Source organism: Cervus elaphus, chromosome 13, assembly GCF_910594005.1.
Source record: "Cervus elaphus chromosome 13, mCerEla1.1, whole genome shotgun sequence".
Taxonomy (NCBI): domain Eukaryota; kingdom Metazoa; phylum Chordata; class Mammalia; order Artiodactyla; family Cervidae; genus Cervus; species Cervus elaphus.
The window spans coordinates 23102592-23164739 of NC_057827.1; the positions used below are offsets into that span (position 1 = coordinate 23102592).

Here is a 62148-nt window from a genome sequence, read left to right on the forward strand (position 1 = left end):
CCTCAAGTATATGCTCTGACAAGGATATGAGAGCAAAGCATCGGTCCCGTTTCCCAGGGGGGAACGATGAGTCCGAAGAAGGAAGTCCCTACAGTAGGTGAGGAAATCAGCTGAGTCCCTGTGGGGTTGACCCACCCACACACCACACTGGTCCATCCTGTGTCCCCCCACTGACCAGCCTGGCATTTGGCCCTCCTGAGCCCATAGCTCACCCAACCTCTCCATCCTCAGCCTGCTGTCAGAAACTCCTGTCATACTCTTGTGTGAGCAGGGTACCAAACCAGAGGAGCTTTATGACTCAACTGAACAGCATCATCGCTGCTCCCTAGTGGTGTAGATGTCAAGACAGACCACACTGGTCTAAAAGAATCTAGGATGTCCCATGGAAATACACAGAGTGTAAAAAAAAAAAAGACAACCAGTCACACAGTGGCAAAACAAGGCTGATGCTGAAACTAGCTCACTAAATGAAGGTGTATAACTCACTTCCTCTCTCTGTACCTTGGCTTCACAGGTGGCTCAGTGGTAAAGGATCTGCCTGCCAATGCAGGAGATGTGGGTTTGATCTTTGAGTCAGGAAAATCCCCTGGAGGAAGAAATGGCAACCCACTCCAGTATTCTCACTTAGAAAAGTCCACAGGCAGAGGAGCCTGGTGGGCAGTCCATGGGGGTCGCAGAGTTCATGACTGAGAGCACACGCACACATGCATGCTCTCTGCGCCTACATAACTTCCACTGTCTGCCCTTCCAGCTTCTCTGGCTGACGAACCTCTCAGGCTGGGTTAGTAGGGTGGGATGTAAAAGAGAAGATGATTCATACCTTCCCCTACTTAGTCAGAAAAGATTCCCTGCATGAGGCCAGGGCCCAGAATTGGCTGAAAGAGGGCACAGAGAAGTCAAAAATGACATCCAGAAAGAGTTTACACTGCCCGGGAGAAGGGGCTGAGTCACTGTCACAGGACAGGTACACTTGGATGAACAGCAGACCAGCATCCTGCTGAAAGGTTTGCTCAGCCATTTAAAAAAAGAGAGAGAGAGAAGAAAATCTTGACATGGATGGATGTCAAGGGCCTCCATGATGCCTTGGAGGAAAATCTTGCATGGACTTTGAGGGCCTTATGCTAAGTGAAATAAGTCAGACAGAGAAAGACAAATACTGCACAATCCCAATTTTATGTGAAATCTAAAAAAGCTGAGCTTGGCTTCCCTGGAGGTCCAGTGGTTAACGCTCCTTGCTTCCACTGCAGGGGGCATGGGTTCAATCCCTGGTGGGGAACTAAGGTCCCATGCGCCACAAATTTTTAAAGTTCTTCAATTTTAAAAATAAATAAATAAGTTGAACTCATAGAAACAGACAGTAGGTTGGTGGCTGCAGGAGGCTGGAAGGGAGAGGAAATCGAGAGACACTGGACAACCTCCCAGTTATAAGACGAGCAGGTTCTGGGCTCTACCATGCGGCATGGTGACTAGAGTCAACAACACTGTATTGTACACAGGAAAGCTGAAAGAAGAGATTTTAAATGTTCTCACCACAGCAAGGACAACAAAATGGCAACTATGTGAGGTGATGGGTGTGTCAACTAACCTTACTGTGGTGGTCATTTTGCAATATACACGTATTAATATATCAGATCATCACATTGTATACAATATTCTGAGTCAATTTTACCTCAGGAAAACTGGAGAAAGAAATATCTGGGTCTTGATGTTGCTTCATGGTCTTCAGTAGGTGAGGGTATGTATATGGAAGAGCCATAGCAGAAAGGGCAACCATGAAGTGAAATACTTGCCTTGTGTGATCTTCTCTGCAAAAAGCCTATTGGAGGATTCTTCAAGGCATCCTGCTGTGAGTCAGGAGGCACAAAAACCCCATGTAAATTATTTTAAGCCAAAAGAGAATTCAGTGACACCTGTAGCTGAAAAGCTGAGAGGTCTGCTGGCTTCAGGCACTGCTGGATCCAGTCACTCAGAGAGTATCATGGAAACCTGATTCTTCATCTCTAAGGTCTAGAAATGCTAGTTTCTAGCAGGGGGGTGAAATGCACTGGCTTTCTAAGACTGAGCCTTACACTCTACCCCTGGCAGGGATAGAGTCTACTCAAACCACATGGGCTGAGAGGCACAGAGAGGCGGGCTTCCAGATTAAAATCGGGGCAGGGGATACTATTACCAGAAAACAGGGAAAGAATACTTGAGAGAAAAATAACACATGTCCACTATAACTTATCCTAAACTGCCTATCCTAAACTGCATGTGTGGCTTTTAAAAAGTACATTTCCAATGCAGATGTAAATCCACATTAAAAAATAATAATAATAACTCCATCATAGCTACTTTCAGTGTATCTTATCTTCCTACCAAGAGCTGATTCTTATTCATCATTCTCCCTCCTTGAAGTGCCTAATATAGGACCTAATACTGGTAAACAGCAGTGCTTAATACCTGCTTCTTGAATTGAAATGAATATCTGCAGCGGACCTAATTAGCACTGTATGCAGCACATTATACCATTTAGCAAGCATTCTTGTATCCATTATCTAATTTCATCCTCCCTAAAGTCCTGTAAGAAAGGCATCATTAGTCTTACTTTATAGGTAAGAAAACTGAAGATTAGGGAAGCTAAATAGGTTATTGAGTAGTAAGTGACTTGTCCAGCTGCTAAGTATCAGAGCAGAGTCTCACAACAGGACTTCTCAGCCTAAGAAATGGGCTCTTTCTTCTCCACTGTGCGGTCAACCAGGGGAACAAGGAGAGGACATCAGCCCACAGTTTGGGTCCCGGCTGGCCGAGCCCAGCTAGATTCAGACACCATCAGACACTGCCCACCCAGTGAGCTAGCATCAGAGTCTGCGCCCCTACATATCTGGAGGTGGTCTTGCTGCCAGGCCATATGGCCGGGGGACTAAGCCTTGGGGGCAGGAATGAATGCTGAGCTGAGAACTGGGGTACCAGGCAACCTGATGGATCCTCCGCCAGTGCCCCCACCTCCTGCTACTCTTCAGGCCTCTACTGAGGCCGGAGCGAGGCAGGGCTGAGGTATGAACCTAATAATTTATTGACATATAAAATCCAAAGGCTTATTTCCCCAAGATTCCACTGATCATACATATTTTTAAATAATGACTATGGCCACTGAAAAACATGCCTATCCATCTGGTGACTGCCTTTGAAAGAACTGATATGCTTCTGAACATTTGTTTACCTGAAATTTCTAAACTGAATTTAGCATTTCTACATATTGATATTAAATGCGTGTCATCTATTTGAACTGTATATAAAAGTATTTATAAGAATGATATGCATTTTCCATGTATTTATTTAATTTTATAAATTAACCTTTGAATTTCTAAAAAGTGCTATGCTAAACATGTCACTTATCTTTCTCTTAATGTAGTATATAAAAATATTCACAAAATTGCATTGTTTTGAGCATTTCTCTCCTTAATCAAAAATGTGCATGTTTGTACATTTATTTATTATAACTAATTAAAGGTTTTAAATTTTCAAGAGGGGGCAAAGATGGCTAATCAAATACAAGAACTCTGAGAAACCACAAAGAAACTGCTTGGACAACTTTAGAGAAGCAATGAAATAAACTGTAACGCTGAAATGAAACAATCACAGTGAAGATGTGCAGGAAAGATTACAAAATTGAAGGAAAGAAAATGTTGCAGAACAGACTAGACAAAGAGACAGTGTGATATCAATCCTCAATAAGTACCATGGATTCAATGTGTCTCCCAAAATTCATGTGTTGGATCCCTAACTCCCAATGTGATACTGTTAAGAGAAGAGGCTTTGGGGAGGTAATTAGGTTTAGATGAAATATTAAGGATGGAGCCCCCATGATAGGCTTAGTGCCCTTATTTTTTAAAAAATGGGGAGTTTGGGGAGAATTGATACATGCATGCCTGAATCCCTTTGCTGCCCACCTGAAACTATCACAACACTGTTAATCAGCTATGTGCTAAGTCACTTCAGCAGTGTCCGACTCTTGTGTGACCCATGGACTACAGCCTGCCAGGCTCCTCTGTCCATGGGATTCTCCACGTAAGCATACTAGAGTGGGTTGCCATGCCCTTCACCAGGGGATCTTCCCAACCCGGGGATCAAATCTGCATATCTTACAGTTAATCAGCTATGCTCCAATACAAAATATAAAAGTTTTAAAAATAAAAAAAGAGACACCGGAACTTTGTCCACCTTATGAGGACACAGTGAGAAGGTGGCCGTCTGCAACCCAGAATGAAAGCCCTCACCAAGAACTGAATCTGCCAGCACCTTGATCTTTTATTTCCTAGGCTCCAGAACGATGAGAAATATGTATCTGTTGTTTAATACCCAGTTTTTTGTATTTTGTTATAGCAACTTGAGCTATAATCAAGATGAATGGGGTCCAAGATAGGAAATATGTAATGAATATGAGCATCACAGTGATTTCAGACACTATTCACCTCTCACTCCTGCTGTTGCCCTCCATATTCAAAAGAACAGGTTCCTGATTTTTCAATGATCATCTCTAAGACCCCAGGGGAAAACTTTTGGCAGAACTTCAAATAATGGAGAATGATAGGCTCTGTCAAGAATTCTATCATAGAGCTCATTAAGGGTTATATTTGAGAAGAGTAAGATTAACTTTTCACAATGAGATAGATTATATATATATATATGATTTTATTAATATCACATGAGATCTGCTGAAATGAAGTGTGTTAGTTACACTGGATATGGCTCATTTCCCAGCCCCTGCCCCTCGGGCTGTTCTCTATCTTTTGGATCCTTCTGACAGACTTCTTGATTCATGCTTCAGGCTCTCCCTGGACTCGGAAAAAAGAGTGGCCTTGCATTCCGCCCAGGTCTTTAAGATCATGCACTACACTGGACTGGACAATCTGGACTACCAGTTGGCCCTATGCAGCTAACCATTTTTCCCAAGTGCTCCCCACCCCCAACCCTGCATACACACATATGCGCGCACACAACCCTAACAACTACAGTTCTTTCCTTGCCCCCCGCCCCCACCAAAAGATCTCACCCTATTTGAACTCAAAGTAGGGTGTGCTGTGATCCAAGGACTTAAGTGGTTGAGGGACTATTGACCATGGGCACCAATGGCCTTATCAATCAGATTCTTCACATTTTCCCCTATTGTAACACTTGCGAGATATGTGAAGAACATAAGCATGAAAGATTCCCTAAGTACTGACAGATTTAACAAAATTCTCAAAGCCTTTCTCAGACAACTAAGATATTACAATAATTCAGCTATCTCATCAGTAATGGTGAATTATTTAAGATCAGGGGATACAAATCTACAGCCTTATGGGCTAAAAAGCAGCTAGCCCGTAAAAGCATTCCCTTCATCCTGCAGAACATTTTTTAAATATTGGAACTTTTTGCTACCTTGAAAATGAGATGATTTCACACTAAAAGAACAATCATCTGGGCTTCCAATCAATAGAGAAGGTCATAGAAGACAATCACTATCACCATAACAATGGGAAAACATCAAATAAGCCGTAAAATTATATATTGGAAACCCAACAAAGAGTTAAGGATGCAGAGAGATCTAAATGAACTAAATTCTAGACAGAGACAAGCCTTTCATAAATGAATAGAAACCAGCGGCTGTTTTTATTCTTGGAAACATGGGCAGGCAGAGAAGCAAATTTATAATAGACAGGGGTACTTTGCTGAACTAAGAGGAAACCAGATTAACTCATAATGACCAGAAGGGCTGGAATAATGAATTGGATTTTTCTGATTGAGCCCTCAGGTAGAGATGGCAGTCACTACCTGCCAATCCTCCCCCACAGGATGTTTATCAACTATGCAGCAGCATGTGGACTTGGGCTGGAAAGAAAGCAAGAAGTCTCCCACTGAAGGAAAAAGTGAAAGCAGGAAAGGGAATCAGAGAGAGAGATTAAGGTCATTTAATATTTAGGGCCCAGAGAAGAGCCCTGATCCTATGTTTAAGGCACCTGAAACCAATGATGAAACCACTATTTGACTGCTGAGAGAAGAAAGGACATCATCTTTCTGGGGATAAATGTTACCTTCTTCACTTTCTACTGTTCTTTTCTACAAAACATCTAGCTTTTGACCCCAAAATACAATAAATGCTAAGAAGGATGACAACTCTAATCAAGAAAAAAATGGTCAAAAGGAGCACACCTACAGATGACCTAGATAATGAATTAACAGACAAGAACTTTAAAATGACAATTATAAATATTTTAAGAAATTAGTAGAAAGTATAAACATAATGGGTAAAACAATGGAGAATTTCAACAGAGACAGAAACTCTGAAGAAGAATCAAATGGAAATTTCAGACCTAAAAAAAATCTGAAATAAAGAAGTAACTCAATAATGAACTGAATAAAGAAGAAGAAAAGACCAGTAAATTAAAAAAAAAAAAAAAAAAGATCAACAAGAAAATAACAAAATTGAAACACAAAGAGAAAAAAAAGGACGAAAAAATATGCAGCATCAGAATGCTGTGGGATAAGCAAATCAAACAGTGTATATAAATACAACTGGAGTCCAAGAAGAGGAAAGAGAGAATTGAAGGAAAACAAATATCTGAAGAGAAAATGACCAGAATTTTCAAAAGTTTATGAAACATATCAATCTACAGATTTGGGTTTAGTGAATGTCAAGTTGGATAAATACAAAGAACAGCACATCTGATATCATAATAGTCAAATCACCGATAACCAAAGATGAATAGGAAATTATAAAGCAGCCAGAAAAGGTAGGGACATTAAATTTACAGTAATAACCATATGATTTACAGAAAATATCTCAATATGGCTTATAGAAAACAATAAAATGACATAGTTTAGCTGCTGCAAGGGAAAAAAATCCATAATTCTATATGCTGTGAAAATATTATTCAAAAATGAAAGCAAAATAAAGACATTTTCAGAAAAACAAAAGAAGAGAATATTCACCAATAGCAGAGTGCACCAAAAGAAATACGACAAGAAGCTCTCTGACTGAGGTACGAATGGAGGTCTACATCTTCAGGAAGGAATGAAGAGTAAAAGGGAAAGGGTAAATTTTTTTTTAACTTTTTATTTTATATTGGCGTATCCATGCATGCGTGTTAAGTCGCTTCAGTCCTGTCTGACTCTTTGCGATCCTATGGACTGTAGCCCGCCAGGCTCCTCTGTCTCTGGGATTCTCCAGGCAAGAATACTGGAGTGGGTTGCCATGCCCTCCTCCAGGGGATCTTTCCCACCCAGGGATGGAACCTGTGTTTGTTGTCTCCTGCATTGGCAGGCAGGTTCTTTACCACTAGCGCCGCCTATAGTTGATCAACAATATTGTGATAGTTCCAGATGCACAGCAAAGCGACTCAGTTCAGTTCAGTCGCCCAGTCGTGGCCAAGTCTTCGCAACCCCATGGACTGCAGCACGCCAGGCTTCCCAGGCCATCACCAACTCCGGGAGCTTGCTCCGGGACTCAACCATACATATACATCTATCCCCCAAACTCCCTTCCCATCCACTGAGCAGAGTTCCCTCAGCTATACTGTAGGTGGCAAGGGTGTATTAGTATATTACATATTGGTACACGTAAAATACATTAAAAATAACACAAATGGTGGCAAAGGAAGTAAAGGAATCACACTTTCTAAGGTTCTTACATTATTAAATGGAATAACACTAATACTAATTACAAAATTTATTAAATGTGAAAAAGTTAAGAATACATATTATAATGTCTAGAAGAGACATTTAAAATAATACAAGGAAGTACAATTTAAAAGCCAACAGAAGAATAAAAAGGAATAACTTAAAATACTTGATTAATTAATCAAAAGAAGACTGAAAATAAGAAACATATAAAAAAAAAAAAAGAAACATATAAAAAAGAGATGGAAATTTGACACAGAGTAAAAGGGCAAACTTAAAACCAGCTATATCCTTAATTATACTAAATGTAAATATACCAGACACTTCAACTTTTAAAAAAATGATTGTCTGGATAAAGAATCAATCTCAAATTATGCTATTTGTAAGAGGCACACTTTAAAGACATAATTTGAAAGCAAAAGATGAAAAAAGATATACCATAGAAATGTTAATCAGAAGAAAGTTTGTATAGCTATATTCACATCAGACAAATATTCTTTCAGACAGGAATATTACTAGAAATAAAGGGAATATGTTATAATGATAAAAGAGTCAATTCATCAGGAAGATCCAACAATTGTAAATGCATGTACACCTAATAATAGAGCTTCAAAACACATGAAGCAAAAACTAACACAACTGAGAGAAATAAATTCACAATCATAGATGAATATTTTCAACTAATAGAACAACTAGTCAAGAAATCAAGAAGTATATAGAAGATTTGAACAACACTATCAATTAGCTGGATCAAATTAATATTCACAGAAAACAATATTCAATGACTACAATCTGCATAGAACAGTCACCAAAATAATCCACAGTCTGAGAGACAGAGCAAAGCTTGATAAATCTCAATGGTTAAAGTCATACGCAATATGTTCTCTGACCATAACGAATTAAAATAGAAATCATCAACGAAACAAAACCTGAAAGTCTCTAAATATGTACAAATTAAGTAACACTCTTAAAAAATAAAACAAACAACAAAACTCCAGGCACCAAAGAAGAAATCCCAAGGAAATGAGAAAATGTTGTGAACTGAACAAACAGCATGCTAAAATCTGTGGGATGTAGCCAAAATAATGCTTAGAGGGAAATTTATTGCTTTAAAAGGTGCCTATTAAAAAAGAACAAATGTATAAAAGGGCCAAAGATTCTACCTCAAGAGGCTAAAAAAGGAACAAAATTAACCCAAAGTAGAAGAAAGAAAATAAAATATAAGAGCAAATAATCAAAAGAAAAGAGGACTTCTCTGGTAGTCCAGCAGTTAAGAATCCACCTGCCAATGCAAGGGACACGGGTTTGATCCCTGGTCCAGGAAGATCCCACATACCACAGGGCAGCTAAGCCCGTGTGCTGCAACTACTGAGCCCTAGAGCCCATGCTCCGCAACAAGGAAAGCCACTGCAATGAGAAGCCCATGTAGGCCCTGCTTGCCACAACTAGAGAAAGCCTGTGAACAGCAACGAAGACCCACTGCAGCCAAAAATAAACAAATAAACAAAAACTTTTTAAAAGATAAAAATAACAGAAATCTCAAACAGTAAAGATTTGTGTTATTTAAAGATTAATTAAATTGGTTAATGTCTAATAAAAATAATCAAGGAAAAGGAGATTAAACATAATACTAATATTAGGAATAAAAAAGAAAATTATTATAGATCCTATAGATGTTGAAAAGATAATATGGGATATTATGAAGCACTTTATGTTAACAAATTAGACAACTCATAGAGGAAATGAAAAATATCCCTTGAAAATCACCACTGAAACTGACATGAGAAGAGGAAATCCTATTTCATTTTGTTCATTTAATCTGTAGTTTAAAATCTTATATAAACTTCAGACCCAGATGGCTTCACTGAATGGATTCTACCAAACATTTAAGGAAAAAGTAGCAGCACCACCAAGAAAGTGAAAAGGCAAGCCACAGACTGGGAGAAAATAGTCATAGCACACATCTGACAAAGGACTCATATTCAGAATATATAAAGAACACAGAATATATATTTCCTTCTCCAGGGAACCTTCCTGACCCAGGGATTGAACCCGGGTCTCCCGCATTGCAGGCAGATTCTTTACCATCTGAGCCACGAGGGAAGCCCAATAAAATAATAAGGCACTCCAATTTTTAAAAAAGGTCAATGAATTAAAAAGGAACACCAGAACAGAAAATACTGGATGGCCAACAGGTACACGTAAAGGTGCTGCATATCATTAGTCATTGGGATATACACATTGAAACCACAACGAGGTACCACTACACTCCCACTAGAATGATCAAAAGTGCTGTTGAGGGCACAGAGTCACTGGAAGACTCACACATTGCTGGTGAGAATGTAAACTGGCAACCTCTATGGAAAACTGTCCATTTTTCTTTTTTTAAAATGTATTTATCTAGTTGGCTGTGTTGGGTCTCAGTTGTACATGAGATCTTTGTTGTGACATGCAGCATCCTTCATTGCAGTGTGCGGGCTTCTCTCTAATTGTGGTGCATCGGCTTAGTTGCTCTGCAGCACGTGGGATCTTAGTTCCCTGATCAGGGATCAAATTCATGTCCCCTGCATTGGAAGGCGGATCCTTAACCACTGGATCACCAGAGAAGTCCTGAAAATTGTCCATTGCTAATAAAGTTTCAGAGTTATACTATGGCCCAGGACTACTACTCCAATCTGTGTGTATCTATAATACACACACACACACACACACACACACACACACACACACATATGCAATAAACCCAAGAGAAATGAGTGCCTGTGTCCAGGAAAAAAAAAAAGACTTATACTTGAGGGCTCATGGCAGTTGTATTCACAGTAATCAAGAAGTAAAAAGTCCAAATATCCCTCAACAGGAACATGGGTAAACAAACTGTGGCATTTGGTAGTACTCAGCAATAAAAAGGAATAAACTACTGATCACATGTGCACTTCCCTGGTGGCTGAGCTGGTAAAGAATCTGCCTGCAATGTGGGAGACCTGGGTTCGATCCCTGAGTTGGGAAGATCCCCTGGAGAAAGGAAAAGCTACCCACTCCAGTAATCTGGCCTGGAGAATTCCACAGACTGTATAGTCCATGGGGTCACAAAGAGTCAGACACGACTGAGCGACTCTCACTTTCACTGATAACATGCCAGATGGAAAATCTCAACAGTCCTATATTGAACAAAAGAAGCCAGACTCAAAAGAACACCTGCTGTAAGACGTCAATCATAGGAAGTTCAAGATCAAACATAGCTAACTTACAGATATAGAGGTCATGGTTACCTTTGGTGAAGGAGGGGTAACTACTGACTTAGAAAGAAGCACAATGGAACTTTCTAAGAGATGGAAAATTCTCTATCTTCATATGGACAGTGGTTACGTATGTAAAATGTACATATATGCTAAAAAATCATTAGGATTTGTATACTTTATTGCATGCAAATTATGCCTCAAAACTAAAACCCCACATGTATCCTATTTCTTTTGAAAAAAGGTAAACACCAATACAGTATACTAATGCATATATATGGAATTTAGAAAGATGGTAACGATAACCCTATATGCAAGACAGAAAAAGAGACACAGATGTATAGAACAGACTTTTGGACTCTGTGGGAGAAGGCGAGGGTGGGATGATCCGAAAGAACAGCATCGAAATGTGTATATTATCAAGTGTGAAACAGATCGCCAGTCCAGGTTAGAAGCATGAGACAAGCGCTCAGGGCTGGTGCATTGGGATGACCCAGAGGGATGGGATGGGGAGGGAGGTGGGAGGGGGGTTCAAGATGGGGAACACATGTAAATCCATGGCTGATTCATGTCAATATATGGCAAAAACCACTACAATATTATAAAGCAATTAGCCTCTAAGTAATAAAAATAAATGAAAAAAAAAAAAGAAAACATGAGAAAATCTGGCAACACAAGACCCATATTTGGCCACAATTGGCTGGAAGAATATAGACGCCACTTCACCACAGTCCCCACCACTCTCTATTGTCACCCAAAATCCATCACACTCATTTCTGCCACCTGTCTGGGTCCCTACTACCCCAAGATCCAACTACCTCAGCACACAGGTCAGGCTGGGAGTCCTGAGTGAGGGCACCATAGCGGCCACTCACCAAGACAGCCTGTGAGCAGACTAGTCAGACTCTAGTTGCTTCTCTGCCTGGTACTGAGAAGTAGGTCTTCTTCCTTCATCCTGAGCCAATGATTCACTGGGGCAGGAATTCTCAAAAGATAGACCCTGAACTTCTGAATAACACAGACTGCTCAAGCAATTAACTGAAGACATAAAAGAAATGTGATAGTATCTGCATTCCAAGCTGTTGAAGCAGGTCGTATTGATTACATTTTTCAATCATTGAAGCAAGTCACATGGAAGCTCATCTTTAACAGAGGTATATACTGTTGCCCCAGTTCAACCTCCAGATAGATGCAGGGCTCTGCCTTCGTCCTATAGCTGTGCTGGGGAACACTGTGGGGATGGGGCTGCACAAGGTACCTGAGGGTGGTGGGCCAGGCATCACATCCACAAGCCAGGGTGACTCAGCTTACTGGCCTGACACTCCTAAGCAATAGACCTGTGATACCAAATAATTTACCTACCGGTCTGGCACATCCTCAAGCAATCAGAACTGACACTGGCCAAATCACAGGAAAGGGTTCCCATAACTGCTTTAGTTAATGGACCAGTGGGAGCTCTGGGAGGATCGTGAGGGGAAGGCCAGGGTTGCTGAAGTAGTAGGAAGACTCTTGAGCCAGTGGCTATTTACCAACCAGTATGGAAAGATTTAATATTCATTAAGCAGCCTCATCACACCATTAGTCCTGGACCAGAGCTGTGCTAGAACCAGTCTGTACCAACTCCAAAGAGTCAACAATGAGCACACCTCCCCAGTCCTTCATTTAGTGGTACCACGGTGCTGCCTCAAAACCCGCCAGAGTAGGAGGATTCACACCAGGAAGCGAAAAAAAGTGAGAGTGTTAGTCAGTCACGTCCAACTCTTTGCAACCCAGTGGACTGTAGCCCACCAGGCTCCTCTGTCCATGGGACTCTCCAGGCAAGAATACTGAAGTGGGTTGTCATTTCCTCCTCCGGAGGATTTTTCTGACCCAGGGATCAAACCCCAGTCTCCTGCATTGCAGGCAGATTCGTTACCGTCTGAGCCACCTGGGAAGCCCTATTTACACCACAGAAAGTGGCAAGTGCTACAAAGCAACACTCCTGCCCCCACAGCCCACCACCTCCCAGGACCTGTTCCACCAGCACACCACTGGCACAGACTAAGCATCAGCCACAACCTCACACTCGGGATGGCCTCTTGACTCAGGGACCCTTTTGTTTTATTATAATAAATTTATTTATAGTAAACATACACACTCATTCGATACTCACAGCTACCCCACAAGGTAAGTCCTCTGTGTAATCCCATTCTGCAGATGAGGCACAGAGAGGTCGAATGACTTGCCCCAAATCACACAGCCATCAGCAGGGCAGAGCTAACAAACTTGGCTATCTGGAGCCAGAGTCCAGCTGCCTCTCCCCTCCATGACACAGCCCTTCCTCTCTTCCTCCCTCAAAAGCTTCGGTGGACTCTGGGCCCATGAAAGTGTTAGTTGCTCAGTCATGTCCGACTCTGTGTGACCCCATGGACGGTAGCCCTCCAGGCTCCTCTGTCCATGGGGGCTCTCCAGGCAAGAATACTGGAGTGGGTAGCCAGTCCCTTCTCCAAGTGGATCTTCCCGACCCAGGGATCAAACCCAGGTCTCCCACATTGTAGGCAGACTCTTTACCATTTGAGCCATAGGGGAAGCCATAGAAAGCAGAACCCAAATTACCAGCTACAGAAAACCTGACTTCATATTCCCTGGAGGCAGGGCAGGCTAAGCTTCAGAAACACATTCTATCTCTTAGGCCAGACTTCTCATGGAGGATGGGAGATCTTTGCATCTCATCTTGAGAAAAATCCTCCTCCCCCCAAGCCCCCAGACCCGGAAATGTGCCTAATGAGGCCTTTCAAAATGCAAGGTTGAGTTTTCATTACATGAGCAGGTGGGCCGTCCATCTGTGGTAGTAACGGTAATGAATGGGTTCCCGCATCCCTGCTTGAGCTGCAGCTGCTAGGCCCTGCCTTCCTCTCTCTGGCACAGGGGGTAGAAACCCTACCAGGACTCTTGGAAAATCCTGGACTGGCCCCAGGCCTGACAAGCACATCCAGCCCTGGCCCAGCCCCGCGCAGGGCCTGAAAAGACCTCAGGGAGGTCCTGGCCAGCAGTGCCAAGACCAGATGGCAGGGGAGATGACTACACTCTTATTTCCACACAGCCCATAAACGTGGATGAGCCCCTGTCCCTTCGTATGCCTTATCCTGGAATCCCAGGGAAGGCTGTGCAAAGAGTCCAGTTCTCCCACCTCCACAGGCCGCAGATACTGAGCAATCCTGGGTGGGGGATATAAGTAAGGGCCAGGGAGCCCTGCCAGGGGACAGGCTGTCACCAGTGCCGTGTCAGCTCTTCAGAGTCTGGCATTTGAGAGCGGGAGGGGAGTTCCCTAGGCTTCTAGAAGGTAACATATCTCACACTGGAGCCAGGAAGACCCCACATGGCATCTGGGAAACAGCCTGGGGCTGGAAGTCCGGACTCCCTGGGCCTCCTGCCTGTGCCTCTGGCTCTATATGAGGCCTGAGATGAGAGACTCTCCCTCCGGGCCTTGTTATCTGAATGTAAAGAGAGGCACTTCCCAGGTGGCACTGCAGCAGACAGAAGAGGTGCAGGTTCGATCCCTGAGTAGGAAGATCCCCTGGAGGAGGGCATGGCAGCCCACTCCAGTATTCTTGCCTGGGGAATCGCATGCACAGAGGAGCCTGGCGGGGCTACAAAGAGTCAGATACGACTGAAGCAACTCAGCACACACACACACTAAGAGAGAAGTAGAAGCATGGGTGATTTGAGGAGCTCGCCGGCTTCCTGTCTGCCATGTGTGACTCTGGGCAGCACTGCCTTCGTGTCTCACGGACAGAACCATCCCAACCACCCTGAGGCAGGTAATCACCCCATTAACTGTTTCCAGTACCCAGGGGTATCCTTCCTAGCTCACGAGGACCCCGGTTGACATTCCAGCTCTGCGACTGAGTAGGTGTATGACAAGGACCTTGCCACTCCACTTCCCCGGCTCCTGGTTCCCTGCGTCCATCAGTTGGGGCCACCTCTACAGCCCTGCTCTCCTGGGGCATGCTATAAGGATCACATAAATGTAGGAAGCTGGACGACCGGGAGGACACAGCATGTCAGTCAGTTTAAAGTAAAACTGTATTAAATTGAATCATGTATGTGTGAAAATGCTTGGATGTTGTTATTACTTTATTTTTTTCCTGGTTCTGTCTTTCCTTTCAAATTATACCTGTCCTGGGTGCCCACACCCTCTTTGTGATTCTGTTTAATCCCACAAGCTCATTCTAATGTGTTAATGACTCCGAGTCACCCTGTCACTGCATATTCGCAGTGATCTTCGATGCTTCAACTCAATTTGTTACAGGCACAGGGCTACTCAGAGGCACTGGCATGCCAGGAGGCTCTCGGGAGGAAGAACATGGGCTTTCTGACTCCAGGGGCATCGCGGCGTTTGGACTGGAGTAGCGTCTGGAGCTGTGTATGTATTTGTGTGTGGCGCCTCCCTGTGGACAACATACGTACTGCCCGAGAGCCACCCCCACCACCAATCACCAACCCCTGGCAGCCTCCAGGCTTGTGAAGCCAACTTCCCTAGGTTGCAGGTGAGAAAATACACGTGGGTATATACTAATGTTCAAGACTAAACCGTTCCTTAGACATTTTATAAATGGAAGTAAGTGATGGGTCATGGTCCCTCGTGATTCTATAAGCAAGAATCCTGACACAAATAACAGCTTGCCCAAGTCAGTTTCAGAACTAGAAATTTACATTTGAGGGCACTGCTCAGACCACAGGTGCACTCAAATCGTGAGGGACAGACACTCCCATTCCACTCTGTCTCAGGCATCAAGAGTCCCCTTGCTTCTGATACCACGTCTGGCCTGGTGATGCAAAATCATGAGGATTCATGAAAGCTTCCATGACTCAGCTGAAGGCCACTCACCCTCCACTCTCCAAACATGCTCTGGCTGAGATGGCCTGGATCTCTATGAGGCTGTGCTAAATGTGGTCATCACGGTCCATCTAGAGAGGGCGGAGGGTACCCCTAAGCCACCTAGTTCAGGGGTCCAACAAACTCCACCCCAGAAAAGTCCTGGAACAGGGAGGGGGCACCCATGCATTCAACAAATACTGAAGCCCTACTCTGTACCAGGACTCCATCCAACACAGACATGAGCACGGCTGGAGGAAAGTGTCAGTCAGGGATAAGACTGTTTTAAAGGGTGGAGCAGTGGCCAGGGTCCAGTTAGGGGAAAAGTCACCCATGCCAGGTAGCTCAAAGAAGGAATTTAATACCGAGAGCTAGTTACAGAGGTGTCAGAAAGACCGGAAAACTAAAACGGGGGATGATGAAATGACGCAGAGGTTAGCAAGAGTAGAAGCCGCCACCACCCCTAGAGCTTGAGGGACAGAGGAAGGAGGTGGTGCTGTCAGGACCCTTACCATCCCTTAGGACCTGGAATTGTGAAGGCGGCGGCTAGTGGGGGAAAGGACCACAGAGGGATGGTGGGAGAGCGACCCAAGCAAAGGAGGAGGGGAAAAGCCTGGCTTCTCCCTTCACCCTCCCACCTGTCACAGGTCAACTCTTATTGGCCAAACCCAACTGGAATCCAGTGGCAAGAAAGGTTAGAAAATGTAATCTTCAGGGGTCAGCATGCCCCTCAACACACACACACACACTACAGAGCAGAGCAGAGCAGGGGAAGCGCAGGGAGTGAATCTGAGAGCAATAGGTAAATGACCTAAACAGTGAACAGCACGTGAGGTGAATCTTCAAGGGTCTGTGTGTGATGAGAATGTGCAAGAACGCGCATGTGTATTCTGCTATCAGTTTCAAAGGGGTGTGTGTGTGTGTGTGTGTGTTTCAGTGCGACTGTTCAAGGGTACATATGTATCAGATGGATTCCAGGGGGCTGAATTAATGTGTGATAGGAACAAGCATCCACGGGTTTGTGTGTGATACGAACATTCAAGGGTATGTGTATATGTGACAAGAATATTTAAAGCTCTCAGGATGTGTGTGTGTGTGTGTGTATGTGTGTGTGCTGTGAATGTTCAAGGAGGTGGTTATGTGCTGTGCATGCTCAGAGCTGGATGATGTGAATGTTCAGAGGTGTGGGACATGATGTGCAAGGTGTGTGTGAGAGACCGCTGAGGAGCGGGGCTGGGAGAGCGGAAGAGCAGAGATGTTCCCTATGGACATTATGGACACGGGAGAAGATGGGCCATGTGTCTTTCCTGGGGACAGATGTGTAACTGAAACTCTTCATTCAAAACAGCTAAAATGATGATGTTCAGAGAAGGCTGTATGTAAGAAGCAACTACAAGAAACATACTTTTTTTACTATGTTTCCATCCAAACGAGTGTCACCTGCTTCAAATCAGTCGTCTTAAAAAATGTCTTTATTTTAAAAAAAGGAAATGTTAAATTTGTGTTTTATTGATGTAGCCAAACTGCAATGAAGTTTTGGGACCTGCCTTCAGTCAGTTTTTGGGCCACACATAAAATCTACATTTCTTACTCACTTATTCTTATTGGCTGAGGTTATAATTATCCAACTTTAATCAATCAGTCTTATCTCTGGCTTGACTTGGAACTTTTCCAAAAATGCAAATTTCTCACCTTAAAAAGAAAAAATGCTTGCTGATGTATGGCAGAAACTAACACAATACTGTAAAGCAATTATCCTTCAATTAAAAATTTAAAAAAAGTTTTTAAATGCTAATGTGTCACCTTTGAGGTCAAGCCTCCTTTGGGTATGCTGGTTATTTGGGTATAAGCGTCACTGCGTGATAATGAGTTGCTGCAGATGGGAGTGTACTGGGAGCTTCAGAAAGGAACTAGGAACCAAATGAATACCATACAATCACATCATACGTACATCTAACTTTTATGAATTCAAACTATTATACTGGGACTTCTTTTTTAAACCTTTTGGCTATACCATGCAGCATGTGGAATTTTAGTTCCCTGACCAGGGATCAAACCTGTGCCCCCTGCAGTGGATGCATGCAGTCTTAACCGCTGGATCACCAGGGAAGTCCCCTATACTGGAACTTTTAAAGAGGGGACTAACCATCTGTCAACAGTGCAGGCATTTCCACCCACGATTGATGAGCTTACTGCTCCCAGGGCTCCTGCTCTGCAACGAGCCTGAGATGGGTGAAGCAACTCTATCTTGGGTCCTGAAGGCCTATCTATGTGTGAGCATCTCCTAACACTGAGTGTGACTCTGAATTTCCTCATCCTCTCCCAAACTGCCCCAGTTCAGGCCTTTCCTGGTGGGGGGAACAGACCTGTAGTCAACTGCCCCTCAGTAACAGCAATGGGAACCCTAGCGATTTATACAACAGAGACGCTAAACACAAGCCAACTGGTTCATCTTGTGCTCAACCAAATAAACCATGATGGGTTCCATCACTGGGGAAACATTGACCATGCTGGACTTCCCCTCACAGAGCGTGTCAGTCATATATGTAACACCTTTCTAAGGGATAGTTCAACGGTAACTTTAATTGTATATGATTTGCGACTCATGCACTTGGCTTTATTTTGTTGTTCTGTTAGCCACGCCATACAGCTTGTGGGATCTTGGTTCCCCAACCAGGGATTAAACCGGGGGCCACGGCCATAACAGTACGGAGTCCTAACCACTGGACCGCCAGCGAATTCCTAGGCCCTGACTTTGGAATTCAGCCCCCACGTCAGACGCGGCTTCACTGTAGTAAGAGATCGTGGAACTCATTTCTTGCCTTCGGACAAAACAACTCGAACTGTCTGGGACAGTTAAGGATGTCAAACACTATAAAATCATTTCCACATGCAGCCCCATAGAATTTCTTTCAGGCCTCGGAAGGCAGGCGCTCCCTTCCCCTCTTCCCTCCCCAGCTCATATCTTCTTATCCTTCTGGCCTCAGCTTAGCCAAGTCTGTCAGTCCAGAGGCATTCTCTGAGCCCCTGACCAGGCTGTGAGTGCCCAGCACACGCAGGTCCTTCTGTGACACGGCACCCTTTGCTGGCTGATGGGTCTGTCCCCTTCCCCCAACCTCAGCACTAAGCCATCAAGAGGACAACGGCCGGGAGGGTTTTGATCACCATTTTATCCCCAGGGCTTGGCAGTCAATCCATCTCCTCCACACATATTTGTTGAATGAGGACTGGAATGTCTCAGGAATTCATTTGAATGTTTAGTAATCCTAAATGTCAAGGAACTCTTCCCATGTTGTAATTTCCCAAAGATTCCCTTGCTGCATTCCAAGCTTATCGCTTCTAACTCAAAGGAGACTGGTTGGCTTCCCCTGCATAATTAACACGCGCACTTGAGGACCCTGACTCTCGTCCTTCTCTTCTCCAAGTTCAGTAACTTCAGTCTCTTCAATCTAATTGCTCTCCCCTCCCAATCCTCTTCATGTTCTCCCAAATTGCCCTAGTTCTGGCCTTTCCAGGGGTTTGTGGGCCTGCAGTAGGTTGCCCCTTAGGGACAGGTGTGGGAATTCTGACACAGAGGTAATCATACAGGGAACACGGGGCACCAGTGAGCTTTAGAATCTCATAGTTCTAGGTTCAACGGCTCCACCACAGTCACTGAGACCCTCACAGCCTTCCTTCACCTTCCCGGGCTTGTCTGCTGATCAAAACACAAGAGAAGCTGCCACGCAGGGATAATCTGAGAATCAGGCAAGGCAGAGCATGTGAACACACCCCATCTGTCCTGGACAGTGCATGTCTCACCCCAGAGGACAGGGCGCCGGGGCCTCTCCAAGGCCAGGACTGGCCAGGCTGCGGGCGACAAGGCGGTTGTCAGGCGAATCCTGCCACCTTGTGGTGCCCATGCGCCTGAGAGCCCACCCCACCCTGCTGAAGCCCCGCCTCACCCCTCCGCCTCCAGCCAGCTTATTCCAGGAGTGTTCCCTCTCCTCTTCTCAGCCCTGCTACCCCAAGGCTTCCCGACATGTCTTCCCAAACCCCCAGCCTCAGGGTGTCCTCAAAAGAGCCTTACTCTCGGTGGTCCTCTTCTAACATATTAGGACCATTTTCTCCCTCCTGGACCAAAAGAGAGCCTGGCGGGGGCGGGTGGTCCTGTCCCCTATCTCTGTCCCTTCTTTAGCCACTTAGCAGTTTTATGAGACCCAGACATCTGATTTTTTCAGTGATCAATGGTGTGCCTGTAATGCCAAGTCCTCTGAACAGAACATGTTGCTGGCTCCTCTGGCCCATCAAGAATGGTTTGGTGCAGGGGTGTGTGTGTGTGTGTGTGTGTGTGTGTGTGTGTGTGGTCTGAGGCAGGGGTGTGTGTGTGTGTGTGGTTTGAGGCAGGGGTGTGTGTATGTATGTGGTTTGAGGCAGGGGTATGTGTGTGTGTGTGTGTGTGGTTTGAGGCAGGGGTGTGTGTGTGTGTGTGTGTGTGTGTGTGGTTTGAGGCAGGGGTGTGTGTGGGTGTGTGTGTGGTTTGAGGCAGGGGTGTGTGTGTGTATGTGTGTGGGGGGTTTGAGACAGAGGAGGGTGTGTGTGTGTCTGTGTGTGTGGTTTGAGGCAGGGGTGGGTGTGTGTGTGTGTGTGTGTGGTTTGAGGCAGGGGTGGGGGTGCGTGTGTGTGTATGTAGTTGGAGGCGGGGGGGTGTGTGTGTCTCTGTGGTTTGAGGCAGGGGTGTGTGTGTGTGTGTGTGTGTGGTTTGAGGCAGGGGTGTGTGGGGGGGGCAGTTTGAGATGGAGGAGGGTGTGTGTGTGTGTGTGTGTGTGTGTGTGTGGTTTGAGGCAGGGGTGTGTATGGGGGGGCAGTTTTGAGATGGAGGAGGGTGTGTGTGTGTGTGTGTGAATACACATGCACCTGTTCCTTGCTCTGGGCTAGTGATGTCCTCCTTGGCCATCCCCTCCCCTGACTCACAGGGGACCGCCCAGGGCCAGCCTCTGAGCTGCCGCAGTGCCTCACTGTCTGGACCCTTCACAGAGGCACCTATTCTGGATACTTCTGGAATCAAGGACAAGACCAGTTTCCTCCTTCATGTCCTGTAGTCTTATGCACTAACATTCCAAAGCAGGTGGCCAGTGACTGCTGGCCTGGAATGACTGGTTACAACCCAGGCTTTTAGGAAATAAAGCAGAAGACAGTGGGGGACTGGGGCTGCCTCAAGATTTCAGGCAAATAGGCTTTCACTTGCTGTGAGTGCTTGCAGCTTAGCAATCTGAGTTCTTTAACTTATTTACTTGGTTGCACCAGGTCTTAGTGGCAGCATATGGGATCCTGTGGCACTGTGGGATCTAGTTCTCTGACCAGGAATCGAACCTGGGGCCCCCTGCATTGGGAGCAGAACCTCAGCCACTGGACCACCAGGGAAATCTTTATGAGTTCTTAATAACTGGGTCCCTGGCCCTTCCGCTGTGCTCCTCTTCCCCCTGCTGGGGTGATGGAATGGGTCAGCCCGTCCATTCTGGTTTTAGTGCCCCATAGGCACCTAACAGTGGCTCTGGATTTCCTGGTCCAGGGTGGGAACCAGGCCTGTCCAGATGCATGCAGTTATGGGACTGACCTGCCATCCACCCACTCTGAGATGGGCTGATGGAATCCATCAATGTCCAAACACCCATGTCCCTCTCCAAATAGATAAGAAATGCTTGGCTGTCACACATATAACCTGGAAAACGTGAGGATGGGAGTTATAAAAGCTAAAGATGATACAGTTGAACTCCAGAGAATTCAGGTGCCTAACTATGTCGGAAAACGTGAGGATGGGAGTTATAAAAGCTAAAGATGATACAGTTGAACTCCAGAGAATTCAGGTGCCTAACTATGTCGGAAAACGTGAGGATGGGAGTTATAAAAGCTAAAGATGATACAGTTGAACTCCAGAGAATTCAGGTGCCTAACTATGTCGGAAGGAGGGAACCATCTACCAAGTGTTTGTAACAAGCCATGCACAGTGCTAAGTGTTTTCACATAAATTAACACCTTACCTGAGAAATGGTATTATCTTCATCTTAACAGATGACAAAAATTAAAAAGGTTAAGAACTAGCTTTGTACACAGATCTGGGTTCAAATTACTAGTGAGTAACCCTAAGCAAGTTAACTAACCTCTTTGGAGTCTATTTTCTCATCCATAAAATGGGAATAACAGTTGCCTGCCCTGATGGTTTAAGTAGAAATGTACATTGCAGGTTGCTCCATTCCAGTTTCCTGCACTCAGGGGTCATTCCACTGTCGTTAAACAGTGACAGTACTTGTAATTTGCCTAAGGTCATAAAACAAATTCAAACCCGGGTTTTCTGATTTCCAAGTTCAGTGCTCATGAGGAAAAAAGCTGATTCACCTAAACATGTCCTGAGTGTGGCCTTGAAGCAGGTTCTGCCCTAGGATCTGGAAGATCAGTTAGGTGTGGGAGCCAGATCATGGTCCTACAAGTGCGATGTGTAGAGACACGTTCAAGACGCAGAAATGGCCCAGCAGGAGGTGACTCTTGCAGCTACATCACTAGGAAAACAAGTTGACAAAAATGGTGATATTTTCTCTGTGGTCCCCGCAAAGGGGGAGAAACAGAAGTGAATCTCTGTGGTCCCCGCAAAGGGGGAGAAACAGAAGTGAATGAAAATTATCGGGGAAGAAAAAGACCAGGTGGGGCTAAACTTCCAGAGGAGTCTTCTAGTGAGGTGGTCTGTTTCACATGTTACACACACACAGTGGCATTTCTCTTCTCAGAGCACACAAACACACTTCAAATTGCAAATCCTAACACCCACATCACACACAGTATTCTTTTCTCCTCTCACTGATTTATAAAATACAGAGAACATGTATTTTACTTTGTTCCCTGGTCATCTCCCCTGCAAGAACATGCTGGAAAGTTTTTCGGTTATGTCTGGCAGCCAATGGAAGATGCAGGCTGGCACTCAGCATATTCGGTCATCTCTACTATTAATATAACGCCAAAACATCTGCATTCTGCAAAATCACACTCCCAAAATAACAGGACTCCTGAGCTAAGGAGGTTGGGGAAGACCACACGAAATCTATAGAATCTTGCAGCCAGGGCGCTAAGAAACCAGAATCAAGTACCACACCACGGTAACACAATTAAAGCCCCACTGGCCATGTGTACTGGGCCCCTACAGCCTTAAATCCTGGCATTTCGTTCTTCTTCCTGAGACGTACAGGAGCTTCTTTGGGATGTCCCAAAGAAGGAGGTCCCAGCAGAGACTAGCTCCATCAAAATTAAAAACGTGATCCAGGATGGGGCCTTCGTCATCAACTGTGTAAAACAAAGCAGGGTTGGGGGTGGAGGAGGACGGTCTTCCTTTCCACCTAGTTTCCCCAGATAGTCTAACATAGTGGAAAAGCTGGTGGTAAGTAAGTCCTGAAGCTACTAAATTAGCCACTCCTTGCAATAAAGGAGGGCACCTCTATGAAATTCTCAGCTTTTGTCTTAAGGTATTCCACCCTGTCCCTGATCATTTCAAAATACTGGGGAAAACCTCACAGGAACCAACCTATAATTTCAAGTTGACACGACAACGTTTCTCCCCTTACCAATTTTACAGATGCTATTTCTCTTTAAAGAAACAACTCTGTAACAAAACGGACCATCTTATGAATGGCCATTAAGACTGTGGGATCAACTCGAAAGCATGGGCTTTTCCCCCACACCAAGCAATTCTCAGACACCAGCTAGATGTCCAACAATTCAACTCAATTCTGACCCTGTCTACCTGAAAAAAGCAGTGGATCCCACAGGCTCAGGGCTTCCATCCTACCAGACCCCTCCTCTCCCTCATAGGTATCAACTGCACCTAAGCACTTGGACTTCCAAGTGCTCACTTGTGCTTCTGACCCACTGGGTAAAAACCAGAGGTTCTCAGGATCCCTCTTGCATGCGGACTGCTAGAGGCCAGGCTGTTTAACCCAGAATGGCTTCTCAAAGGAAACCAGGTCTGATAGGGCAGGGGATAAGCAGTCTCCTCCTGCTCCATCAGTGACCTACAGCAACCCTCAGCCAGTCACACCTGACCAGGACTCCCACCCCCGAGACAGCAGATAACAGGCTGACCCTGCTCACTTCACATGACTGTTTCAAAACAGGTAAGAAGCGATTCTATTGTTTAAATATAAAATGCCTTAAAAAAAAAAAAGAATGCAAAGAGGAAGGAAGGGAGGAGGGGGGAAGGAAGCAAAGCAAACAGAAAACAAGTAAGGAATGGTTTCCCCAGCTAGATTGATACATTTTCATATCAAGTAGGAAGGAAGAAAAATACAAAACAGAAAATGACTAAGAAACTACAAAGCACGAGGTGTTTTTTTTTTTTTTCATGGACCTAGAGGTTTTCACAGAAGCTCCAGGTTTTTAGAAAGTTGATTCACGTCCTTCTTTCTTTCTGGGCCCACGAAGCCAGCTGATTCACTACGAAGCAATGCAATACTACTCAATCACGAGCTTGGGAGAAAAAGAAAAAAACACGCTAAGAGATGGCTCTCTCTTCACGAGGAGAAGACAACAGTCCTCAAAGGATAAATCAACCGAGACCCACACAACGGTAAACCCGTTTATTTCTCAGAACTTAGTTTGCTGCTTGATATTCCCATAGAGATGAGGCCACACACCACGTCCTTGAGGCCCGCTCACAGACCTGTCCGAGCACTGTCCACAGGCAGCTCGTCTGTCAGAGGTCCAAGAGAAACCTCCTAACCTGGGCCAGGTATTTTGGCTTCAAATAGTCACCCAGTTCCTCCTTGCTGGCCCACACATGACGGCCCTTCTCCACGGCCGGGGAAAAGTCTCCGGTTAGCAGCAGGGCTTTGAAGAAGAAGATCTTGGCCCCGAGGCTGCCCTCCATCCGCACTGCCTGGGGGAACTTGAACTTGTAGTGGCCGCAGGGCGCATTTCCCAGGAACTTGGCTTCCATGTTGTTTTCTGAGGAGGAGGGGAGCGGGGAACAGAATTGGAAGATGAGGACACACCCACCTGTTTACCCTGGTGCCCGAAAGCATCTGGGGGTCTCTGTGAGAGCCGCTTCTGGCCTGAGGGGAAAGCAGTCCCTGAGGATGAGGACTAGGGTCGTTCCTGAAGACCCTCATCTCCTTTCAGTCCAAAAGCTCCTGGTCCTTGGGTCCCAGATTCTCTGGGCCCATTCCTCACGCCAAGCTACTGCTCTCAGACTGAAGTCCACAAGGCAGCCTAAATGTCACCACCTGGGAGTCAGAGCACTGAGCTTCCAGACTCAGCCGGGTCACCATCTGTTGACGAAGGACCGAGACACTTGGTGTCTGTAAAGCAAAGGTCATCAGCCCTTTTAAAGGGAGTATCATGTGGAAAGTAGGAAAAGGGCCCGATCTGACTACTGCAAGGTGAAAACCAAAGTTAAAAGGCAAAGACAGATGGAGGATCTTTGCAATCTATAACGATGGGTTAACAACCCCAACACAGCATTTCAAAGGATGAGGAAATAATGGATCAATTACCAAATGGAACCGGGAGAACGGGCTAGCGAAAAAACAAAACTGGATCACAACCTCACTCCTCATATCCAAATTGACACCCTACAGATCAAAGATCTAACACAAAGTTAAAATTTTCACAAAAGGTTTGTTCATTCTGAATGATGGTTTCATGGATGTTTAATATTTTCTGAGTTTTTCTATATTTTAAAATTCTTCACTAAAGAAAAAAGAAACCATAAGAGCACTGTTTAAAAAAATGTGGAATACTTTCTGTATCATTTTTGAGAGGGGAAGTCCTAACCAAGACACAAAATGCAAAAAAGAAAAGGCATATTTATTTACGTAAAAGTTAAAATCTTTCTGCACAGAAAAATGAAGCATAAAAAAAGTCACAGACATAATGACAAACTGGGAAAAATATTTTCAACACACTCAACAAAGGAATATCTTAAGATATGAGTATTAAATAGTACTTAGAAATCAATGAGGAAAAAGCCAGCGACTCTGAAAGAAAAATGAACCAAGCATATGAACAAGTTCCCATGAAAATAAATTATCAACGAACTATAAACTCATAAAGATGTTTAACTCATTAATAACTCAATAAATACAAATTAAAACAACAAAGACATACCATTACTATTTAAGTTCAAAAACTTCAAGCAGTACACTGCTCGTCAAGGATGAAAGAAGACTGGGTTCTCTCAAATGTATGTGGGATGTAATTACTACAACTGCTCTACTTGGCAAGAGGTGTCAATTCTAATTATACAAACCCTTTGATCTAACAATTCTGCTTCTAGAATTTCACCCTCCTCGATATGTTTATTTGTGCATGTGAGCAAAGGAGTGTACACTGATGTTCACTGCAGCTTTTTTTTTTATAAAACCAACAGACTGGTTAAACAAACTGCAGTACATACATATGTGAAACATTATACTGGTGTTAAGAGTATAAGATACGTCTTCACTTGCTGATACAGAGATATGCTTAAAAGCTGTGTAAGAAAAGGAAGGCATGTAACCATCTGTGTATATACATATACACATGTGTGCATGTTTAAGTGTGCCCACTTCATGAGAAAAGGAACCAAGGAAATAAGTATGTGCTTGCAATTTCTAAAAGGATACACAAAAAAACTATTCATGTTGGTTGCCTCTAAGACGGGAAAATTACCTATTACTTCTTACAGTTCTACATTTACCAGACACTGTGATCCTTTTTCACCATATACAGTGAATTGCTTTTGTCAATATTAAAAACAGTAACAACACCATCAGCATTAGATGGGGAGCCCACGTATGATGTGAGCTCACCTACAATGTAAAATGTCAGCAGTGGGGATCTACGGGTGGTGGAATTACACTGGCATGTTTCTTTACACTTTTCTGAATTTTCCACTTAATTCAATGGATACATATTACTTTTCTATGACCTGGGGAAATGGATTAAATTAAGTCAAAAAGGGGGAAAGAAACGGTTCATTATAAACATGAGCAAAGAATCTAAACAAGCAGTTTGCAGAAAAAGAAAAACTAATAGCCACGTGAAAAATATGCAGAGATGGCCACTCTAACCAAGAAACCACTAATCCAAATAAACAAACTACCTAATTAAAAAAAAAAAAGGAAACTGCTAATCTAAAGATCATTCTTTTTACTGACTGGACGGGCAAAAATTTTAAAAGTATGTTCTGCAGGGCACTTTGGTGGTACCTTATCAAAATCTTAGATGTGTCCATCCTTGACCATTAGTTTCACTTCTAGGAGTTCCATCTTGCAGAAATACCTGGGAAGTGTGCCAAACGGACGGAAAGGAACAGACTCTGACTTTTTTATAGTTATGAGCTGCCTGAGCTTTCTTTTGTCATTTTAATTATTTCATGTTATTTATGATTTTAATGAATTTGAAATAAATCAAGCTATTTCATTTTCTATGCACCTATAACAAACCAATATATCTTTTCACTCTTCTTTATGGCAACGGGAATGTTCAAGGGAGGAAAGCATAGTACCAAGGGGAGGAGAGACCCTTTCCATGTGGTGCCCAGCAGGCGAAACTGAGCACTGTGAATGAGCAGAAGAAAGCTGAGGATCTGAGCTCAATGATCCTGGGAAGAAACCCAGCCACCAACTTCTGCGTGATGGCTGAGGAAGCCTGGGGGGCAGCAAAGGCCCTTCCTGTTTTCCCATCTCACTCCACCATCTCACTCCCTCTCCTGTGGCCACACAGGCTGCTGGCGGGACAGGATCAACAGGGCACACAGAGGCTGCTGTTTCATTAGCAGTATTCACGCTGGCGGCACAGTCAGAACAGGAGTTGTGTGCTTACATTACCATATCATTTATTCATTAAACATTCAGCATTGGAAGAAAAGCTATGACAAACCTAGACAGCATATAAAAAAGCAGAGACATCACTTTACCAACAAAGATCCGTCTAGTCAAAGCCATGGTTTTTCCAGTAGTCATAGACGGATGTGAGAGTTGGACCAGAAAAAAGGCTAAGCGCCAAAGAATTGATGCTTTTGAACTGCGGTGTTGGAGAAGACTCTTGAGAGTCCCTTGGATAGCAAGGAGATCAAACCAGTCAATCCTAAAGGAAATCAACCCTGAATATTCTTTGGAAGGACTGATGCTGAAGCTGAAGCTCCAATACTTTGGTCACCTGATGCAAAGAACCAATTCACTGGAAAAAACCCTGATGCTGGCAAAGACTGAGGGCAAGAGGAAAAGGAGGCCACAGAGGATGAGATGGGAGGATGGGCCTGCGGCCACACCACCCTAACGCGCCCGATCTCGTCTGATCTCGGAAGCTAAGCAGGGTCAGGCCTGGGTAGCATTTGGATGGGAGATGGTTGGATGGTATCACCGACTCAATGGACATGAGTTTGAACAAACTCCGGGAGATGGTGAAGGACAGGGAAGTCTGGTGTACTGCAGTCCATGGAGTTACAAAGAGTCAGACATGACTTAGCCAATGAACAACAACAAATATTCAGCAAGTACCTACTCTGTGCCAGGTACTCTGCTGAGAACTGGGATGACTGAAAGGACAAAATCCTATCCGTATTTTCAGAATTCTGGCTGAGAAGAAACCGTCTGTTAATCAACAATTAAATAGCAATGGAATGAAGAGCATCTTCTTCACTAGGACATAAGCCCCCAGAAGGCCCACGTCACATCCTGTAGATCACTGTGACCCCACTGCCTGGACAGTGACCAGCAACAAGTAGGCACAGAGAAAATGTCTGCTGTATAGACTGGGTAGGGTACTCTGTGAGTGTCACAGGAGCCGAGGGAGGAGTCGACCTCTCCACCCAGAAGGTTCTACCACAGAAGGTAGAAGGTACGAGCTGAGTTTTAAAAAACCGAGCAGTCGGATGAGGTAGGACCAAAGCTTCGTTTTGGACAAGCAGGCCCCAAAACAGGGACACAAGAAATACCACATTATTCAAAAGGTTTGCTAGGTTTGGACTTAGAACATACACGAATGAACAGCAAGATGAAGACTGATGAGCTTGGGACCAGAGCAAAAAGTATGCACAGGCCATGCTCAAAAGTCTGCGTTACGGGAAACCCTTTAAGATTTCGAGCAGAGAAGTGACGAGGGATTTGTGTTCTAGAAGGCTTATTCTGGCGGCACTGAAAATGACAACACAAAAGCAAGAAGGGGGCTTGTGTGGTGTCTACCTCAATACTCCAGGGTGGCGGTTCTCAACCACAGAGATTCCACTAACCAGGTAATTTCCGGCAGTACTGAGAGTCATCTTTGGTTGTCACACTAGGGACAACCAAAGTGGTGATACTACAATCAAGCAGATAGAGGCCAGAGATGCTGCAGTAAATAACCTAGACAGAACCACAGAAGCCCCCATGAAGAATGATCCTGCCCCAAATTTCCAGAGTGCCAAGGCAAGGCTCAGAAACTATGATCTAGTGGGAAGTGAAAAGACTCCCTGAAGAGCTGCAGGCGCAAAGACGGGACTCTTTAGAACAGACCAGGTAGGATTCAGGAACCTAGGGGACGCCAGGATGAGGTCACAGATAACCCTGAGGTGTCTGGTTGGGTGAATATGTTAAGTGGTGCTGCCAACAAGCAAGGCTGCAAGGACAAAAAGAGAAGCAGGCTGAGACAGGCAGGAGCATCAATTCTGAATGAACAAATTTTAAAACCTCCACGGGGGCAAAGAACAGCACAGGGATGGTGCCTTCAACCTCTGTCCCCGAAGGGTGTTTCTGCAGGCTCCTAGATGTGTGAACTGTCCCCCACACTGATGCTTTATATTAAGCAAATGAGCCTCTTTCAGAGAAAGTCTGGGCGTTTCTTGGTTGGCTGTCTCTCTGCTGGGCCCTGGGACAGAATCTAAATCACAGGTCTGTCAGGGACAACACATATTGTCAAATGCCGAGCAATATGGAGCAAAAGATAATTACCAACCAAGGTATCTTCCTCAAAATGATACCAGATGGCCAAGGAATGAAAAATCTCATTTTCAGTGAGACACCCAAAATTCCAAGTCCATTTTAGAAGGCAGTGGGTCACCTAAAATCAGGTTCTGCAACACTTCTTCAGGATCTGAACGATGAGATGAGGAGAGAACTGAGTATGACAGACCATACTCTACATGTGACAGAATTAAAGAAATTCCATGTCCTCTAAATTCTTAGCACAAAAATGCTGCCTTAAAGGGGGGGAGGGGAGAGAAGTGACTGTGGAAAACCGATCAGGAAAAGATTCATACTATGTAGAGGCACACACAAAAAATCCACTTCCTCAAGAATCCATAAATTTTAAGAATCAAAAATGTAGGAAAGGAGAAAACCATGTAACTAATCCTGATCACTTTTGTGACAGGAAACCACGAACCATGAGAAATGAAACTCTGAGTGCCATAAAAACTGAAGCACGTTTTACTGTAAGTGCTGATTACCAGATCCCTCTGGAACAACAGCTTCGCTGGTGCTCCGAGTGGAGAGACAGAAATGCCACTGAAGGGGAGGCGAGTAGAACCTATGAAGGCAACAGGACCTCTCAGAGCTATGATGACAAAATATTTTGATACTGGGCCACAAAGAAGATCTGGGCCACTTAAGCCAGAAAAAGTACTAGAATCACCTATTTTTATAGATTGAAAAATTTTAGAGGATGCAAAGCTGGAAACTGAGCAGTGAATGTTTTGCACTTTGTTGGGAAGACAAGCTTTAGTGAGCAGAGGCTGAAACTCTCCATCCTTCAGGTAGGTTCCTCTGTCCATGGGATTCTTTAGGCAAGAATACTGGAGTGGGTTGCCATTCCCTTCTCCAGGGGATCTTCCCAACCCAGTAATTGAACCCCGGGTCTCCTGAATTGCAGGCAGATTCTTTATCGCAAAGCCACCTGGGAAGCCCAAGTTTCCATTAGCCTACTATTAAAAGCCAGGCCCACAGTCAGCCTGCAAATCCTGAGGCTGAGTCTGGAGTGTGTCTTGAGGGATTTAGCAGTGAGGCAGAGAGCTCACCTGAGAGTGTGGCCAGGGTTCGTTCAGCTGTTCGGCGGAGGGTCTCCCCGGGTTGCCACTCGGCCTGGGGCAGCATCCAAACGTCCTGGTCTCCAAGCTTCTCTTTGACCAACAGAATAAGGTTCCTATCAAGCTTCCGGTGCAGCGAGCTTCGGTCATTCTTTACGTCGGCATCTGTATAGAAGAGATGGGGGGGTCACAGGAGACAGGAGGAGCATGTTCTGCCAGAACCAAAAAGATTAGGGTTTTAGGATCCTCCTTTAAGGCACGGCCACAATCTTTGCCCTCAAAGAACTTATAACCAAATTAGAACCCTGACCTCATCTCTCTAATTCTGACCTCTCTCAGGATAGAGTCCCATAATCTTGAACAAACTAAAATTTAACAAGAAGAAACCCAAAGCTGCACTCCTCCTTTGAAGAGCAGAACACAAAGTACTTTGAGCTTTTGGGAAAGAAGCAATTCCCAGACACTACTAATTCTTTGGTTTTGACACTATTACTGACTTAACCAGTCTCTACTTCAGTTTTCACTGTGAAACAAGAATAAAAGAACTTAACCCCCTACTTTGGGAGAGATTTCAGATAAAACACAGGAAACGAGTGGGTAAGGCTTAACTTCCCCTACTCTCAGGAGCAAACTAGGAGTTGAATCCAGATAACATTCTCGAGGCCTAACTGAGACACAGCTGTCCCAACATCCATGTGTGCTCAGTCGCTCAGTTGTGTCTGACTCTACGCCACCCCAAAGACTGTAGCCCACCAGGCTCTTCTGTCCATGGCATTTTCCAGGCAGGAATACTGAAGAGGGTTGCCGTTTTCTTCTCCAGAGGATCTTCCCAACCCAGGGATCCAACCCACCTCTCCTGTAGCTCCCGCACTGGCAAGCAGATTCTTTACCACCGAGCCACCTGGACAGTTCCCTCAACAACCATACATCCCACTCAAAAATAACACAGACTTTTAAAATATTATATTAGGATGGATGTGAAGAACTGTGAAAAGAATTTTCCTCCCACGTTAAAAAGTTTTATCATTTGAAATTACTATTTAAAACACAAAGCAGACAGTAAGCAAGTATTCTTTATTTGCAAGTCAGAATATCCACCCTCCTACCTCTAACTGGCCTGAAGAGACCACAAACCTGTTATTCGAGCTCCAGGTTTGAACTGCAGGAATTTCTGCTCCCACATGTCTTCCAAGTCCTGTACCAGCAATATATTCTTCTCATCTTCTTCTTCATAAAGGTCACCTTTTTTCTTTGCCAGTTGCTCGGCTTCATCCAAAGCACGAAGTTCATGGTCTGAATACAGGCTTCTCTCTATCTCAATCTGGGAAAATTAAAAGAGCAAAAATCTACCCCAAACTGGGAAAATTAAAAGAAAAGAAAAATAATAAAACACAGTTACAGTGCACTTGACAGATTCAGAAGTTTACCACCCAACATAACCAGACACACAATCAAAACGCCACAAAGAAAACAGAGGAAAAAAGTCACCTGCCCCTTGGGCTGGAGCTGTATTTTCTGAAATATTAAAATGCATTCAAACATCAAGACTGCCACAACCAAGAGAGGACTAGGACAGGCAGTGCCTGCCCACTCACCACCCTCCAGTCATGCCAGTCTTTGACCAGAGTCTCACTCTCCATGAACTATCCTGCCTCAGGCATTTTACAGATGCTATTCCTTCTTTCTAGAATGTTTTCCCTCATGCTCTCCTGGGAGATTCCTACTCATCCTTCATATCTCCATTTAAATATCACTTATTTTAAAAGATATTCCTTGACACCTTCCATTAAAATCAAATTAACATCCCTGTTAAACACTATTACAGTACCCTGTGTTTTCCTTTAAAACACTTACCAGAGACTGCAATTCCATAACCATGTGGTTATCTGGTTATTGATTGACACCCCCTCCACCAAACTGAATCCCTCTGAGAACCAGTGCTATGTTTGTCTTACTCACCACTGCATCCCTACCACTTAGTACAGTGTTTGCACAAAATGGGTGCTAAATGATTAAAAGGTGATTTAAAAATGTTTGCAGAGTAAGTTAACAGCCAAATAAAAAGCACAGAAATTAAGTTTATATCTCTCAGTAACTAAGACAAAAACGCCTCAGGTTCTAGGTAGACAATATCTTTAATCACTACTTATGGGATTTCATTGCCAATACATCGTTTTTGTCCATGTTTCTTCACTTGCCCCTCACATAAACAGACTCTATCACAGACATCTTACGGATGTGCCCTGTGCCTTTTCTTTAAACTCATCACATGACAAAGCCTTTTTCCTCTCTAAACTGTCAACAACCTATGATGGGGACTGAATCCGTCTTGTTCACCATCGCATCCCTATATGTCGAAAAAAAATGAAGAGCCTCTCCAGAAAGCTGCCGAAGGTAACGACAGAGAAGATCAATGAAAACGACGTGCCTCTTACTGAACGTATACTACGTACCGCAGGAACCCAGAAGGTAGGTACGTACCATTTTGCAGGAATGCATACCGAAGCTCAGAGAAGTGAAGGGACTTGTCCAAAGTCACACAAGCTAATCAGTGGGCCAGGATCAAACCCAAGCCAGCGTACCTCTACTGCGTCCCCAACTGCACCTAGAAGCCACAACCCGCACCTCAACACACCTGCTGTAGCAGAGCTGCCATCTCTTCCTGCATCGGGGTCAACTGCTTCGAGACCACCGGTGGCCGCTGCAGGCACAACGCACCCAACAGGCGCCATGGAGATGCTCTATTCGACGGTGCAGCCGCAAGGGTCAAGCTACGAGAATTCAGACTCCAGGGTCTCTCGAACCGCCGCCAGCACCTCGCCAGCCCTAACACAGTCCGCCTTGTGGGCGCCGCCATCTTTCAAACTTCCCACAATGCACCGCGGTTCCCGGCGAGGTCCTGGGCCAATCCTATGTTCCCACAAGGCAGCGCGGGAGCAGCATGACGGGAAGAGCTAAGCCCCCCCCTCCCCCCCCCCAGGACTACTAGAACGAACCATTCCAATATGGAAGGGTGGGCGAAGACCTCCTTAGAAAACTAGGAGAAGGGGGAAGGATTCCCAGTAGACACTAGCAACTATAGTTATTATTGAGCACTTAAGTTGGAATAAAAGTCTTTGATGTACGTTTGATGTGCGTTTGATGTACGTTAGAAAGGGGAATCAGGTGGCGTTTCCCCTGCGCCCTCCTCCACAAGCTCGTGGTGCTGGATCCGCTCCAGCCCCGCCCAGCTCCACGGCCGCCGCGGACGGGAGCTGACTGAGGTCAACTCAAGTCATGCAGGTTGTAAGAAACGCTGGGTCTTGGCTCTTGCGGTCATGGGCTTGGCCGCCGACGACCAGGTAAGGTGGTTACTCATTCCGAGCCTACAGTCACCCGGGAATGCGCTCCTTCCCGTGTCCCATGAACTACTTGGACTCCTGGAGTCCAGTTAGTACTCGCTTAGGCCTGGACCTCCCTGAGCTTTCCTTCTCCGCAGGATCGTGGCCGGAGTGCCGGGCCCCACCATCCACATGAGCGCCCAACAGATGCAGGACGCAGCGGCCAAGCAGGAGGTTGAGAAGGCGGAGACTCCGGCTCCAGCTCCGAGCCGCAGCAGCTTCAGGTAAGGGCCACTTCTGGCCCTCGGGCAACTGGCACCACCTTCCAGGGTCAGAACACCAGTGAATTCCCAACTGTTTGTCACTGTGGAACTTTATGCAGATTAACTTTAGAGCCTCAGCTTTTTCTCTTAAAGTGGAAAGAATACTGAAAGAGGTTGTAAGGATCAGTGAACTTTTGATGAATGCATGGATGTTAAAGGTGTATAATAAATATCACCACTTTTGTTTCCCTCGTGGAATCAGGGTCTCCGATACAAAATGGGGCGGAAGCGGTAGTAAGGTAAAGGTTGTTATGCGCTTTTTAGAGTTGGTCTAAGGTCCAGAGTGGATTTCGTACTCAGCCTCAGCCAGTAACTGGCTTCTTGCTTCCCGCCAGGGACACTGCCTCTGTGTGCCAGTTGTACTTCACATGCATTTAGCAGACGTTTACTAAGAACCTGCTTGGTTCTGAGGGTACAAATGCAGAAGATCATTCCTTCGCACCAGTAGTTCACAGTCAACCAGGAAAGACAAACATGCACACGTTTTCACCATAGTCTGATCAGTAGTTTACTGGAAGTAAGAGCTGGTTGCTTTGAAGTATGAAAGCATGAGTGTCTTAACTCCTGAGGAAATCAGACAAGAGTGCCAGGAAAATAATGTGATGCTAAGACCTGAATTGAATGGGAGTTCAGCTGGAAAAGATGAAAGGTCATTTTATGCAAAGCTAACAGTCTGTGTAAGGCACGCAGTATGAATGTTGTGTAGTCAGGTGTGTGTGTGATGGTAGATGAGGCCAGCAGGGTGAGAAGGAATCAGAATGCTAAGAGCCTTATCTGTAGATAATGAGCAGTCTAAAACCGTTGGCCTAAACAACTGGAAAGATAGAGTTGTCATTAATCTGTAGGAGCTTGGATTTGTGTGTTTAAGATATTTGATTAACATCCAAGTGGAGATACAATATTGGCTATTAGAGATGAAGTTCAAGGGACAGATGTCAGTCAGACATAGACATTTGGAAGACTCATCATGTAGATGATGTTTAAAACCATAAGATACAGTCTGGCTTTTACTCACTCCCCACTGTGGTCAGTGGGGAGCTGCCAAAGGAATTGAATCAAAGATTGTGTTGTGGTCACTCAACAATGTCAAACACTGTTCAGGGTGTTGGGGACACATCAATGACCAAACACACAAAAAATCCCCGCCCCGGTGAAACTTAAATTCAAGTGGATAGGGGACAGTAAATAGAAAATAAGAAAAAGAAGTATGACAGATTATAAGAGTGTGTCTAGTGTCTGAGCAAGAAGGCCACAGTGGAGTGAGAAGTAAAAATGAGCAGTGAGGACAAGAGGGTGAGGGGTGCGTCAGGCATGCAGGGTTACATCCTGTTGTCCGTTATGGGCCATTGTGACGACTTCACTTTATTCTGAGAGAAATGGGAAGTCACTGGAGAATTCTAAATGGAGGGTTGACATGCTCATGCTTACATTTTAAAGGGTCCCTTTGGCCACTGCATTGATATTAAACTGTAGGAGAGCTAGGCTGGAAGATGGGAGAAGTCTCCTAAGCAATCAGAAGACTACTGAGATAATCTCAGTGAGAAGCGATGCTGGCAGGGACCAGAGTGGCAGCTGCAGAGATTGTATAAATGGTCAGACAGATGCACTTAGAAGGTGGAGCCAACAGAATTTGTTAATGTAAGGTATGAGAAAAGGAGAGAGCTGAAGGGACATTCTAAAATGTGTGGCCTGAACAACTGGAAAGATAGAGTTGTCGTGAAGATGGGGAAGACTACAGGAGCTTGAATTATAGATTTGAGATGTTTAATTAACATCCAAGTAGAGATACAATATTCGCGATTAGAAATGGAATTGAGGGCACAGATCTGAATTAGACGTACACATTTGGAAGACTCATTCCATAGATGATTTCTTTTTTCCCTACATGGCTTTTGAGATTTTAATTCCCCAATTAGGGATTGAACTGAGGGCCCCTGGCAATGAGAGCACCAAGGAATTCCCTAGATGATGTCTAAAATAATAAAATACAAGATCATCAAGAGAGAAAGGGTAGATAAAGTGAAGGAGAGGTCTAAGGACTGAACCCTGGAGCCTCTGGCCTTTGGGGAGATTTGGGGAGCTGAGGAGGAATCAGCAGAAGAGAAAGAAGGAACTTCCAGAGAAGTACTAAAAAAATCCTGGAGAGACTTTTTTTTTTTCCTGTGATTCAAAAGTAGATCAACTATATCAAATGCTGCTGATATGATTGACTGGTCCATAGACTGATGACCAAACTGCTCGTAGGACTTAATATTGTGAATTTGTGGTGACCTTGAGTAGGGCACATTTGGTGGAGTATGAGGGGCTAAGGTTTGAATGGTGTGGGTTCAGGGAGAATAGAAGACAGGAAGAAGCAGCAGGTATGGTCAGTCCTTTAAGGTGGGTAGAGAAACGGGCAGGAGCTCAAGGAGGCTTTGGCATCCAGGGGCTTCTGTTTGGTTTTAGACTGGGGAGATGACTGCATGTTTTGCCGATGGGAATGATGCAGTGGAGAGGGGGAAGAATGCCGATGCTGGAGCAGGAACGTTGCCGGAGTGCTGTCCTTGAGGGGCGGACACACAAGTGGAGCGTCATCACCGGAGACAAGGCAGAGATTGGGGGCACAGCTGTTCAGTAGTGGGAGCTGAAGGAAAACCTGATTGCTTCTATTTCTTTGTGAAGGTCATCAGCTGGCAGCGAGGAAGCAGGAAGGAGTTGAAGGTCTGAGGGGACAAAAGAAAGTGCAAACTAGTCATCCAGGACAGTGAACGGGTAATTGAACAGGGGATGCGCTGTGTAATTGCCAGCAGCGCTGAGGGCCCACTTGACGCTGGAAGTCATTAAAGTAAACCAGCAGTTCTCAGCCTGGGGCCTCTGTGTCTCCAAGGGGACTCTTAGCAACGTCTGAAGACATTTTTAGTTGTCACAGTTTAAGGGCCAGTACCTAGTTGGGTAGAGGCCAGGGATGCTGCTAAACACCCCACAGTGCTCAGGGCAGCCCCCCAGCCAAAGAATCCCCCTGCCCAAAATGTCAATAGTGCTGAGGTCAAGAAACCATGACATGGAGAGAGGACAGGAGGCACTCCTGTGTGTTTTCCTCTGGCCACCTGTGCCGGCTGTTTTCAGTCCCTGTCAGCCGTGTGAAAGGGATGCTGTGTGTGCACACGTGGTTTGAGGATGGGTGTGAAGAGCCAGCAGAGCAGCACCAGAAAGCTTTGTCTTTCCTTTTCCTGGGCTGCCCTGGAGTGAACCACTTGTTCGCTGGACGTGGGAAGCTTAAAAGCTTGATCGTGTCTGCATCCTCAGTTAAATGGTTCAAGCTCTAGATCCTTTCTGGTTTGAAAATCTTGCCCTGTTAAAGGCATAATGGTGGCGTGTTCAGACTTCAGAAGGCTTAAGTGTTTGACCTGCAAGTCCGTAGAAGAAATCATTAATGGGGAACTTATAAGGTTTTGAACATTAATGTCATCTCAGAGCCTCATACTCTGTCCAAGGAGATCCCAAGGACAGAGGAGCCTGGCAGGCTGTAGTCCATGGGACCGCAGAGAGTCCGACTTGACTGAGTGACTGAATATCTCAGTGCGTAACTGATAAGCTGGCAACCTGCCGAGATGCTAGGTCATCTCTAAGATCAGGCAGAGCAGGAAAGAATACGCTTGTAACTCCTGAATACCCAACCAGGTTACAGTTTTGTTTTGTTAAATATCTCCAGGAAAGCCAGTGGAGAGGATGGTGCTCAGATAATAGTATTCCCTGGATTAGAACCCACTGTAGTTCAGGTGGCTGAGCAGGTACAGACATGGATCTGATCTGTGCATGAGGGCAGAGTGCAGCAGCAGGTTTGCTTGAGTCTGGAATTAAAAAAACGCAGGTGGTGAGCAAAACTCTGAACCAAGGTAAAGCCCCTCGGCCCAAGGCCTGGCTTCCCTGTCCCCCTATCAGTACTGTTTCTCCACCTGAAATGAAAAGTCCTGAGCAAGAGATAGCCAGAGGACAGAGGAGACTGGGGGATGGGGGGCGGGGAGTCTTCAACTCAGCAGTGTCTGGACCAGTGTGCTGAACCCCTGAGTTCACATCTGACTCACCTAGGCTACTTCAGAAATGGATTCTCAAGTCCCATCCAGAAATCTAGGGCAGAATGGAAGCATCAGAGTCACATGGTCCTGCCATTCAGCCAACCCTGATATCCACTGGTCTTCGTAGGGGCTGGCAAGTTGGCCCCTACCCACCCACCTGTGGCCAGTTGACTGATTTTTATAAATAGAACTTTAGTGGAACATAGGCACACCTATTAACTCACTGTTGTCTGTGGATGTTTCTGCACCTTAGTAGCAAAGTTGTGTAGTTGCAACAGAAGCAACATGGCCAGCAAAGCCTAAAATATTTACCCTCTGGCCCTTGACAGAAAAAGTTTGCAGGCCTCCACTCTAGGGGATACTGGATTTTTTTTTTTTTTAACAATAATGATCTTTATAAGTATCATTAAGTTTATTTTGTCTTTGAAAGATAGTCAAGGTATCTGTGGTTGATACAGCAAGAAATAGAGGTTTGACTTAACTTTTTAAATAATTTTATTTATTTATTTTATTATTTATTTTTGGCTATACTAGGTCTTTGTTGCTACATGGGCTTTTCTCTTGTTGCTACTGTCTAGTTGCCATGTGGAGGCTTCTTGTTGCAGTGGTTTCTCTTGTTGTGGAGCACAGGCTCTAGGGTGTTCAGACTTCTGTAGTTGTGGCTCCTGGGCTCTGGAGCACAGGCTCAATAGTTGGGGCACACGGGTTTAGTTGCCCCGAGACATGTGGGATCCTCCCAGATCAGAGATCAAACCTGTGTCTCCTGCACTGGCAGGCGGATTCTTCACTACTGAGTTACCAGGGAAGCCCATGTTTTTTTTAATTGCAGAAGGAATAGTACCCCACGTCCAAGGTAAGAGAAACCCAAGTAAGACGGTAGGTGTTGTGAGGGGGCATCAGAGGGCAGACACACTAAAACCATAATCACAGAAAATTAGCCAATCTGATCACAGGACCACAGCCTTGTCTAACTCAGTGAAACTAAGACATGCCGTGTGGGGCCACCCAAGACGGCCGGGTCACGGTGGAGAGGTCTGACAGAATGTGGTCCACTGGAGAGGGAATGGCAAACCACTTCAGTATTATTGCCTTGAGAACCCCATGAGCAGTATGAAAAGGCAAAGTGATAGGATACTGAAAGAGGAACTCCCCAGGTCAGTAGGTGCCCAATATGCTACTGGAGATCAGTGGAGAAATAACTGCAGAAAGAATGAAGGGATGGAGCCAAAGCAAAAACAATACCCAGTTGTGGAAGTGACTGGTGATAGAAGCAAGGCCCAATGCCGTAAAGAGCAATATTGCATAGGAACCTGGAATGTTAGGTCCATGAATCAAGGCAAATTGGAAGTGGTCAAACAGGAGATGGCAAGAGTGAATGTCAACATTCTAGGAATCAGTGAACTAAAATGGACTGGAATGGGTGAATTTAACTCAGATGACCATTATATCTACTATTGCGGGCAGGAATCCCTTAGAAGAAATGGAGTAGCCATCATGGTCAACAAAAAGAGTCTGAAATGCAGTACTTGGATGCAATCTCAAAAACGACAGAATGATCTCTGTTCATTTCCAAGGCAAACCATTCAATATCACAGTAATCCAAGCCTATGCCCCAAGCAGTAATGCTGAAGTTGAACGGTTCCATGAAGACCTACAAGACCTTTTAGAACACCCCCCAAAAATGTTCTTTTCATTATAGGGGACTGGAACACAAAAGTAGGAAGTCACGAAACACCTGGAGTAACAGGCAAATTTGGCCTTGGAGTACGGAATGAAGCAGGGCAAAGACTACTAGAGTTTTGCCAAGAGAACGCACTGGTCATAGCAAACACCCTCTTCCAACAACACAGGAGAAGACTCTACACATGGACATCACCAGATGATCAACACCGAAATCAGATTGATTATATTCTTTGCAGCCAAAGATGCAGAAGCTCTATACAAGACCAGGAGCTGACTGTGGCTCAGATCATGAACTCCTTATTGCCAAATTCAGACTTAAATTGAAGAAAGTGGGGAAAACCCCTGGACCATTCAGGTGTGACCTAAATCAAATCCCTTATGATTGTACAGTGGAAGTGAGAAATAGATTTAAGGGACTAGATTTGATAGACAGAGTGCCTGATGAACTATGGACGGAGGTTCGTGACATTGTACAGGAGACAGGGATCAAGACCATCCCCATGGAAAAGAAATGCGAAAAAGTAAAATGGCTGTCTGAGGAGGCCTTACAAATAGCTGTGAAAAGAAGAGAAGCGAAAAGCAAAGGAGAAAAGGAAAGATATTCCCATTTGAATGCAGAGTTCCAAAGAATAGCCAGGAGAGATAAGAAAGCCTTCCTCAGTGATCAGTGCAAAGAAATAGAGGAAAACAACAGAATGGGAAAGACTAGAGATCTCTTCAAGAAAATTAGAGATACCGAGGGAACATTCCATGCAAAGATGGGTTCTATAAAGGACAGAAATGGTATGGACCTAACAGAAGCAGAAGATATTAAGAAGAGGTGGCAAGAATACACAGAAGAACTGTACAAAAAAGATCTTCACAACCCAGATAATCACAATGGTGTGATCACTCACCTAGAGCCAGACATCCTGGAATGTGAAGTCAAGTGGGCCTTAGAAAGCACCACTATGAACAAAGCTAGTGGAGGTGGTGGAATTCCAGTTGAGCTATTTCAAATCCTGAAAGATGATGCTGTGAAAGTGCTGCACTCAATATGCCAGCAAATTTGGAAAACTCAGCAGTGGCCACAGGACTGGAAAAGGTCAGTTTTCATTCCAATCCCAAAGAAAGGCAATGCCAAAGAATGCTCAAACTACCACACAATTGCACTCATCTCACACGCTAGTAAAGTAATGCTCAGAATTCTCCAAGCCAGGCTTCAGCAATACGTGAACCGTGAACTTCCAGATGTTCAAGCTGGTTTTAGAAAAGGCAGAGGAACCAGAGATCAAATTGCCAATATCCGCTGGATCATTGAAAAAGCAAGAGAGTTCCAGAAAAACATCTATTTCTGCTTTATTGACTATGCCAAAGCCTTTGACTATGTGGATCACAATTAATTGTGGAAAATTATGAAAGAGATGTGAATACCAGACCACCTGACCTGCCTCTTGAGAAACCTATATGAAGGTCAGGAAGCAACAGTTAGAACTGGACATGGACCAACAGACTGGTTCCAAATAGGAAAAGGAGTACATCAAGGCTATATATTTTCACCCTGCTTATTTAACTTCTATGCAGAGTACATCATGAGAAAGGCTGGGCTGGAAGAAGCACAAGCTGGAATCAAGATTGCCGGGAAAAATATCAATAACTTCAGATATGCAGATGACACCACCCTTACAGCAGAAAGTGAAGAGGAACTAAAAAGCCTCTTGATGAAAGTGAAAGAGGAGAGTGAGAAAGTTGGCTTAAAGCTCAAAGTTCAGAAAATTAAGGTCATGGCATCTGGTCCCATCACTTCATGGGAAATAGATGGGGAGACAGTGGAAACAGTGGCAGACTTTATTTTTTTGGGCTCCAAAATCACTGCAGATGGTGATTGCAGCCATGAAATTAAAAGACGCTTACTCCTTGGAAGGAAAGTTATGACCAGCCTAGACAGCATATTAAAAAACAGAGACATTACTTTGCCAACAAAGGTCCCTCTAGTCAAGGCTGTGGTTTTTCCATTGGTCATGTATGGATGTGAGAGTTGGACTATAAAGAAAGCTGAGCGCCGAAGAATTGATGCCTTTGAACTGTGGTGTTGGAGAAGACTCTTGAGAGTCTCTTGGACTGCAAGGAGATCCAACCAGTCCATCGTAAAGGAGATCAGTCCTGGGTATTCATTGGAAGGACTGATGCTGAAGCTGAAACTCCCAATACTTTGGCCACCTGATGTGAAGAGCTGAGTCATTTGAAATGACCCTGATGCTGGGAAAGACTGAAGGCAGAAGAAGGGGACAACAGCAGATGAGATGGTTGGATGGCATCATCGACTCAATGGACATGAGTTTGGGTAAACTCGAGGAGTTGGTGATGGACAGGGAGGCCTGGCGTGCTGCAGTCCATGGGGTCGCCAAGAGTCAGACACCACTAAGCGGCTGAACTGAACTGAACTGATAGAGGACTGAAAAGAGTGATCTGATTATACTAGAAGAGATAAGGGAGGATGGGGAGTATGTATTAAGTTCTCTTTCCAGCAGAAAGTCATTAGCTGTGTCCAGAGTCAGCAACTCGGGGAAACAGCCACTGAAGGACCGTGTTCACAGATACCGTGTTCTGTCAGCACCAAAAGGGTTGGGGGGCAGCAACCTCAGGAGCAGGTCAGGGCAGAGGGCTGCTGTCTTTTGTTACCAGTTTGTCTATGCTGTTGGCTTTTTTTTTTAAACTACGTGGTTTTTTTTTTTAATTGAAAAACAAATATAAAAACAACTTTACCTAAAATTTTTCTTCTAATTGCAGCATTTACCCTCCAGTTCCAGGACAGGAGAGCTCTCTGAGGTGGGCAGGAAAGAAATTCGAGGAGATCCCAATCGCACACATTAAAGCATCTTACAACAAGTAAGTGGGGCAGGGACTCCTGGGCAGGGCTGGGGTGGAGGCTTCTTTCCCCTGTAGAGGGGCGGGCAAGTCACATGGGTCCTGGTGCACAGCTCCCAGTATTCCTCCCCGTTTGGGGCAATCTCCTCTCTCTTTATAAAGTTGATTCAGAATCAATGGAAGTGTGAACTGGGTGCCCATATCACATTGCTAAAGATTCCTTTGCTATCCTTGGGAATTGTGTTTTCTGGTTCTGCTCCAGAACTAGAGTATATCTTAGGGCCAGAAGGTCTTCCCATGAAAGTGTAGTTGTTAAGTCTTGGTACTGGGGATGGATGATTAGTAAATGAGGGAGATTATTTCAGAATATAGGATTTACTAACAAACTAAGCAAAGAGAAACCTCCAAATAAGGGTCAACTTAAAGTATTTGGCCTTGGTCCACTGTGGACCAGATCTCTGCCTTTGTGGGGCTGAGCGAGGTTGGAAGATTCACGTTCTGTGTGGCTCTCAGATGGTGCCAGGGAAGTTCCCAACTGTGTGTTGGCAGCGGAAAGCTTGCTGACATCAGTGACATCCTCACACACCAGCCCCCACTTAGAGGTGAGGTTGGTATTTGGTCAGCAGTGGCCTGCGAAGCAATTTAGAGAACAGTACAAGAGACGGTGGGTGGTCAGGGCTAGAGGGTGGGGTGCCGGCGAGGTGCCGTAGGACGCATTTCAGCTGTCATCTTACATGCCCAGAGTAGAGCCCCTGGATGTTCCTGTCTTCTCAGGCTGATAAGAGAATAGGTTAGCTTTCTTTGTTTCTTTGCCTTTTTAAAGAGGCCTGCTCTGTAGAGCTCTGTTGAGGTTGTCTCGGGGACAAGCAATTCTCTTGTGCTTCTGTTTGGTGTAGAAGACCCAAGAAGCTGTGGGAGGGAAACGGCGGCCGTAGCCAGGCCCACAGCAGATGGCCCCAGCCCGGGGCTGGCTCCAGCAGGTCACCTTGTAACCACCCTCCACTTCCCCTGCTTGTGAGTTCTCCAGGGCTCTTCAGCCCATGAGACCGGGGGGTGATTAAGGGGGGCGTGGAAAGCAAGTCTAGGGATTTATGGAAGTTATTCTTAGTTTTAATTTAACTTGTTGAAGACTACTTATCTTTTAGAGATATATACTGAAATACAGATAAAATGATGGGTCTAAGATTTGCCTCAAAATAATCCCTTAGTAGGGAGTAGAGGGGTGGAGAAGAAACAAGGTTTATAGATGAAACCAGATTGGATATGAGTTATTAATTGTTGAAGCTGAGTGGTGAGCCCAGGGGAGTTCAGACTTCATTGTATCCACTTTTGAGTATATTTGAAACTTTACCAAGAAAAGTCATTAAAAATTACCCAGTGTGAAAAATTCAGTTTCTTGGTGGGGGTGGGGGGCTGGCAAAGGCCAGAAAGGACTTTGAATCTACTTTAAACATTGTCTGCAGGGAAGGTGCGAGGGGGAAAATACGCCAGCCCTCCTCTGGATGACACTCAGCGCCCTCAAATTATGACACTGGTGTCGGTCAGCTCAAGCTGCTACAACAAAATACCAGACTGGGTGGCTGAAACAGCAGGCGTTATTTGTCACAGTCTGGAGGCCTCAGGTCAGAGATCAGCGTGACAGCGGGGTCGGGTCCTAGAGAGAGCTCTTCTAGGCTGCAGATGGCCAGCTTCTTCTCCTGTCCTCACAGGGTGGAAGAGCCTGCCGAGCCCCCTGGGGTCCTCTGAGGGGCCACTGATGCTCACAAGGGCTCCACCCTCACGACCGCATCGCCTCCCAGAGGCCCCACCTCCCAGAACCATCACATTAGGGGTTCGAATTTTAGCATGAATCTAGGTGGGGGAACACAGACTTTCCATGCCTAATAGCTCCTTGTAGAGTTTGCGACATGTCAGTTTTCAGAGGCTTAGGGGTTGATTCTGACCTTTCCTGACGCCTCCTATAGGAGTTCAAAAAACTCATCTGATAAGCTCAGGGTGGAAGCAGCTAATGGTCTTTTCCTTGCTCACTGGGGCTTGTCTGGGCATAGGTCAGTGCTCTTTCACTCCCCTGAACAGACATCATATTCTGTACACCTCCCCTCCTTCCCCAGCACACAGATCCAGGTGGTCTCAGCCGCTCACCAGCCCCTTGCCCGCGCCTCTTGTGGCACAGAGGGGTTTCGGAATGCCAAGAAGGGCACGGGCATCGCAGCACAGACCGCAGGCATAGCTGCCGCAGCGGTAAGTATCTATGTGTGTATGTGTGTTCTTTCTGGCTCCCTCGGTGCTGGGCTCCCCTTTCTGCACAGCTGATCACTAGAAGATTGTCCTTGCAGTAGCCCTTCAGAAGCAAGAGTTTGCCAACTCTTGTTGGGTCCCCTAACATGAGGGTAGTTAGAAGGAGCAGGGGCCAAGTGCTGAAGTCTCACAAGGCCTCCTGGATTTAAAGACCAGAGGGCTGGGTGGGGTGGGGTTGTGGTGATAGTCCATCTGGAGAAGGTGTGGTGTCGTGAGGACGCATGCAGTACCAGATTGAGCGTGAACTGCTGCAGATCTTTCTGGAAGCAAATTGGCAGTGTGCTGCTGTTAGTGTGTATTTATGGAGTATCTACTATACAAGCTTCCCCTGTGGCTCAGCAGTAAAGAATCCACCTGCAAATGCAGGAGACTCAGGAGATACGAGTTCAGTCCCTCGGTGGGGAAGATCCCTTGCAGAAGGGCATGGCTACCCACTCCAGTATCCTTGCCTGGGAAGTCCCATGGACAGAGGAGCCTGGCGGGGTGTAGTCCATGGGGTCGCAGGGTCGGACACAGCTGAGCAGAGCAGAGCAGATCTGCTACACACCAGATGCTTTATGTTCATTATCTTGAATCCTTGAAGGCCCGCAGTATTACCCCCGTTTTAAGAGTTGGGATTCAGAGTGTGTCACTTGCTCAGAGCCGTGGAGCCAGTCAGGTTCCCTGAACTGACCCCCCAGGTCTGGGCCCAGAGCTTGCACACTATGTCTGCTACAACACAGGCCCCACAAAGGTTCACGCTGCCAAACCCAGAGTGTCTCCTGAAGGAAGACCCTGACCCTCAAACAAAGCTCCATGCCCCGAAATACTGATGGCACTATGTTAGTGATCATTAAAATGCGACCAATGGCCACTACATAGACAGGTTATAAACACTTAAAAAATAATGTCCGTGTAAACAGTGGCTTCCACGTGGTGGGTTGAGTGAGTTCTGTGTGTCTTCTAGACTTCTGTAATAAACCGCCTTTATAATCAAGAAAGCTTTCAACTGTAATGAAAGATTTAAAATGATTAAAGAACACTCTTTAAGAGGGTATTGAGGCTCAGGCAGGAGTCCAGGGATTGTTGTGGTCTGAAATTCTGCATTTATCCACCTGAGAACAATCTGAGCGATGTTTCGCAGTGTCCAGTAGGTGGCAGTGCTGTCCCAGGCGGAAAGGGCCCCCAGCTGACCTCACCGTCTGTGCTGCCCCGCAGCCCTCTGCCCTCCGCTTCCTTCCCTGTCCTCTCCTGTTTGCGTGTGTGGGTGCCTGTCCCCTCGAGCTCATAACCCTGTCACTCCAGGGGGCAGTAGCAAGGGGCAGGGTTGTTGCGGTTCTTTCTCGGGAGCACTAACCACTTGCTGCTCCTCGCCAGAAAGCTACGGGGAAAGGCGTGACCCACGTCCGAGTTGTGGTCAAGGGCCTGGGGCCCGGACGCTTGGTAAGTGACCTCGCTTCTTCACAGCCCAGCCTTGCGTTTCGTCCTTCAGTTAGTGAGGGAGCTGGGGTGGGGGCAGAGGAGGGAGACCGGCCTTCCCTGACAGCTTGAAGTTTGTCTCCGTTGCTTCTGGTCTACTGAGCCTCTCCAGGTGAGCCCTGATAACTTAGCTTCAGTTCCTCAGACACTTACTGGGGTCCCTAGGGGCCTGTCACAGGTGAGTCCCTCGGGACAGGCTCGTGGGTGCGGCAGTGAAGCTTGTGCCCTGGGTGCTGGGAGCCCCTTGGGTGTGATCACCAAAGTGTCCCCAAAGAGGGGACATTTCTACTGATTTCTCAAGAATGACAAGGGACTAGCCAGGTGTGTTTATGAGTTTGGGGGTGAGGGGCACATTCCAAGCAGAGGAAACTACAAAAGCATAATGCTTAAGATGTGTTGAGGTTTACAGTTGTCTCTGTCTTTAGATTGTAAAGTGCAGGGTGGGGCATGGCAGGTGGGACTGGGGACCTGGGCAGCGCTGAGGCCTGGGGGAGGGGTTAGTAGGAAGCCTCTTGGAGGGGATTGGATTGTAGGCGTCAGAGCCAGCGCCTCCCCACCCCCCATCCCTCTCCGAGCCCTGTCTGGACACACCGGGGCATTGTCTCTGGTCCATGCCATCCTCCTGTTCCTCCTGCTCCTTCCAGTCTGCCATCAAGGGCCTGACCATGGGGGGCCTGGAAGTGATCTCAATCACAGACAACACCCCCATCCCACACAACGGCTGCCGCCCCAGGAAGGCACGGAGGCTGTGAGGGCCAGGAATCCTGCACCCGCACCCAACATCAAGTCCTGCCTCCAGCTGGGCCTCGTGGGAAGCGCGCTGTCCAAACTCTCCAGGCAGGGCTTGTTGAAACCCTTGGACAGTAAGGAAGAGCTTCACTTCCTCACTCGGTGGCCTTTGCTTGTTCCTCTGACTGGAGAGCAGTGTGGCCAGAACTGAGGCCGTGCCTCTCTTGGACACGAGGGGAGTTAAAGGGCAGCTTGACCCAGATTCCCGGTAGTAAATGCTGCTTCTCTTCTGAAAAAATAAAATTATTTCCACCATCTGTAGTAATTTGTGAGTTTTTGGTTCTTTTTTTTTTTTTTGCTTCCAGCATTACAGACCTAAACCTCCCCCCAGTTCCTGAAAACAAGACTGAATTGAGACGAGACCCTCAATGAACGGAGTAAGATGTAAATATGGGCAACTAAGCACCAGACACCTTCCTCTTTGGCTTCAAATATTTCCTCTTTAGCCCCTAAACCAAGGTTTCCAGAGCTCTTTAGCAACTTTTCTTATTAACTTGTAATTTGACCCCAAACTGAGAGGTTTTTGCCCCCTACCTCTGGAGTATTCTGATAGTTGGTTTCACTGTTAATGGAAATGTCTAAAGTTAGCCCTAACAATACAGGAGAATTGTCCTGGGAACAGGTTTTCTTAAGCGTGAACCATCAGCTCTGCTAAATGGTCTGTGGTTACCTAAATGGGAAGGAGATCCAATTAAAGAGGGAATATATATAGCCAATTCACTTTTCTGTACAGCAGAAACTTAATACAATATTATAAAGCAACTATACTCCAATACAAATTTTAAAAATAAAGATGTCAACCCTTACATGTTAAAAAAAAAACCAGCGTGAACCATCAGAGATTCCCCACAGTCAAAGCATCTTTCCACATTCCATGGGCATCAGCAGTCTGAACACCCAAGATTGTGTGGCCATGAAGGAGGGAAGGGAGAGTGGTATAAAATAGGACTTAGTGTGGGTGGTGGGATGGGCGAGCGCAGAGCCCAAAAAGAAGTGCAGGAGAGGGAGTCCCCCCTGCCCTAGGTGAGCTCAGCCGGCCCCCGCCCAGGCAGCCCTGACTGCTCAGCCTGGGCTCTGGGGTCACTGGGTGCCACACAGAAGCCCCAGGGGGGGGTCCCAGGAGCCCAGCCGGAGAGACCCCTCCCTTTTCCTCAGACAGAGGACCAAGGATGAAAGCATCACAGGAGATGAAAAGGTGCACGACCCTCAGAGGCAAGTCTGCAGGAAGGGCCTGCTGACTGCTGACGGGCTCCACGTGGGCTCAGCCAGCCAAGTGCTGCGATTTGCCTGAGCTCCGTGTAGTAAGTCCACAAACGCCCTCTCAAATAGGAAAGCTGCTGTGCTGTACAGGCTAGAGAAGGGAGAAGGACCTTGATCTAGATGTGAATTTAGGAGGAACATGTCTCCCTGCTGCCTTCTCTTCCATCCTGAGCGGGACCTATGAAGGATAACTTGTGACCAACGACCAAAGGAACCCAACTGAACGCTTCTGGTGTTAAAGCCACTGCCAGAAGGGAGTTAACACCTTTTCACCATAAAACTGCATGTAAACATGATGCTTAAAAAACACAGGGCTCATGAGGGCCTGGAGCAGTTAATCAGAGCAAGAAGCAGATGGTTCAAAAGAGGGTCTTCCTGGTGTCTCAGATTGACCTGGGTTCAGTCCCTGGGTCAGGAAGATATCCTGGAGAAGAAAATGACAATCCACTGCAGTATTCTTGCCTGGAGAATTCCATGAACAGAGGAGGGGGTGGGCTGCAGTCTACGGGTTCACAGAGAGTCAGACACAACTGAGCAACTAACAATTTCACTTTACAGAAGTGCGGGCAGGGTCAGGGGATAAGCACGTTGGAGCCCTTTAGGACCAGCAGGGGCAGAAGAAGGACCAGTCCCCAGATCCTGGCCAAAACTCCAGACACAGGAACGCATCCTCTGCCAAGACTTCGGCCCCACAGAGGCAGAGTGAAGAAACACCCTGACTGCTCCAGCCTCTGACCATCCAACATCCCCAAGGGCTGAATCCAACGAGAACCAGAACACAGGGGAGCTTCTGGTCCATCCTTGGAGGGCATGCCTCCCAAGGAGGGCGTGTGGAACAGATCCAGAGGGGCATGTGGAGAAGAGGAAGCACAGGTGCTCATCATTCCAGAAGTGAAATCCTCAGCTCTGTAGTTTTAGGAAGTGTTATTCCCAAGAGGGCTTTGAAAAGGCTGATACTAAGAGTGCCTACAAGTAGCATTCTGGGGACCTAAAGGATCACTGGTCTCAGACCAGAAACAGAGGAGGCGTAGGGGCCAGCTGGGGTGGTGCTATTGTCAGGGTGCCCTGGAAGACAACACAGCTTTACTGCTGGGAGCCCCAGGGCCCTGCTGGGTCCAGGCTCTAAGAAGCCAGTGAATTTGTGCTCTCTTAGGCTGTGCATGTGTTCAGTCGTGTCCGATTCTGTGCGACCCTGTGGACTGTAGCCCGCCAGGCTCCTCTGTCCATGGGGATTCTCCAGGCAAGAATAGTGGAGTGGGTTCCCATGCCCTCCTCCAGGGGATCTTCCCGACCCAGGGGTCAAACCCAGATCTCTTATGTCTCCTACATTGGTAAATTGGTTCTTTACCACTAGCACCATCTGGGAAGCCCCTCTTAGACTGTATCACCTTTTAATCATTGGGTCTTGGCCTCAGAGAGTGGCTCCTCCTGAAGGGGCACTAAGGCATCTTCACTGACCACTTAAGGCTTTATTGTTCACCCAAAATGCCAGGCTGCCTTGTCCCCGCTGGCACAAGCCCTTCTCTGAAGCCGGCCTGCCAGGCCTGAGACACAGGTGGCCATGTGCTTGCACTTCCCCTGGGAAAAGAAGACAGAGCCCGGCCCTGGGCCCTGAGTGTTTGCACAAGCAGAGTGTTGGCATCAGCACATGTGACACACTTGTTTCCTGGCAGCAGGGCCTCCGGTTACTGCTATGAGTGCGTCTGCAGCTCAAAGCCGGTGGCCTGGGCCTGGCTGCATGAGGAAAGCCTCTCCTCCCCTCTCCCCTCGCTTCTCCTCTCCTCTGCAGGCAAAAAGGCAAATGTAATTTCTTTCACATAGATGCAGTGTTTTCCCTTCTTTCAGTCAGTGTCTGTCACTGACACTTAGCTGTACCGTCACCATCAAAATAAGCCTGTTGAACACTCAAGTAATCAAACCAGGCAATCCAAGAGGAAATCAGCCCTGAATATTCACTGGAAGGACCGATGCTGAAGCTGAAGCTCCAACACTTTGGCCACCTGATGGGAAGAGCCAACTCATTGGAAAAGACCCTGATGCTGGGAAAGATTGAGGACAGGAGGAGAAGGGGGCAACAGAGGATGAGATGGTTGGATAGCATCACCAACGGGATGGACATGAGTTTGAGCAATTCCAGGAAATGGTGAAGGTCAGGGAAGCCTGGTGTGCTGCAGTCCATGGGGTCGCAAAGAGTCAGACACAACTGAGTGACTGAATAACAACAAAACTCAGGTACCTGGATGCTGGCAGAATATAACCGGGCACTTTAGGAGCAACCGTTTTCCAGTCACCCTTGCCTGCAAGCTGACTCTGACATGTACGTTTTTAAAAAGTACATGTATGCCTTCCCCCTGGCCTCCTTTGTTCTTTCTTTTTCCTACTCTGGATACGCCCATTGCTTTTTTGGTTTTGTTTTTTTAATATAATTGCTTTACAATGTTGTATTTGTTCCTGCTGCACAGTATCGTGAATCAGCCCCATGTGTACATACATCCCCTCCTTCTAGAGCCCCACCTCCAACCTGCCCTTCTAGGCCATCACGGAGCAGGGCGTTTAGCCCGCTGTGTTAAACAGCAGCTTTCCGCTAGCTCTCTGTTTTACACGTGGTAGTGTGTATATGTCAGTGCTCCTCTGTGCATGAACTCACAGTTCGCATTGAGGTATTTCCGTCAGTGGAGCAGTATCGTCCCAGCTCACGGCTGTGCCCTGGGGCCACGGGGCCTGCACAGCACCCCCAGGACTTGCCATCACTTTCAGTGTGGCCAGCTTGACCGTGTGCGAGGAGCTGAGAGTTCAGTTTTATTCAATTCAAATTAATTGGAATGTATCGGGTTGGCCAAAAACTTCATTTGGGGTTTTTTACGTGACATGCCATAGAAAGAGCAGAACACACTTTTTGCCGACCCAATAAATACTTGAGGCCATTGGCTACCGTAGCGGACAGTGCCCCTGAGATGGCCTTTCATGTGGGCGCGTGTAGGCAGAGATACATGCTCACTGACGCACTGTGACGTGATGGAAGGAGATTGGAACCTAAATGCCCATCAACAGAGGGCTAAAGAAATTACAGTCCGTCCATAAAACAGAATGTTAGCCCTGAAACAAGCCAAGATGTATTTGCTAAGTGAAAAAACAGAGGTTGTGGGTGGGACGGGCAGGAGAGTACGTGGAGGACAGTCATGCATTGTGTAGAAAAGGGCAGGATTTGTATACATAAATGTGTATGCATTGAGTTATCTGGAAAGAGATACTCCAAATAATAACATTCTCTCCAGGGAGAGAAACGGTGTGACTGGGAAACAGGAAGACTTTTTACCTTTTCCACCTTCAGAAGAAGGTGTCATGTACAGCTGACCTTGAACAACACCAGGCCTAGGGGCACCCACCTTCCATGCACTTGCAGATCCACACAAAACATCACAATGACCCTCTGGATCCACTGTTCCATATCCACAGATTCAACCTTGGACATCGTAGTACTAAACAGATTTAGTGGAAAAAAAAATCCACGTATAAGTGGACCCTCGAAGATCAAACCTGTGTTGTTCAAGGTTCAACCATCCACGTTGTTGCTTATTCAGATTAAATAATTAACTGATTAAAATAAAATAGAAATAAAGAACTGATTTATAAGAAACATGTAGAAATTGCAGAGTCAGGCTCTATGTCAATTACCTGAAGTGTGCAGATCACATTTTTTAATAGACATTTTGACACACTCAGACCCGTAACACCCCCCACCCTGTGGCTGGCCCGGTATTTGGGGGAGGTCTTCTGACCTGGCTCTGCAATTTGTTCTGGTAATCAATCTGGTTTCTCCCCTCTGCCTGCCCTAATTCAAATTAAATTGTGCACACGCCCTGCAATTCAGCCTAACAAGTCTGGCCAGAAAATCAGAAAAGCAGTGTCATTACTGCTTGACTGGAAGGTGGGGGCAGATGGAGCTCAGCACCCCGTTTCCATAGCGCCCTGAGGCAGCTTAACCACCTCCGATTTGCATAATCCCCTTGGACCCAAAGCAAATGTCAGCTGAGGAGCAGTGTGGTGTCACAGGGGGCCCTGGCTGGCAGGACACTTGTCTCAACCCAGCTGGAGTACCGACTCAGCAGGCTGTCAGCCACATCCCCTCCCCCAGATGGACCTCAGTTTCGCCCGGGACCAAGAGGCAGTTAATGGATGGGATATGGCACCCGGGAGCCCACGGCTCCTCCATGGCGGGGAGGACAGCCTGGGATCCGATGCACTAGCCCACACTGGGTAGAGGGAAGCCTCAGGGCTTCGACACAGACCTACTGGCTGCCCCGGAAACGCCCTTGGCTCTTCTTGCCGTGCGTTTCTCCCCAGGGCTCCCGGCTGCCCCGTCCTGTCAGCCTGCTTGCAGTGGAGAGGGCTGGGGCTTTGGAGACAGCCAGCCCTGGCTGGAACCCTGGCTCAGCATCAGTCTGACCCTCAGTTATTCCACCTGCATGGGGCAGTTACGTGCGTCCGCCCAGACAGCTGTGTACACGCTTGACCCTTGCGCTCTTCCCACACTGCTCCTCGGGCCCCAGTCTACGGGGTCCTGGCAGAGGACAGTGGCGGATGCAGACGCAAGCCCATCTCGCTGCCAGGATTATCATCACTATTCCCAAAGCTCTCTTCCCCGTGATTTTAATCAGAAAATGCTCTGTAGGAGCCAACCACTCAACCTCCTCCTCCCTTAAATCCACTCAAATGTAGATTAAGCCAGATTGTTACAAATGTGCAGACAAAAATTAAATTTGAAAGCCAAATGATTCAGAAGTCTATTTTCCAGGAGTCTTTCTTCCATCCTTCCTTCCTTGAAAATGTTTCCATGCTCAGATAAAATAAGTCTAGAGCCTAGTGGCTGCCCCTCAACAGCTTTGAGGCTAGCAGGGGAGATAAATTCAGAAAAAGTCCATTGTAATCTCCCTGGTCCTACCACAGACAGGGGAGTGTGTGTGTGTGTGTGTGTGTGTGTGTGTGTGTGTGTGTGTGTGTGTGATGGTAGTGGTGATGAGAAGAGGTATCACAGAACACTTCCTACAGGAGGTGAACCTGAGCTCAAAACAAGATTAAGCATTAGAGAACTTCCTTGGTGGTCCAGTGGCTAGGACTCCAGCTCCCAATGCAGGGGGCCCAGGTCTGACCTCTGGTCAGGGAACTAGATCCCACATGCTGCAACTAAATATCTCGCCTGCTGTAACAAGATCCAGTGCAGCCAAATAAATAAATAAAAGAGTGGCCATTAGGAGACAAGTGTGGGGAATCAGGGGCGATGGGGGACCTTTTCCGCAGAGAGGATGAACGCATGGACAAACGCTAGAGGGCAGAGATGACAGTCTGTGCAATAAACTACCAACAGTTTAGAGCATAATGTGAGGGAAGTTGGGCGGGGGGTGCTGTAGCAGGTTGAATAACGGCCCCCAGAGACAGCTGATCCTAACCCTGGAATCTGAACGTGTCATCTTATTCAGAAACCGGGTCTTTGCAGATGTGATTACGTTAAAGGATCTTTAAAAAAAAAAAAATAGGGAGATTATCCTGGATGATCGGGGTGGACCCTATGAGATCACATGAACCCTTAAGAAACAGAGGCCGCAGGAGACATGACTACAGAGGAGGATGAGGCCATGTGACCACAGCAACAGAAACTGGAGCCAGACAGCCACCAGCCAAGGACTGCCTGCAGCCGCCAGAAGCTGGGAGAAGCCGGAAACAGGTTCTCCCCTGGAGATGAGATGGGAAGTGAGAGAAGGACGGAGAGCAGAGGCAGGACCGCAGGGCAGGACATGTTCAAGAGAGATTTACGAGGCAAACTTGCTCTCTGGGTTGAAAAGGGCTGAGAAGCACCAGAGCTGCCATAGTGAGTGTCTAGCAGGACAGGCAGGTGGGCCCTGCCTCTGCGATACCGACAGGGCTGCCTTCCTGGGCCAAGCACCTGGGCCTCTGAAGGGAAGAAGAGCCTCAGCTATCGCAAGTTATTGTTGTTCAGTTGCTCAATTGTGTCCGACGTTTTGTGACCCCGTGGACTGCAGCATGCGAGCTCCTCTGTCCTTCACTGTCTCCCAGAGCTTGCTCAAATTCATGTCCATTGAGTCAGTGATGCCATCCAACCATCTCATCCTCTGTCACCCCCTTCTCCTCCTGCCCTCAACCTTTCCCAGCGTCAGGATATTTTCCAGTGGTTCGGCTCTTCACATCAAGTGGCCAAAGTATTGGAGCTTCAGCATCAGTTCCTCCAATGAATATTCAGGACTGATTTCCTTTAGGATTGACTGGTTTGATCTCCTTGCTGTCCAAGGGACTCTCAAGAGTCTTCTCCAGAACCACAGTTCAAAAGCTTCAATTCTTCGGCACTCAGCCTTCTTTATGGCCCAAGTCTCACATCCGTACATGACTACTGGAGAAAACCACAGCTTTAACTATACAGGACTTTGTCAGAAAGTGATGTCTCTGCTTTTTAATATGCTGTCTAGTTTTGTCATAGTTTTCCTTCCAAGAAGCAAGCGTCTTTTAATTTCGTGGCTGCAGTCACTGTCCACAGTGATTTTGGAGCCTGAAAAAATAAAATCTGTGCTTCCAAGGATCCTCTCCTGCCCTCAGCCTTGAGAGCAGAGCACACATGGCCTCTGGGAGAAAACCATGGGGACCGTGAGACACATCCCTGGGAGCAGGCAAAGCACAAGATTTTGTCCTGTTGTGACTGGGATAATTGGAGCATTCTTGGAAATGCATTTCTCACCTATTTTCTGTCTGATTGAAAAGTTCTTCACAGTCATTTAGGGCCTTCACACCCCTATAATCAGAGCGCATGTCGCTCAGTCGAGGCAGAAAACTGGGTCACCGCCAGGGCTCCAGAGCCTCTCAGATGCGAGAAGCAAAGAGCACAGGCCCACTCACCTGCCATGCTCCACCAAGGACACTGCCAGCTCTGTGCAGTCCCTCCGTGAGGGCCAATTCAGGAAACAGGCTGAACTTGGACTCTCGGGATACAACTTTATATTTCTCCCATCACTGCCTCGCCTTAACTATGTCAGATCTCCTTTTCTATACAGACCTAAACCCTCATCTCAGGAAAATTCCATGGCCTTCTTTTAATTATAAGAATAAGTCTCACTTGGGGACAGCCCTGGTGGCCCAGTAGTTAGGAATCCACCTGCCAATGTGGGGGACATGGGTTTGACCCCTGGTCCAGGAAGATCCCCCATGCCTGTGCCCCACAACTACTGAAGCCTGTGCACCAGGAGCCTGTTCTCTGAAACGAGAAGCCGCCGCAGTAAGGAGCCTGCACACCGAGATTAATGAGCAGCCCCCTCTCAACACAACTAGAGAAAACTCACGAGCAGTGGTGAAAACCCAGCGCAGCCAAAAAATTTTAAAAAAGAAGAGGTCCCATTTTGACTTATCCTAGTCTTCCAGGGATCTAAAAGTTCAGTCAAATCTCTTAGAAAATTCTGATCTCCAGGCCTTTCAAAGCTTCTCCCCTCACCCCTCTGTAGATTCTGTCTTCACTTCTCCAGGGTCAGGATAAGGGAGGATGGAACGAGGCGGGAGTGCAAAGCTCCTCCTGCTCTCCATGGAGCCCTCTTGGCTGACACTGGCCATAATCGCACCTCCATCATGACAGGCTGCCTCTCGCCTGGGCCTGTGGTGGCTTCTCTGGGGCCAGTCCCCCCCTTCCCCCCACTTCATGCAGAGAGCTCTACCTGGGTCTTTCTGTGGTGGACATGGTGATGCTACTCAGATGCCCCACAAAGGAAGGGTCTGTTGCCTAGCTGCTGTCAGCCCCAGAGACAGCCACAGAGAGTCACCCTTCCAATGGCACATCCATCCAGTGGCTGGTGGAGGCCCAGGCATTAGGGCCTGGCCAGCTCTGACGGGCCCTGGGGATCGGTTTAGGCTGCAGCACATCCAGCCTTCTCTCTGCCCACCCTGCCCCCTTCCCTCCCTTCCATAGGGTCGCTGCTGGACCACTCCCTAATAAACATCCCCCACCCAGGAGTGTCTCCGGTCTGCTCCCTGGAGAACCCAAACACGACCCCCTTAGCAAGAAGCACGTACACTCTGGCTGACCCCTCCCCACCCGTCTCAGCTCCTGACCCTGTGGCCCATCCCGCCCAGGGTCCTCCTACAGGGACATCTGAACCCTATTAGGTGAGTGGGGTACCAGCAATGCTGACTCAAGCCCAGCTCCCTCCAGTCCCCACTGAGCCACAGGGATCCTAGGGACACCCCACTTATCCTCGACTCACCAAAGGCCAGCAGTGTGGCTCCCCCAGCCGCTGCCCCCATCCCTCTGCCCTGCTCTGCTAGCTTCCCCCCTCCAGGCTGCTCCTGGCCAGAAGCAGGCACCACCCTCCATCTTCGTGAATACGCCCCACCCGCGCTCCGTGAGATACCCCCAGTGTTTTGCTCCCAAGAACACTCTTGAACCCTGCTTTAGAGATGGCAGGAAACAGGCTCTGGTTTTTTCCACCCCAGTATGCTACCAGCCAAGGCATGAGACACCACTCTCTCCTTCTAAGTGCAAGCTCTTCTTCCATCAGCTAACCTCAAAGCAGGGGAAAGCAGTCCTGGCTACACAGGCAGTTCTGCAAACTAGTTGTGCTTGCACTAGGTTTGGAAGGAAGAAGAAAGGCAGAGGCAAGCTGCCTCAGGCAGGGGGATTCCGTGCTGCTTCGGTTGGGGAGATGTTGGATTTTTTTTTGTCAGTGTTGAGAGGCTGCTGTGGCAGTGGCGTGGCAACGTCCCCATCCTCAAGTCAAGGAGAAGCAGTGGACTGAGGTTGCCCACGGCCTCAGTCATTCCTGAAACCCTGCCTTCCTGGTAAGGCTGAGGCAGCAATTCTGTAGAGATTCTGCAGGTGGGTTCTGGTTCCCTCCATCAGTGTAAACACTGAGTTTCCAGTAACAAATCCTCTTCTACATAAAACCGCCAGAGTGGTTTCTGTTTCCTGCAACTGTGAACCTGTCATAGAAAACCCTTTTCGAATCCCGAATCTCTTTTGGGGTGCTGGGTGTTGGATTCAATTTGCTATCCTTTATTAAGTCCTGCATGGGTATGATAGTCCTTCCCTTTCTCATCCTCTACTGAGCATGCAAAATCCTTGGGGACCCTGTTAAAATGTGGGTTCTGATGTGGTGGATCTCAGTTGAGACCTAAGAGTCTGCATTTCTGACAAGTCCCAGCTAGTGCTTTTGGAGTCACCCCCACCCCCACCCCACCCCCCAACAAAGAGCACAGCTATAGCCTGGGAGGATACAGAACATCTCTGGTCCCCCAATGGGGGCCTTTAGTGGAAGTTCCAAGGCAGCATGAAGAAGCCCCTTTATCATCCTGTCTAAGTGCAGGCTGGGCCAGGCGTGTGGGGGGTGTTGTGGGGAATGGGACACACTGGGGACCCCCAGGATCCCGGTTGGCCAGCTCCCACCTCACACAGAGCCCCATGGGCCCTGGGACCCAGCCTCCCACCTTCCATGTCTTGTGACTAAAGGATTCATCCCACTCCTCAGACACAAGCAAGCAAGTGCTTCCTGGCTGGATGGGGGTTTCAGTCCCTCAGTGGATGAGCACCTTAGGAGCACAGCAGAGCAAAGCGCTCATTCCGGTGGCAGACCAGGGGAGGACGGCACAGGGGGCCGCACCTGCCAAGCATCACGGGCAGGCGTGGAGCAGCGGACTCATGACTGGAAGGCTGGAAAACATCAAGGTCAGGCTGGGCGGCGTGTTCTGTAAACAGCCCTCTTGAGCCACGCGTGGGTCAGGATGATCAGAGTTGGGGGCAGGGTCGGCTGGGAATGCCAAGTGGAAGGGCTGAAAAGGGACTTGAGGCCAGGCTGGTAAGGCCAGGCAAAGGAATCTAGTGCACCCCTGAGGATTTTCAACAGGGCTCTGATCAGAGGCATGACAGCATTTGGGGGATGGAATGGGGTCCGAGGAGCAGACACACAGGATAAAAGTGTTCCAAGGTCACATGTCCTTCCACCAGCCCTGGATTACAGGGGCCCAGCTTTGTCGGCCTTATTAACTATCTTATAAACAGAGCCACTCACTCTTTCTTTTTTTTTTTCTCAAAAGTAGAACACTAAATGGAACACCAGAAAAGAACATGTTGTCCATTTAGATTACACAAAAACATGCACTTTTGAGGGGCAAATGGAAAATAACCATCACGGCACTCAATAAATATGTGTTGAATGTGACCCATGAATGAATGAATGCAGAAGTCTAGGGCAAGCTGCCTTGGGCAGGAGGATTCCAGGGGAGTCCAGGGTGGCCCTGATCACAGGCAGTGTGGCACTGGGCAGCCTGTTCCTTGGGGACCATCCCTCTGCTCCTGCACACCCAGCCCAGATTCAGTGAAGTGCTGACGGGTCACTAGAAGTTTGTGGAGCTCTTTACTGACTGTCTCATAGACATCTTGACCCAGTCTGGCTAAAATAAAACTCTTGATTCTCATCCCTTCCCCAGAAACCCTTTCCCCCTCCCAGTCTAACATAAGATAGCTAATGGGAATGTTAGGTAGTTAGAATAGGGGAAAGAAGTCCAAAATGACGGTGGCTAAAAGACAAGGAAGGGAAAAGCCCACGAAAATAGAACAGAGGAAGGTCAAAGGAAGGTCCGAGGACCGGAGTGAGGACTTCAGGTAGAACAGCGCTCCTGCCTAAGCCCAATTTGCATAGGACAGGCCCAGTCGCCTGACAGAACCATTTCCCAGGTCAGGCCAAAAAACTCTGGATGCATCCTTGATTCCTTTGTCTTACTTCTATGCAGAACTCTGCGACTGGGCCAGCCAACCCTGCCTCCAAAATATGTCCCAGTCTGACTGCTTCTCACCACGTCTACTGCCACACCCTTGTCTTGCCTGGCCTGTTGCCTTGGCCTCTTAAGTGGGCTCCCTGTTTCCTACCAGCCCCTCCGCTGAGCACAACCCATTTTCCACCCAGCAGCCAGAGTGATGTTGCTAAAACATAAACCAGATGATGTCACTCTATTAGATTTCTCATTTATGTTCTGTCTTGTCTGCTAGAATGGAACACCAAGAATGCAGGGACTGGTGGATTCGCAGCACCCAGAGCCTAAGAAAGTGCTCAACACGTGCATGCTAAGTCGATTCAGTCATGTACGACTCTGTGCAACCTCATGGACTGTAAGCCCACCTGGCTCCTCTGTCCATGGGATTCTCCAGGCCAGAATACTAGAGTGGGCTGCCATGCCCTCCTCCAGGGGATCTTCCCAATCCAGGGATCGAGTCAGCATCTTTTACATCTCCTGCATTGGCAGGTAGGTTCTTAGCACTAGCACCACCTGGGATCAATAAATGTCTGTAAATCTCACTGAATCAAGGAGCGTAAACCAGTGACTGGAGTGGGGGCCTCGCCTCCAACCTCAGTCACCTAGGACCACCCAGACTGGCCCACGCTGCTGGGGAGCAAATACCCAGTCACAAACTCAGCCATAATCTGGATTATACCATGAGAAAGTTGGCGAGCATTAGAAAAATGCAATTTTTAAAATGGTTTTCTAGAACATTTCTGGAGAAACATTCCAAGACAATAAGGAAAAGACTCTGGCTTACCAAGATGCACAATTAAAATGATATGTAGTAGTGGATTCTGGAGTGTTAACTGGAATTTAAAACACTAGCCAGCACACCTAATTTTGAAAGAACACCATACTGATGGCCCCAAAATGTGACAAAAGAATTTAGAAATGCAAATGGTAGAAATACTTTGCTGCTTCTTTTCTTAAAAAGGTACTTAATACTTATTGAGTGAATCAACTTCCTATGTTACATGAAAAAGAAAATATGCCCCAAATGTCATTCTAAGCTTTAAAGTCTTAGACAGACTAGAATGGTTCCAGAAACAGTATTGAGAAAAGGGGTCACTAATCCCTTAGTGACATTCCATACACACCTTTGATGGCTTACCCATACAGTCCTCTGGCCCCAAGTTACTCAAATACATATTTCATTATTCTATTTTCCACCAGCTATGTATGGAAGTGAGAGTTGGCTCATAAAGAAGGCTGAGCACCAAAGAATTGATGCTTTCAAACTGTATTGCTAGAGAAGTCTCTCGAGAGTCCCTTGGACAGCAAGGAGATCAAACCAGGAATATAAAGGAAATCAACCCTTAATATTCATTGGAGGGACTGATGCTGAAGCTGAAGCTCCAATACTTTGGCCACCTAATGTGAACAGCCGACTCACTGGAAAAGAGCCTGATGCTAGGCAAGATTGAGGGCAAGAGGCGAAAGGGACAATAGAGCTGGTTGGATAGCATCACTGACTCAATGGACATGAGTTTGAGTGAACTCTGAGAGAGAATGAAGGACAGGGAAGCCTGGTGTGCTGCAGACCATGAGGTCTCAAAGAGTTGGACACAGCTTAGCGACTGAACAACAACATTATTTTCAATATATTTTTGAGAGCTGCTTCAAATCCTTTGTGAAATAAGGTGGGAAACAGACAGGAGGGCAGACAAAACCAATGAAATCTGCAGCCCCAAATCAAAGCAGATACAAAGCATGTGGACCAAAGAGGGATTGAGTAGGACAGGAGAGAGACCATTCACTACAGTTACAGATGACCCTGGGCCCATCGTCTTAGTTGGACATCTTACTCTCTAGGAGAGAGGAGGTTCTCTGATCATTTGGAAAAGCTCCCTAGCCATCAAGAAGTGGAAGATTCCACGACCTTAGCGATGGCCCTGTCACCTCCTGCTGCCATGGGGACAGAGATTAGCAAGCACTAAGCTCCCCAGGTTTGGAGGTGCTGGAGGGACCAGCCAGAAGGGGCCAGGGCGGGTCTCCTCCCCCCTCCCCCCGGTGGTCACTGAGGTTGCAGGGTACACCTAATCCAGCTGTCACCACGCACGCTGCAAACAGCAGCTGGTCAGGGCCGGGCTCCATGGCCGCCCATCTGTCACCCACCCTTCCTAGCCAGAGATGCTCAGGTGTCCTTAAGATGGCCCTTATCCCTCCCAACATCCCTCCTCTGTCCCTCTGCCTTGGCTGTGTCGCTCATATGGGGATTTTCGACGCTTCCCACAGGGCTGGCTGCCAGCAGTGAGTCCCAGACATGCCATCTGCCCTCAGGGATCTCACGCCCTTTCCCTGGGCCCCTGATCACACACAGCTGCGGAGCAGGGCTAAGCTGCTGACGCTGAAGTCCATTTGAATTCTGACTCCAGCTCTGTGACCTTTGGCAAGTTACTTCATCTCTCTGTGCCTGAATCCTTATCTCTAAGATGGAGGAGACAAGGCACTTCAGAGAACTGAGTCAATTAGTTAATATGCATCAAGAATGTGTGACCCAGTGCCTGGTTCACATGCCCAAGAAATGTTCACTCTTTTTAGACCCTTGCATT

At 46.7% G+C, this 62148-nt stretch overlaps 2 protein-coding genes across 3 annotated transcripts; one reads left to right on the forward strand and one right to left on the reverse strand.

Moving 5' to 3' along the window:
- Window positions 1–24320: 24320 nt before the first annotated feature.
- Window positions 24321–33620, reverse strand: MRPL46 (mitochondrial ribosomal protein L46). Its single transcript, XM_043922398.1, has 4 exons — window positions 33375–33620; window positions 31874–32060; window positions 30731–30904; window positions 24321–24702 (listed from the first exon to the last, which is right to left on the reverse strand). Exons 1-4 carry the CDS (start codon window positions 33594–33596, stop codon window positions 24452–24454), a joined length of 834 nt encoding a protein of 277 aa, XP_043778333.1. The 5' UTR covers window positions 33597–33620; the 3' UTR covers window positions 24321–24451.
- Window positions 33621–33747: 127 nt separating this feature from the next.
- MRPS11 (mitochondrial ribosomal protein S11) lies at window positions 33748–47767 on the forward strand. Of its 2 annotated transcripts, XM_043921788.1 has the most exons (7): window positions 33748–34080; window positions 34218–34343; window positions 42890–42988; window positions 43864–43981; window positions 45079–45208; window positions 46622–46687; window positions 47368–47767. In XM_043921788.1, the coding sequence occupies exons 1-7, from the start codon at window positions 34016–34018 to the stop codon at window positions 47661–47663; spliced, it is 900 nt and encodes a 299-aa protein (XP_043777723.1). In that variant the 5' UTR covers window positions 33748–34015; the 3' UTR covers window positions 47664–47767. The 2 variants fall into 2 exon arrangements, with proteins under 2 accessions (XP_043777723.1, XP_043777724.1); XM_043921789.1 differs by lacking the exon at window positions 43864–43981 and having other exon boundaries at window positions 33760–34080.
- The last annotated feature ends 14381 nt before the right edge of the window (window positions 47768–62148 follow it).

What these genes read in the sequence shown, in the direction of transcription:
- MRPL46 (XM_043922398.1), bottom strand. Translation starts at nt 33,596, where the DNA reads ATGGCGGCGCCCACAAGGCGGACTGTGTTAGGGCTGGCGAGGTGCTGG. An exon ending in TGGCAGCTCTGCTACAGCAG is followed by an intron (nt 32,061 to 33,374) that starts GTGTGTTGAGGT and finishes TAATTTTCCCAG; the next exon opens with ATTGAGATAGAGAGAAGCCT. An exon ending in ACCTGGAGCTCGAATAACAG is followed by an intron (nt 30,905 to 31,873) that starts GTTTGTGGTCTC and finishes TCTTCTATACAG; the next exon opens with ATGCCGACGTAAAGAATGAC.
- MRPS11 (XM_043921788.1), top strand. Translation starts at nt 34,016, where the DNA reads ATGCAGGTTGTAAGAAACGCTGGGTCTTGGCTCTTGCGGTCATGGGCT. An exon ending in GCTTGGCCGCCGACGACCAG is followed by an intron (nt 34,081 to 34,217) that starts GTAAGGTGGTTA and finishes CCTTCTCCGCAG; the next exon opens with GATCGTGGCCGGAGTGCCGG. An exon ending in ATTAAAGCATCTTACAACAA is followed by an intron (nt 42,989 to 43,863) that starts GTAAGTGGGGCA and finishes TGTTTGGTGTAG; the next exon opens with AAGACCCAAGAAGCTGTGGG.